Raw genomic sequence first — 72,089 nt, forward strand, 5'->3', positions numbered from 1 at the left:
TACTATTAATATGGACAATCATGTTGTGGATGCTCTACTTCTTGTTTCTGTTCTCTGAACGGAAGGCAGAAATGAACCATTTCAGGTTTTCTACTACTAAGAAATATTACAAAGAACAGTGATTTCTTATAATTCTAAATGTAATCATGTTTGGTTAATATGTGTGTTATTACTCTAATAATTGAAAGTATCAGTGAGGTAAGCGGTAATGCAGTTCATTATTTTAACGTTGCTGAATTAGAAGACCTCAGCTCCCAAGATGAATCTATCATACATAGTCCATTACTAGAGAAAGTCAGATCCTTCCACTCTCTGTGAGGCCAGGGTGTGATAACCATAACGTAAAATTTCCTTCCTTCTCTACAGATGGAGGGGGCTGGTGTAAAGACAACATACTGATATAAAGGTACCTTCTGATTTATAGAGAGCTTTGTAGAAGGATTTGCAGTTACTTAATAACAGTACCAACCTGCTCTTTGAGGTGCCTTTTTATGCCTCCCTGTCCTTCTCTGAGGCAAAGCATTCACATGCTCAGCAGCTTTCTGGCTTCCCCCCTTCAAATTCAGCTCTCATGGCACAGAGTCTGTGGCAGAAGAGCCAGTTTGCCAGCTGTGCTTGTATTCTTCCATCTCCCTAAAGAGGCACAAGTGCTGTGGTGAGCAGCTGAGCTGCTCGCCCGCTTGCCATGCATGGGAGGGTTATATTCACATGTATGAGGGTAGGTATGTCTCTGATTTTAATGCTCATAGTAAGTTCAGCGCTCCCGGAGTTGCTAGCCTTTTTGTGAAACTGCTGATAGATACTTTTTGGCTCAGCATAACACATCTCCGTAACTGCCTGACAGGGAATATGCACCGAGTGCTCCTTTATGACCATTTATCCCCTGGTATATGCCTAGTTTGTCCTAGGTAGGAATACAGGAACAATTGAAGCTGTGTCCAAAACCACAGGGGTACCTTTATAAAATAAGCAAATTCAGTTAGATCTGTTAGTGTTATGCTTAGTGTTTCCAAGAGCATTTGTTATGAATATAGTGAAGAAGTAATGTTCTATCTTCTAAAATATTGCGTATGATTATGTCTCATGCCCTTCTCTTTGCTGCTGTTCCTTTCTTCACATACTGCTCCTGTTGCTTTTTAGGGAGGAGACAAGTAATGTCTGAAAAACACCTTCGTCTGCTAGATTACTTCCCAGGGTTGCTTGCTTAGCATGGAGCATGATGAATCAAGGTCATAAAATGCTGTAATCCCTCCTGTTGACTGATGTTTGTACACCAAATTGATTAAGTCAGAAAAGGTAAAGTTTAAAAGAGAGGGGAAATTTCAGCATCACTTGAAGAAAACAAGGAGAAACCACTTAGCTGTTAGTTAGGATGCAGTGTACTCAACTGGAAAAGGCAGCAGTGATCCTGGGAACCTGGGAACAGGAAAAGGGTTTGTTTCCTGTTGTAACCCTAAAAGCAAAGACTGAGAATAAAGTCTCTCGTGGCAAAAGTGAATCCAGGAGTTTTGTTGAGGTCAAATTCAGTGTTACAGCCAGTCTGCTCCTGAGTCAGAAAATCCGTGTCGATCCGGGGAAAAACATCAATAAGATGTGTCTTTACCTGAATGATCAGAAGACAAATGAAGGTTGTTCTAGTGTGGATGGTGACCTACTGTACACTGAACTACTTTTGCAAGTTTCTGCTTTTGCAAACTCAAGGAACCTTTTTTTCTGACTGCTCTGTGGGTGAGACAGGAGTGTCTCATTCAGAGCAGTTCATGGCTTTGGACAATACCTAGTAAAAGTACCGTTGCTAAGTTTTATATTGGAATTTAATTAGTTTTGTTTTTCAAGTGATGATAGTATTTCTTGCTTGTGCATATTTTATAGGTATTTCTGCTACTGAAAATGAACTCATATATTTTCCTTATTGAATTTCCCTGACGTTATGCAATCTTTTACTCTAATATTCTTTTAGCAGTCCAGTTTTAAGGGGAAATGTAAACTTAATCACTCTTCTCCATGTTTTCCACAGAAAATAGTTGATGTTATGCACGCTTTAGAACATCTTACTAAGTTGCCTGTTTCAACAACAGCAGGTGATCAGGCACTGACCCGAAACTACTTATCAAAGTAAAATTTCCAAGCTGACATTTAATCAGAGTTGTTTTACATATGGAAAGAAAATAGCATGTAAGAAACATAACACTGTAGAAGAAGTCATAATAGAGGAGATGTTAGAGAAACCATTTTTCTGCTTATCCATCATGAGTGACTTGTAGAGTGAATGCATGCTACAAAAAACAAATACAGAAAAGAAGTGTGCATTTATTAAGTGTCCTTATTAAGTGAATGAATCTTACTCATAGGCAGTGGCACAAGCCTTTTCTATACAGAGTTGTGCGTCACCACAGAAAGCTTGAATTTTATAGGAAGATTTTGCTGCTGACACTGGGAGAAAGCTTGGTAAATACTCGCTTCAAGAGAGCTATGCTCACTTACTCCCTTTGAGGACCTGCCGCTCTTATTTTAATTAAAAAGCAGCAGACAAAATCTTATCATGCAGAGCCTGCTCCACACTGAACCCAGAGTCAAAATGAATCCTTCATGCTCAGTGTTAAACTGAATTGAGCAACCATGTCATGTAACCAGATCTTCCACAGCACGCTCTGAAAGGCAATGTCATGGGAAGAGCATCTTAGAAGACTGTGAAAAGGCAGCAAAAGAAGCAATTACAGCATTCATTTTTCCATTTTATTGTCTGAGTCATGCCAGAAATGTTGTTAGCAAGCAACATTTAATTAAACCATTATCAACTTAACTTTGGAGTATTTCATAATCTCACCCTTGGCATTGTCTTTTTATTAGGAAAAGGCTTAAGTGACTATGAAGTATAACGAAAAGCCATGGGGAGGGCTCGCATGCAGTGAAGCTGCTAATTCATTGGAAACCTGTGTGGGAAACTTTCCTTTTTCTGTGATAGAGTAGAGCTTTGAAGGTCATCAGGACCTTTTATCTTGTAGTCTGTTTTTTCTGAACTTGAAGCCCTGTCTATGCAAAGTACATCCCAGTAAGTATCCGCTGAGCTTGTGATGGAGGGACTAATTTATTGCTGCTTTTCCTCAAATGTTTTAGATGTTTGTAATTGTTTATTTGTTTTATGGAGTGTGTAGGAGCCAAAGTGAGAGTCCATGACATTAAGCAAAATACAACTGTGTTCAATGCTCCAGGGAGTTCATTGTACAAATTGTTAGGTGCTATTCAGATAATGTGTTTTTGACACTGCAAACGTGCAGATGTATATTTTTCTCAACATCAAACTAAAATAAAAGATCAGGACTGATCCAGTAATAGCAGGGATGCAATTTTTTTCTTCTCCGTTTATTTGTTTTTTTACACAGGAATCTGTTCATCTGATCAGCCAGGAACCAGAAACGCACCTGCAGTTCACTTTCATATTTTATTTCCTATCATTTATTCTTTTTACTCAGCATGGAAGAGTCTGAGCTGTAACTGGGAACAATGTGTCTGAAAATACTGGGTAGCTTTGAGACATGTACTCAGGCTACTTTTATTTAGTCTTGCAAACAGTAAGGAGAACAGTTTGCCTTGTGAAGGAAGGAGTGAACCCAAATAGCATCTGAGAAAATTTAATCATTTGAAAGGAAATTGATATGTCATTTTAAAAAAGACTGTTGGCAGAACTTGGAGTTTCTGCAGCTCAATAGAGCTCCTTTGGTTCATGACCACACATTGCCAATGAACATTCTGGAAGCTACCATCTCGGTGGCTGCTAAAAATGGCCATGCCAGGCACTTTAATATAGCTGTAAGTGAAAACAGTATTTGTCTGTCCCCAGACTCATTTACTGGTGAATAATCGCATCATGCTAAATCTGTTACTGCCATTCTGCATCCACGCTGCTGTGCCTGCCCATCAGCAGCAGTTAACAAAGAAGCACAACATAAATTAGCCACTTAATTTAAAGCAAAATGCAGCTGAAGCATTCATTAGGCCGTTGAGAAATTCTTATCTTAACTATTTAGGCTAAATACTTTCATCAGTCTTTTATATTTTTTTAATGGTTAAAAGTACTAATTCTGAAGCTTTGACTGAAATTTGAGATCTTACATTTTTGGGGGAGGAGAGATAGGCTGTTTGGTTTACAATTTTTTGCCGAAAACATAGTGTCCCAGCTAGGGACAGTAACTTACATATATAAATTAGTTCTGGCTTTTTAACTCTTATTGCTGTTCCTGCCACAGAGATTCAACTATTGTTGCGATCTTTACCAAACACATTATTGTAAGAATTAATATAGATCCTGGAGTAATGACAAGTACCATAAACTGCAGAGTGTATTTTTCACTTGTCATTGAGTCATTTCCCCATATCAGAGGTACTACCATCTGCCATTTACTTGAAGAGTTAATCTGGCTGTGACTGTTGTTTACTATATCCAAATTGCTCCTAACATTATCAGTACTTAAGCAAACATTTCATAGAACATAGTTGCCTTTTTTTGTATGTTTTCTATTTTTAATCTCAAATCTTTGCTTTCTCTGTTATATTACAACTCTCACAAATAGTTAACCCTTTGAAAAAATTCAGTGCTTTGTGTTTAAAATATCTGAACTGGGTTGATCGGATGCCACTGATCATGCTGCCAGAATAGTATCTTAGCTGAACTTAACTGAATAGTGTCTGAAATACTACTTGACTGAAATCCTCAGGATAAAGCAGTGCTCCCTAAATTATGAACTGAAATCTCTCTGCTTGTCAACTGAGTTCCTCCTAACTGTATTCAGATGGAGTAGCAGCATGATGATAGGTAGGACACATGCCCTGGGGCCAAAGGGACCTATTGGCATTTACCCCTGGGATGCTGTACAGGGGGATTCCTCATGTGCCATTAAAGTATTGTAAAGTACTCTACCTGCACGGGAAGTAAACCAAGACTTGCGTTGGCAGATCATAGAATCATAGAATGGTTTGGCTTGGAAGGGACCTTAAAGATCATCAGGTCTAACCTACCTGCCATGGGCAGAGATACCTTCCACTAGACCAGGTTGCTCAACGTCCCATCCAATAGTACAGCCTATTACAGGAGGAGAATTTGAGACAGTCTGTGAATTTTGCTTCTGTGTCGAAGACAGTAGAAGGGAGAGAAGTGCATATGTAGCAGGGTGTATTCTTTCTAACTCGTTTCTTTGTTAGCTGCAGGTGTTCATATGGGCACTGCTTCCAAAACTCTATGTCTGGGAATGCGGATTCCTCTTCAAAGCATGGGTTTATTCTGGTTCACTCAATTGCTTCTCAGCTTCCTAGAAGGGATCTTGCTGGATCTCTGTGCTTTGTGTTCTTGGAAACTGTTTTTACTATGTTCTGTCACATACCATACAAAACATACATCCCATAGGAACTTAAATGAAAACAAATTAAAATTTACTTCAAATACTTGCAGTTCTAGAGAACTGCTTGTGCAGGTAAGCAGTAGTTGTTCACAGGGAAAACAAAATGGGATTAATACAACTGGAGCTAATTCACTTCTTACTTTAGTAAAATATTTAGAGACAGTTTTAGTTAATCAACCTGCTCTTAAAAAATTATTTAAAAGGTCATACAAATTAATATCCAATTTTGAAAGAGCATTTGCATTAGAAAAACAGGAAGGAGATGCACATCTTACCAGAATGGAGTGCAATAACTGTTAAAAATAATTAGGATATGAAATAAGAAGTATCTCTAAATAGATGTAAAGTACAATTTTCAGTAAAATACATGAACTCAATTTTTACTTAGTCTCGTCAGTTAGTATATAGGTTGAAAATAGTTTGGTATTTTGGGTTTTGGTTTTTTTTTCCAATTAACAGAAGGAAAAGCTATTCAGTACAACCCAAGTAGTTTACCATGCATTGCACTGCATTGCATAGTAAACCAAGTAAATTGATTATCAGCATCTCCCAAATAGCTTCACTTACTCATTAGTGGTAATTACTGCTCATTAGTGAAAAAGTTGTAATCGATGTGTTAACGTCACAGAAATAGCAACAAAATCTAATGTCCCTAGTGTGGCATTTGTCTAAAGTTCTCCCTTGGCAGTTCACTCAAATAGCTCTCTATTTTATTACCTGATAAGACTTCCTACAATTTTTACTAAAAAAAATACTTTTCTTCATAACATCTCTTATGTCACATGGCCATAAATTTCTGAAATACTTCCTTTGTTGCTGTGCTTTTCTCTGGAGGGGATTTTTTTTTTTAAACATCTAAGAGTATTCGGTGGTCCGATGAGCAGTGCTTTGGCATATATATATATAAACATATAAAATATATATAAAAAATTATTTAATGGTGCTATTTGTAGTTTTCCATAGTCTTCAAATGTTTCAGTAGCGAAAGTTGAACAGGATACAATTTGTCTGAAGAGGTAAAATTTATGAGGATTGGATTTATTGAGACATATTTTTACCGTTTCCTTCATTGCCACTTCTATGAGCTGCTAAACAGCAGAGCTATTGCTGACATTAGGCTATTTGATTAACATAAAAATGCTTTTGCCTTATTTAATATCTGAATATATGAATATGTAAAAACCTTGTATTTCGTGCTGTTTTACAAAAAATAATTAAAATTAATAAAAAGAAGTTGTTGGACTTGGTTGCATTGCAGAATGTCTCTGTAATCTCTAGTTTTATGGTACGAAAAGAGTAGTAGCCCGAGAGGCTTTCCAGGTAGTGCTGTAATGACAGGAAGCATGGCAGATGGGAAGAAGTAAAAATCCATACAATCAGTAAAAGATTCTTTTTTCTTTATTATTCCTTAGTATAGGGTGGTAAAGTGAGAACCGTCTGATTTTACTTTAAGATGTTAAAGAGATTTTGGTTTGGCAGATTTGTCCTTCAACGTGTTCATGTAAGAAAATACATAGATTTACTTTTGATCTCACTACTGTTTGAGTTTCTCATACTATAACTATAAGCAATAGCGTAGTCTGATTATAGCATATTAAATATGAAACTACAAGAAATAACTTTTACTTCTTTTTGGTTTGTCACAACTTATAAGGTGGCGTTACAGGTTTTCACCTTAGATACAGAGTCTATTCATATATTCCCCAGACTTTAAAAGCTAGGTATCAAACAATAGAACTACGCCAAAAGTATGTGAAACACTGTGCTAGGTATAGCTGGGAATCTTTGTTTGTTATGGAAATATGATATATTTTAATTGTTTCACAGAAACATATATGATTTTCATGTTAGGAAGAAGAGGAAAGAAAAGCCAAAGCGCACTTCAACTAACATTATCATTTTTAAATTGTGATAGTTCTTCAGTCTGTCTTCGCTCAACTAAAAATGATGAACTACCTCTAGAGGAAAACATTTTATGAGAGGAGTTCACTGAACATGCAAAAGACTTGGAGTGAAATACTTTGTTCCACTGAAAAAAATCAATGGCTTTTTGGACTGTTGACTTTTCCTAGGAGTTGTACTTCTAGTTTTAATGGTACTGGGGTGAGCTTTCATCATTTGTGCTTGCTGCTTTGAGGAAAATCCTAACATGTGTATGTAATTGCAACACAGATCACAAGAACTAAAAATCATTGAAGTAGGAACTTCAAGACTTTCAAAACATCCTTATTTTCAGCTGATTTGGGAGGATGATTTTGCTGTTCTGTTTCCTTTCCTGGATGCTCTGGAACAGTTTCCCAATAGTCAATGCTAAGCTAGAAAAAGTAGAAGGATGGGCTTTGATCCAGGGTAGATTTTGACCTTACATCTGAAGAGTGTTTCACATATCTTTGTGATATTGGATGTTAGTTATAAAGTTTTGGAAACAATTTTACTGAGAAATTCCTTCAAAAGTATCTGCAATGTTCCTTTTCTGCTTCTGGGTTGTAGTTCTTCTATGACTAATAGTGAAACGATGGCAGCCTTTATTGCCATTTGTTTAGGTTTTATATAAAGAATAAACCTTGACGACTCGTCTGCAAAGAAACCCTGATGTCTTTCTCCACCTTTTAAAACATTTTTTTCTGTGAGAAGGACTTCAGTGAGAAAAATCATCTAATAGTTTCTCCCTGTCCTTTTTGTGGACTTTTTTGAAGGAAAGAGGACAGTTTCATATAATTATACTACTAGAAATAATTGCTGGGGTTTTTTTCACTGATTTGGCTTTAGCTACCATAAGTAAGTCTTGGTTATCATAAGTAGTTTAACAAGTTAAAGCAATTATGTTACTAATAATATACAATGAGTAATTAAAATAGCTATTTCAGGTGGGAAGGTTCCTACTGATTTGGTGTACCATTCCATCAGTGCTTCCAGTGAGTATTTGACAGAATTTTAAAATTATTTTTACAAATGTAAAATAATATGTAAACAGCTCTTATGTAATAGGTTTACTTATAAAAATAGGGTTGGAAAAGGGCTCACTTCCAAAATGTATTTTTGCAGAAAAGCAACTTTTTCATTAAATTTTATAGTAGAAGATCTTGCTTCACTGAAACCCCTTTCTCTACCACCTCCTCTCCAAAAAAAAATTACATGGAGAGTCTTGGCTAATGAATAAGGTCATCTGAATTTATGTATTTTAATTTGAAGGCCTGCCAGAAGGAAAGTTTGGCTTCCAGGGTAGTTTGTACTTTAACTGGATATAACTGAGAATGATTGTGCAGACTGAATTTTGTCAATATTGTGATTAAAATTGTAAAGCTTGAAAGACTGGATTATTTCTATATTGTTTATAGACTAAAAGTTACTATTCTTTATTTAAAAAATCTGATAAACCTGATAGTAAGCTACAAGTGCAAGTGCAAGAGTTACCCCTAGATGATTTCCCATTGACTGGCTTATGCTTGTGAACTCACTGAAGCAAAAATGTACACTTTGACACAGTCACTTACTGAAGTTGAGCATCTCATAAATTACTTCAGTGACTCAGTGAATCTGAAGGAATCCACAACATTTGGTGGAGATATCAGTTATGCTTCTCTCCACAAATTTGAGTAACATAGGTCAGAAATCATCACAGTGTTACAGTACTCTGTAGGACATATTTTGGGTCATGAAGTTACGGAAATTTAGGCTGATTTTAGAATACCTAGAGTATAATATTGTTTTTGTCAACAGGTTAAAAAAAACAACAAACAAAACCTTTAGTGAAGAATTTACTTGGGATGTCATTTCACTATGAGATTTCATTTTGAGATCTTTATGATTCATAACAGTAAAACAAGGAGCAGGAAACAGGTCAGCATAAATACGCAATATATTCAGGGAACATCCTGATCAGCATATATAAGTACTTTCAGAATGTCTTGCCAGAGACACTCACAAGCCTTTGCCTGGGAAAATATCTGCTTTCTTAAAATATTGCAGTTGCTTCTGTGAAAATATTCTTAATGAGCTGAAACCTGGCATTACCTAGTAGAGAAATGATCAGTGAAGGCTTCGCTTAATTGGGACACATAGCTGGTAGTTGTTTCTCTTATCTGTATTGTCTAAGGACTGATTCTGCATTATTGGAACTTTTGATGTTCCATGTGCCAGTTAGGAATACCTGGAAATGGATTTTTGGCTCAATAAAAACCATTTGAAACAAAATATAAGAGGAAAGCTCACGTCTGGATGACAGATCTTGCTCCAGCCAACATATGAAGTAATGGCAGGTCATGCACATTCTGGGTGTACACAGTATGACACTAAGTTTTCAGTGACATTTTCTTGCATGTTGCAAAGCAGACCAGAACCAGTCCCACTGTGCCTAGCCATTCTTGCTCTATTCTCCACAAGAATTCCAGCAGGTGGATTTCCCAGGTTAATTCATCCACTGAGTAAATATTTCCAACTCAAAAGTGAGTCTAAACAAGCTGCAAGTGAGAAGAGTTAGGGATTGAGGAATGTCAGTCTGACAGGTTCTTGAATCTAGTTCCCAGCTATTAACATAGTGTAAGCATATATATTTTTATATGTTATTTTAATATATTTGTTATATATATAAGATATATAAACAAAACTGTTTTAGAGGAAAAGTGATCTAAGCTGAGATTTGATGTCTCCTTTATTGTTAGTAACTGAGGAAGCTGTACGTCCTTACCTTTTTAATGACAATTTAATTCATCTCTCTTAATTCTTAACTACCATTTTTTCATATCACCTCTGTATTCTCTGACAATATTGTGAAAATTGAAATTGATGATGGCAATATGTTGGCAACTTGATGAATCTTATGTTTTCTGATTGTTTGTTAGAGTAGATGTAAGATACATACTGCTAAGATGATGAGGAAAGAATGGTCATCTGAAGGAATGTCCTCCCTAGTCCTGCTCAGAGAAGCAAAACAGATAGGAGTTGTCAAATAGGATGCATGAAGAGCAACATGGACAGGCAATGCATTTTCCTTGGCTTTAGCAACACCTGACAGCAAAGAAAAAATTGAAGGACAGTTAAGGTGTGCAGAGATTTTACCTAGCTGCCTTATTGATAATATTGCAAACTGCTTTTTACATAAATTAATGATAGAAGAATTAATTATAAGTATTTAAAGCTGCTAGGAAATATGAAGGCATTTAATTGTAAAACATGAGTGACTTCAGATGTAGGGGAGTGAACAATGTCTTAGCGGCACAGGCAGCAGCTCAGCCAGCAAGGAAGCCATTTTGTGTGGAATTTCAGTTCCAATCATAAAGGTGTCTCCACGAACTCTCAGATCTCTTCCACAGCACTGGCATCATAAACAGCACTGTCTTCTGCAGTCTGTTCTTTTGTGTTCTTTGGCTTTCATGCCGTGGCAATGCAGCAGCTGTTGTCTCCTTCCTCCCTGTCAGCCCACCCTCAGTCACTCAGCGCTATCTGAGCCCTTCAAATCTCACTGAGACAAAGAAGAAAACTGGGCCACAGGCAGGCCCAAACAGTTCAAGTTATTGCATGCTCTTCAGCTGCCTTTGTTTGGGTCATTCTGTTCAGCCTCTTTGAGTTTGCTTTTTTTTTCATTAAGCCATATGCAGAGCTGTGTTGTTTCAGCAATGTTTGTTCAAGGCTCAGTGCCCATTTGACCCTATAGTCAGAAGCTGTCCACCATGGCTGCCACGGTAAATAATATGAATACTTTAAAAACATAAGAAGCTAATGGGTACAGAAAATGCTGCCATACCAAGTGTGAAACACTTTGCTGTGACTGCTTGGTAAAGTGAGCTTTATGCTAAAATGTTGCAATGAACCAGAGGTAGTGCTTACCTGGCATAGTATTTCCATCTGCAATTTTCGGATAAAAATCACGGCAAGAGATGTTACAAAGCACATCAAAAGCTGCCCTGTGTTGCCAGCGTCGCTATCGTGTATGACAGCTCCTGTCTTGTAACACTCACCCAAGCACTCTATGTAGAAATGTTTATTACTGAAACCACCACCAGTCAGGCTTCACTTGGAAACATTTGACATTGGTGTCCTTCAGTTTGACACACAATGACTGTGTAAAGCTGCTTCCCTTCATGCACTCATAAAATAATTCAGGTTTGGAGGGACCTCAGGAGCTTCCTAGGCAACCATCTGAGTGCCAAAAACCTCCAAAGATGGACACTGCACAGACTCGCTGGGCAGACTGGTCCACCACCCAGCTGTCCTCATGGGAAGAAGTTTTTCCTCATACCCAGTGGGAAACTCTTTGTTTCAAATGCTGTCTGTCTTGTCTTGTCCTCCTGCCATGCACCGCTGGCTCGCTCTTCTCAATCTATCTCTCAGAGTCAGAGATAATTTGATGTTTATTTTATTTATTTAAGTCACTTTAAACTCATCGCATGTGTCATTCTGAAAAAAACTTCTTCTATTGCTGAGTTTAATTTCTTATTATTCTGTAGATTATAAGAAGTTACATTGCATTGTATGGTTCTGGATAACCATTCATCTCTTTGAAGTGCGAAGCTTGCGGATTTTTTCTGACACTTTATATGCTTCTCTCAAAAAAAAATCAGCATAAGTAAGCGATTTTTAAATTTTAAAATCTATTACTAAGCAATGTATTTGTGCATATATATATATGCTTACCTTTAAGCATGTGTTTGCATCCCTTTGAGCTATGATTTGCACATGTGTGCAAATACCCACCTTAATATCTTGATATATAGAGATTGTACTATATACTGCTTTTTGTATGTATCTCACAAGAGGCCTGGAAAAGGAGTTACAAGAATAAGTAAAACTACATTCTCAACTACTTTAAGAAATTTTTTTTAACTAGGAACCCAATTAGGATGCATTATTTATGTCATGCAATATGTCACTTACTAAAGTTTTTAATCATCTTCTTCAGTCTTTCTGAAGCAAAGGAACATGGTAAGGCTTGCACTGCCGCCATCCCAGCAGTCACATGCATGTACAGGTTGGCTCTTGAGCAACGTGGTTTTGGCAGCTCACTGCCTACCTGCAGCCACTGCCAAAGACATGAAGCAGATCCCTCAATGTGAGTGAGCACAGGGAGTGCTCTGCTAGATGTTTTGTAGGCTGAGGGCTTAATTGTGTCTTAACACTGCCACTCGCATTAGTAGACTTTAAGCATGTTCCATTGCTCGGTATGAACGACTGGATGCATTATCCCTCATGTTGGCAAAAAGACTCTGGAGGATTAAAGGATGAGTATAGCTGCTTACAGTCACCATATTTACTTTTCTCTCTCTAACAACAGAATCCAGTTTTCTCTCTGTTCATTCATCCAGCCTAGACATGACTTTGGTAGTTGTTATGCTGAGTGAACATGCGCTAGCTGTGACGGGGACCTGACTAATGGGAATATTTTTTGACAAGGTGAGGGGGATACCGGTGTAGCTGTAGAGGTGAGGAACAGCTCACACCAAACCAGATCTCTGTCTCCAATTTCCAGTGGCTCATGGAGTAGGTAAGGAAAATCAGCAGAACAAGTAATGAGTGGAAATGTATGCAGTCCTTTAAACCTCCACATATCTGGGAGCTTTGAGTGGGGGTAGCTTCAGGGTGAACACTGATTGACACAATGCTCTGTGAAGAAGGACACTTCTCTGACTCCCTCTGGCAGTCTCTGTCCTTCTTGTCACATCCATCCCTGGTCACTGACTTGTGAGGAGAAGTCAGATCAAGGAGTTGAGGCTTGGAACAAAAGGCAATGCATAAATACGTAGTCCTGTCCCTGCAGAGTCTTCTTCAGAAACTGTCAAACTCCAGTAGCAACACAGTGTCCCTTGTTACACCTTTCTGCAGCTGACTAGGCCCTTGTCCTTATCCTCCATGCCTTTACCTTCCAGAACTTCCCAGGTAGAACATCACATTTCTGTTTCAGTGTATGAAGAAGAAAAGCAAAGAATATTTCAAGTTATTTACAATTATTTTCTATGGTTTTCCTGTCACTGCCCACACTATATTTTTGTAAAACAATCTATAAAAGCACGCTAGTTACAAGAGCAGCTGTCAAAACAGAGATAACACTTAATTATAATATTGCTTGACTTACTGTGAGCATAGCCAGGAACGATAGCTGTCAAATATACTTTTGCAGCATTGATGTTAGCTCAAGATCCAAGTGGAATGTTCAATACTAGCAAGTGAGCAAGATATAGAGTGTGTAAGCCTCACCTGTGGGAGAAATTCCAGTGACAGGGCTTTGTTGATAATAGCAATGAAAGCTCTGAGATAAAATAAAATACCAGCTGGGAAATTAAGACATTATTTTATGAGATGTTAGCCATACTTAAAATCTTAGGAATAACAGCCGTCATCAGCTAAGGAATTACTAAGGCAGAATTAAAGAGTGCTGTTGCTGTATAAAGCCATAATATTTTTATGTAGTAAACCTATCACAAACTGTCTTTATGGAGTTACATGTAAAACAATTTAAAATGCAATAATTATGTGTCTGATCCAGTACTTATTGCTCTTAATGGTCTTTGAATTAGTCCCTATATGTATGTATAGAACTTTAGAAACCACTCTGCAATAGCTCACTCAGGAAGCATGTGTCTAAATGTCCTACCCTCTGCTTCCTCCACTTACCAGCACAAAGTATGGCTGAACCAGGGCCTCTGGAGAGCTGGAATGCTCAGTTGAGCATAGACTTTGCAGAAATAGAAGGTCATGTTAAAAGAAGAATGAATTCTGAATGGAAGTTTTGCTTTGGAAGATTTTTCTTGCTGGTGATGGAGATAAAAAAGAGCACAGCAAAGACATTTTTGAAGTGCAGAACTGTGTTTGTTTATAAGATTTACAATAAAAATAAGAAAAAGAAAGGAAGATAACAAAATCAGAGAGGGAAGATGAAGAGATGTGCCACAAAGCAGCCAAAATTAAGATAGTCAAAAGGGGTGAGTCATCATGCTGGAGCAGGATAGTGTACCATTTCCCTTACCCCCAGTTAAGACTGTCATACAGAATTGTGGAGCTTATACACTCTGTCAGAGAGAGATCAAGGGAATAATACTTTGTGTGGGCAATCTATGGTATGAAAGGTCTTGAGGCCCTGGCAAATAATTGATAGCCTGCAAGAGTATACCTGAAAACATAACAACTGAAAAAGACCAAACAACAACAAGCAGATAAAAAACACCAAACAACCAGAAACCAAATACTTTTGGAGAGAATGTTATTTAATGCCCCCCCGACACACACACACACACCCCCCCCCGAAAAATCCCTGTATATTTGCAGTGTATTCCAATCTTTAACCTTTTGTGATTCATGCTTTGAAGCTTTTTTCTGTACAATGCAGAAAACGTGACAAGTATCTTTGTTCAGTGGAAGACCAGTAGGTAACATCCAGACTTTGTAATGTATTACAGTTAGGTGGGTTTTCATACCTACATTTCAAATGGTTTCAAAACCTTTATATGAGAATGGTGAACAGGACTGTCAGCGCAGAGGTAGCCGAAAGTGTGCAGACTATCTGCTGGGTTGGTGTTTGGCTGTGAAACTAAATCAGCATCTGACATGGCCTCCGTGCCTGCTGACTTAGTATGATCCTGTCACCAAGAGTGGTCTGATGGTGAAAGACCTTATTTAAGAGATTGAAGTTGCATCTCTTGGGGCTGCAGTAGAAGCTGGAGGTACTTGGAGCTGTGACTTAGTAAGCTGAATAGACATACGTAAAGAGTGAGACTCAATGTTAGATTGTGACATGTTAGCTATTACCTAAGAGGTTTTAGTAACTAAAACACAAGTGTTTTTAGGTATTAGTTCAGTAGCTACTAGGTTTACCTATTAGTTTAGTACTGAGGTACTAGCAAGCATAACAATGGTACTCTGAAGAGGTTTTGGACACTTTGCAGACTTGCAGAGTACTGCAAAGGATTAAAAACCTCCAGCTGTCCCACTGGGATTTTCTTTCAGAGTATGTTTGTAGCTGACTTCTTCGGTACTCCATTGCTATTCATTTTTGTGCTGGCTGCATGAGTCCCTGCTGCTGTGCTGCCTGTGCTGTCCCATCCTGCAGGCAGTCAGATTGCTGTCAGAGAATCACCATTTTAGACAGCTTTACCCTTTTTATCACATTCTTTTTTCAGTATGCTCATTGTGTAAAATACTGTCATAGAATTTTAACTGTCAGCCTCTATGAACCAGGTAACATATTTTCCCCTATATCCAGACTGGAAGTTAAGTTAGGAGAGGGAGGAAGTACAGCCTTTGTTTTTCTCCTATACTTAGCAAAATCAAGTTAAAATATTTATATTCATGTTGTATCAAAAATGAATAAGTTAAAAACAAGGTTCATATGTAGTTTTTGTTCTTATTAGCTTATAAGAATGTGATATGTGTTAGCTTACTGGGTGTATTTTTGCAGTAATAGAATGTCTTAGAGAAACAGAATTGCTATAACAAATTCTAAAACTGAATCTTTCAAAAAAAGAAAATTAAAGCACGCACACAGAGGCTGATGAGACTTAGGAAATGAATTTTGTTGATAAATTACTGACTTTATCTATCTTAGAAATGGAATGAAAATAGATAAAGCTCATAATAGAATTGGATTGTCTTACTCGTAAATCGTTAATATACGAAAACTCCTAAAAGGACTTATTGAAATGGAAAAAGTTACCTCTCATCCCTTAGCTGCCTGTGGAGCTATTTCAAGCCTTAGATTTAGTAAATATATTACACTGACTGTACTTAACTAAGGCTTTGAAAGTTTGTTAGATTTGGGTTCTGGTTATAGCTGACACAAATTCCCAGGTTCCCTGCAGATAAAAGGAAGTGATTGTTTCTTAGGAAACCAAAGTTAAAATTAATTTGCCTTCAGAATTATGTTCTTGCTGTTTAAAAGCACAAAGCAAATTGTCACTTTATAACAAGTGCGCTTGTTATGTATTGGAAGCTTCACTCCTGTTGTAACCATAGACATCACTAGACGTTCTTGTGTAAGGGTAGCCTCTCTTTTTTCTTTTTTTTTTTTTTCAGATAACTCTCCACTGTTTGGCTCATTTTATTTTGTTGTGGGGTTTGTTTTGGTTTGTTGGTTTCTTTTTGTTAAGGATGGGCTTGATGAAAATAATTTTTCAGGCAATTTTAGTGCCTTAATTTTTGCATGAGATTTGACCTTTCACGCACCAACCTAACACTAACTCAATCTTTGGTTGAGAGCTCTGCATTAGAGCACATATCTTTGCATCCCTTTTTATGATGAGTCTATAACATTATACTTAATTCATTGCTTCATTTTTAATATTTCATGCAAAACTAGTGCTAATGCAGGATTAATATCGTAGAATCAAGTACTCATAATAGGTCAGTCAAACAGGTTGAACACTTATCCCTTCCTTTTCTGCCTTCTGTGTAGGCATAAAATGATATGAGTGTTCAATACCAGTAGTCAGATAACATATAATATCATGCAATTATAATATATAATGGACTACATTTCTTTCACTTTGCTTTCATTAAGACCCTTCTGCTGTGGATGTTGCACAAGTAGAAGAAAATGTATTTTGTTAATCTTTGTTACAATTGGAATCATCGAACGGTTCTTCCCAGGAGAGAATCACTACTGAGGCTATGAAATGCTTTATGAACGTTTGCCAGCAGAAGTCAGCTTGCTCTGATTCCAGTTTGAAATGTGAATCTGTGCAATTAACCTTGACTCTGCCCTTTCTGTAAAAGACATCAGATCCAAACTTCCGCTCCTAATTTGTGAACCTAAGTGTTTTGAAGCCCTTTTAAAAGCGAAATTCTACCCAGACAGACAGAAGTTGAAGAGAGAAAACTCAGAGTCTAATAAAGGTAGCTGAAAATTAGAATAAAACATGGTATTTTATGTGAAGTAATGCATATGCTCTTAAAGATGTTAGAACAGAATTATCTGGGGCAGGTTTATCTATTTCATGTATTTGCATAGACTTCATTCCTTTAGAAGTTAATAGATTTATATTAAATTTTATCATGTTAATCACTGAAATGGAAGAGGCAATATTATCCTCATGGTTACAGAAAGAACAAGGGTCTTAACTTACCCAAGGTCAAAGAAGAAATTTGTGAACTGTGGCTCGTAGCATTTAATCTGTTAAATTGTTCTGCCGTAGCACAAGCTACAGCATATGGCAGTGAATCTGTATGGTAGGTTTTTGCAAGTGAAAGAACTGAGAAAACTCTTGGGAGAGGTGGAAGTCCGATGCTGAGGCAATCACAGATTTTGTGGAACATGCAGGCTTTTTTTATTCTCTTCATGAATTAAATTTAGAATGCTGTATATAGTTCAGCACTTGTCACACATAAATCTAAGTATATTGAGAAATAATGCTTAACTGCTTTCCTGCCTTTTACCTTATGGGAATGCATATTTTATTGGAAATCTTGACGTTGTGTTTGGGGTTTCCATGTAGTTCTCCTCTGTTGTTGTACATGGGACTTTGAGGATGCAGAACAGCAATAAGAGTGTAATGGGCAAATGATACTATTGAGATTCACCTCAGTAGCTCACCTCAGAACCTCACTACTGAGGTTCACCTCACGTCTGCAGGACATTCCAGTACAATATGGCACGCTAAAAGGTATGTCAGAAAATGCATGAGCAGGGAATGAAGGGAAATGAAAAGAGTGTGTGACAGTGAGGTTATAGCAGAGGTGACTGTGCTCACTTCACTGCACCTGCATGGCTTAGTTTTTGCATGGCTTCAGAAAGAAAGCCTGCCTTCTTGCTGTCTTGGAATTCAGTGAAGAAAAGCTGATTTTATGTCCTATCCATTCGGCAGTGCTTTCTCAGTTAACTCATAAATGGCAGGGATTAAGAAAAAGGTGGAGAAGAACATCTCTAAATTTTCTGGTGAAAAATAAGTCATAGATTTATATTCATAAAGTTTTCGTTGGCATTTGTCAATAAGAGAAAGCACATAGAAAGCAATTGTTTTTCATACATACCAATGACAAGATACTTGGCTTTCCATATTTATTCTATAGCACGTTGTTACTTGCAGCAATGCAGAGTGGGTCCATTTAGGGGAGGTGAGTGAGGAAGGGAGGGAAATGCTAAATCCTGTTAGAGTTTGCAGTGCTTTTTGGGCTGGGAATAAAAACTTCAGCAGAAAAATTAATCTGCACATTTATTCCTATATTTTTTTCCTTTATAAAGCTATACTTAAGTAGTGCATTCATATGGTAAATGTAATTTTTCAGTTGGCTCAGTTTGGATATTCAATAAATATTCTCCATGGTGCTTGTGACCGTATTGAGATTTTATTCAAGAGCCATTGAAATAAGCACCACAAGAGGAAAATCTGGTATTTTTGTTTTGTTATACTTTGTTTAGGCCACATGGACAATGCTGTTCTTCATATTTGTAATACCTTTCAAACGTATTTCAATGAATTCAGAAAATACACAATAGAACTAGAAGATCCAGTGTTAATGGCTTGTTACGATATTGTGGATTTAGGTGCTAACAAAGCCTAACATAATTGTTTTAATTAACTAAATTGCTTTTTCTCAGTAATATGGTTAGAAACGTGTGTGGTTGTTTCTGAAGGACCTTGTACCAGTGTTCTTCCTTTATAACAAAGTCATAAAGAAGAGGCAAGTTTCAGCTTATTTACACAACAAAACTACCATATCCTTTAGAAGTAAGTGAGAAAATGTGTCTACCCTACAACGTTTAATCTTCTAAAGACTTATATGCATGATTGTCCTTGTTTAGGCAGATGTTCTATCGCCCAGTGACCTACCCGGGGAAGCAGGCCTTGGGAGCAGCACAATGGGCAAGATGCTCTGGGGATGATGACTGTAGAGGAAAAAGGGCTGTCCCCAGCAAACTCCCCAGTTTGTAGTGAGCGTCACATTTATGGTGTGGAATACTCCTGTTGACCAGCTTGGGTCAGCTGCCCTGGCTTTCACTCCTCCTAGTTTCTGCATCTGGCTAACTCAAAACTGCTAAAAACCTTGATCACCACAGCAACATGCATACCAGTGCTGGCCAAAAACTAAAACAAAGAGACTTGATTCCCATGAAATTCAGTACTATAGTTTTCTGAACGATGCACCTTTCCTGACTAGAAAACTGATTCTATGATTCTATCTCAGTGAAACCAGGACAATGCTTTGTCTTTCCACATGCATACAGCAGACAGGTGACAGCCTTTAAGAGCATATTTTAAAGAGCAAGAAAATAATAAAACCCAAGCCTGGAATTTGGCATGTACTTTTTTTTTTTAGTAACAGGCAGATGAAATTTGTCTGTGATGTGAGTGGTGGAAGAAACTTTGCTTCCATGGGTCACCAGTAGTAATTTGTGTTTTTTAATGGTAACAAATATGTGAGATAACTTAGAAAAAGGAGCACTTAAGGCAGAAGTATTCATTCACTGGGATAGTATGACATGTGAAGGAAGAGAGACAATTTTGTAGCCGGAATGAAAATAAGAAAGGATCAATAGTATAAATAAAAATAGGCTAGACATGGAATAGCACACACAGTGAATGGGGACTTCTCTATGGAAATCCAGCCTTTCCACAGGCTTCATGTCCTGTGTGAATTTGTCTTTATGTTCTGGGAAGATCTTTTTTCCCATAATTTTTATTAAAAAAATTGTCTGCTTCTGAACAGTTTACTGTGTTATTTTTCAGCACTGTGGTCTGTGGTTGTATTTTTGTTGGTATAGGTTATGTATTTTGTATAATTTGCTTGCTGGAAAATGTGTTCTGTAGTCTTAAATCCTCAGATGGATTATCCAGGAATATCTGTCACAGTTTATATTTTGGTTTGGCCGAAATATTTTCTTGACTGCTCATTAAATGAGGAATCCTCTCTCTAGAGTATTTATTCCAATAATAATTAAGGTGATCTAGTTCACAAGGGACATATGAATATATGTGAATAGAGACTTATCATCATTTCAGTCACATTTCAGATTAACTTGGGACATTTGTTTCAGTATGTAAACATGTTTATGCACAAGTTGATGCACATCATCTAAGGAGAAGGAATTTTCAGTTCTTTTTTCTACACATTGAATTTCTACAGCTTTCTGTTCTGTGAGAGTAAAAGTGCTTTGCAGTACTTAGCTACAGCCTTCTGCCTTATTTAAAGGCCCTATTTAGTACATCTTTGCTAGAAAGGATCTCAGCTGGGCTATGCGTGTTTAGAGCAATAGTGAGGTTAAATCAATGCAACAATGAGGAGACCTTCAAAGTTTGCAGAGTGACAGATTACATTTCTGTCAGTAAGAAGGTGTTATTTTTTTTTAAAGCCAATGTGGAAGATCAGAGAATGGAAAAGTGCTTAACTGATTATATTTTAAGATGTTGGAGACAAAAATGGTGGAATCCAGTATATAAATAAAGACATCAAGGATATAAAAAAGATGAACAAAGGTGTCCATGAAATAGAGTGAAGTTAATCAATAAGTAGTTCTTTAAATATGCACTGTACTAAATAAACAAAAGGGAAAGAAAGCATTGATCAGCATCTGTTGAAAGCTAGTGACAGGGATTAAGCTAACTACACAAAAGACTTGAATCTTCACATAGTTGTTTGAGCAAGATAGTATTGTCCAGTCTCTGAAGTGCTTTTATCTTGGTAAGACGTATTCAAAAGCATCTTTAACTAGACAGTGATAACTATTCAGGACTGACAAAAGACCTGCATAGCTGCATTAAACTCACTGTTTCTCAAAAAGCAAACAAACAAACAAACAAACAAAAAAGGATGAGTGTATTTGAATGAAAAGCAAAATTAAGTCTGTTTTCACACATAAGTCAGATATCTTAATAAATATTTTTTTTCTTACAGTGTTTTACAACTTCTAACAATGTTTGAGTGAAATTACAGTTCAAAAGTATGTGTTTTAGTTGTGGTTTTAAGCAGTAGGTACTGAAACTGGTATTCAGATGGAATACATTAACAGTTGCTGAACTTCTTTTGATATTTGATTTGATTTGATACTTGATTTGATACTTGTAGCTTTGTTTGAAATAGTTTATGAAAAGGGACTAAGAGTTTTACAAGACAAATTACTGTATTTAAGATTCCAAATGTTTAATAACAGCACTGTGATACTCATTTGTTAGAAATTAAAAATTAGTATTGATTACGATACTGTACATAGTCTTCAGTCACTATAACACCAGAGAGTATTTGACTGATGTTCCAGTTAAGTGTAGATTTTTTCAGTATTTGCCTAGATTCACCTTGATGTTTTCATCAAATATTTTGTTTTTATGAACCTGACACTTTTGAACCTGGAACTTGGAGTTATTGTCACCTACTTTACGTATGTGCCTGGCACATAGATGGGAGGGAGTCTGCACTAAGGGTCTCCAACCTAGAAAGTAAATGTAGGTTTGTCAGTGTACAGTGCTTGCACTGTGCTTTGATAATCCTACATGTTGGTTTTCTACCTAAGATATATGAATGAAACTACTGGTTTATATGTTACAAGGTTGGAGAAACTGATCTTAAAAAAATACCAATCTGTTTAGCATGTTAGCACTTTTGATTAGAGAAGTAGTTGAAATAATAAAAATAAAATATAGCACTTAAGGAGCTGTTGATTAATTCAGTGTGTGAACCTCCAGTTGTCCATTACCTTCTGTCTGCTGTCATGAGTTAGTGTTTTCTCTTGTTTTCATAGTTTTTTTTTTCCTTAACTTTCATTCTGTTCCTGTTTTAAAATTAATTAGAAGATTATGAGATTTATTAAGGAAATTTCAAAAAAATAGACTTCTATGAAAGCAGCATCAGGTGCATTGTAGCAGAGCAGTCATTGGGTTCCATCCAAGTTGATCGAATTAAGTTTTTACTGTGGTATGTTGTACGTAAGCTTCAAATGCAGGGGATGACATGGGAGTAAAGCATTGTAATCACTGTTCAGTCGTTAAAAAAACTGTATTTTTTGGGTAGCTAACAAAGAACTCTGAATCTTGTGGGACCTTGTGAGGGCTCTGATGAGTCTTGCTTTAAGCCAGGAAAACTCCATGGTTGTAGGCCTCTCTCTACTTTTGGCAGTAGAAGCTTTCTAAAAAAAAAGCTGAAAAATAGTATATAGGGCAGAAAAAATATTAAACTATCTTCATTTTTATTATTATGTATCTCTCAATGTGTATTGGACCCATTTTCTAAATCTTTCCTTGGACGTCAAGTCTCTATGAACCTTACGTAGTTGAGAGGTTCAGAGAAGCATCCATTCTGCTGAAAAATTGGCCAGCCCAGACCTCCAAATCTCTTGTATCTGTCCATCATTAGTGAAACCATGATGTGCTGAAATCCACTTTTTGCAAGTATTGTTTTCTGATGCTTTCATAATTCTCAATTTTGCTGTTCACAGAGAGCGAAGAAGTGTACCAGCGCCAGGTGCTGTCTATCTCCTGTATCGTCTTTGGCATAGTCGTAGTGGGCATGCTTTGTGCAGCGTTCTACTTCAAAACAAAGTAAGAGCCTTCGTCTAGCGTGTTTATTATTTAGCTTCTGTCCTTATAGTTACTTCTTCCGTTTCTCTGCTCCTTTTGAAGCTGTCATTATTTCTGGACAGGCTAGAACAGTTCCTCATGGCTACACTAAGTCCAAAAAAAAAGTAAATAGGAATAATACGTGTTCTTATTTCTATTTTCTGATATCAGGAAAGAACAGATTGTATCCTTTCTAGTACTTTTTGTGACAATAATAAGTTTCTGTCTTTTACTATCAGTGCAATAATCAATTTCCTCTTCTGAAAGTTTAAACATACCATCTCTTTTTTGCATTTCATTTCATATCCCTGAATGTCCCTTTTGTTTCTGTTTGTTGAGAACAAAGGTAAAGTCAGAAATGCAGAAAGAGACCAGTTCTCTGCAGATATCTGTAACTTGTAGCTAGTAGCTGCTGATGTAGTTTCATGAGTATCAGTAATGCACAAGCACGTTGAACTATCCAAGTATGGTGGAATCATCTTTACTAAACTATTTTCAAGTGAAATACTCACTTTCTACTCTGTGCTTTATCTTTCTAACTGAACATTATTTTACAGTATTTATTGTTATGTGTGTAATTTGAGTTGCAAAAATCTCATAGCAATTACATGGCATGCTTGTCAGTGCTACTGTATCTATAAATATGTTCTGTATGGCTGTCATCCCTTATTCCTGTTCCAGCTGGAGCTAATGAGAGAACACATACCAATATAAATAGTACCTGCATGAGGTTAGTCATGGTGGCTGAGCATCAAAAATGTGGAGGTTTGCACTATTTAAAAGTTTGAATGCTTACCTGAATCCCCCTTCTTAGAATTCATTCTAATGGGTGGGAAATCTGATGAAGACTACTTTTTACTATCAAAAAATATAAAATGTTTTGGCATTTCTGTCAGGAGGAGAAAAAAAAAAACCACCAACCCTTGGAAAAGTCACCAGATCCTTTTTTATTCTTTTTTGTTGCCCTTGGTTGTAGTATTAATTGTGAGGAGAGACAGCGATTTTGCCACTGCATTAGAAATGTCATTATGCATTTTTAGATCTGCAGAAGTTAGAAAGAACAAGGTGTTCCTGTTCTTCCTGGAAAGGCTTGGGGTTTTTTGCTGATGAAGAGGGATTCAGAAAAGGCAGAATGGGATTGTAAGTTGGAAGAATATGCAGTCAACAACTGTGCATAGTGTGAATAAAATGTCCCTCTGTTATTCAGCTGTGCACCTCTTGGTTTTGCACTGTTGTTGGGAGTGGTGGAGAGCTGGGATGGAACAGCCTTCAAAATACCATGCCTTTGATGAGGTGGTTGGGAGAGTTATGTCTAAAAAGAATGAGTAGAAATAGTGCTTCAAAGATGAACTCACAGGGCAATAGTGCTTCATATCTCAGCAGGAGGTGGGGGTGTTTGGTTTGTTTTCTCGTCTGCATTATAAATATGATAGTTAAGAGTTACTGGGAAGAGTTGAAGTGTGCTTATGTCAGATTTTAGGAACTGAAATTTGAAGAGTAATGAGAAAATGAGCACCTCTAGTCCAGACAAGAGGTCTTACCAAATATCTGAAAGACAGCAGTGGTAAGAAAATAATCAATCCCTAACTCCCTGTCTGTGGCTCCATCTGGCAGCTGTCCAAAAAGTAAGAGTCTCTAGACTGGGTTGGCATGGGGGCTACACAAAACAGTATCATAACTAGCCAGTGTCTTAAGGATATAAAACCCAACAAGTGTAAAGCACCTCAACCATTATTATATGCTTTTAGTCAACAGATTTTCAGGACCTTCTTCATCAGGCAGATGTATCTAGATCATGCACAAGAGTTATCAAAGTGTGCCTCCTGCATGGGGGATAATCCTTGGGTTTAATTTGGTATATCAAAAATTTAAAATATTGCTAACAGCTACAGAAACTCTGAATTGTGCACCCTTTAAGTTTCCATAAAGACACTGACCCTGACTTTCTTAGTCTGACAATTGTATACCTGCTGCTAGAAATGTGCACTTCCCTATGCACCATTAAATTAAAAGTCCTTCTTTAAAATAAATTCAATCTGAGGAAGTTTAGAACTATAATCAAACACTATGCCTTTCTAATTGTTCCTTTTAGAGTAATAAAGAAAGTGCTGTAAGTATTAGCTACAGGGAGAGTACAGTAATGGGCTGCTCTTTATGACTTAGACTTTTATAGATGACTAGTGACTGTATTTCTTGCTGAAGTAACAATACTTTATTGCCAAATATCTCTAAAGTAGAAGTCATAAGGCCCATTTGTTTTGAGAACAAAAATGATAAAATAAATATATTAGTCGGTAACTGAATTAATAATAGTTTCTAGTTTTATAACTGTGCATCCTATAGTTTGGCAAAATGAATATGCATAAACCTAATATTAATGTTAGATTGCATGAACATAAAAGGGAATTAATTATTAGATTGTTTCTTTCAGTAAATTGCCATCAGGAATCTCAGTGTTAATGTTAAAGATTGCTGCAGTGAAGCTGAATATTTCAGTTTACTTACTTGTGTTGATAGATGTAGAAACAACTCTAAACCCAGGTTTTCTAAATTAATCCAAATTAGGATTCCAAAAATTTGTAGTTTCTTTTCTTATTTTCCTGATTAAATTCTAAGAGCTTTGTACATATAGGATATATTCCCAAAGTCTTATGCTGTGATCATGTTTCGCTGTCATTATTTAGATTTTATATGAAGTGTCCACTCAAAAACAGTTATCAAAAAAGACTAAGTGTTCCATAACATTTATGGAGACCAACATGCAAGTGGCTGGCTTTCCAGTAGGACATATGGATATATATGCTTATTTCCTCGGTGTATGTAATTTAGCTGGTCAGAAAATAAACATTCATACAAACTCTAGTGTTGCTTCTATGAATCCCCCCCTGGAATTATGAGAAGCTAAAGAGTTCTTTTTGACATTTTACAAATTAAATTATTCCATTTCATTGATTTAAAAAATGACTAGGTATCAAGAAATGTTTTTAAAAGAGATGTTTCAGAATCAACTAATTAATTTAATTTGATGCTATAATACTTCAGATTATATATCGGTTCAAATTATTCTGATATTTACTTGGCCACCTGTGCACACTGCTGGCTCATACTAAGTCAGCTGTAGACCAGTACCCCTGGATCCCTCTCTGCCAAGCACCTTTCCAGCCACTCATCCCTAGGCCTGCAGCATTGCGTGAGGTTATTGTGACCTGTGCAGGACCTGGCACTTGGCCTTGTTGAATCTCATACTGGCCACAGCCCATGGATCCAGGCTATCCAGGTCCCTCTGTAGGGCCTTCCTACCCTCAAGCAGATCGACATTTCTGCACAGATTGGTGTCATCTGCAAATGTACTGAGGGTGCACTCAATCCCCTCTCCCAGATCATTGATGCTAAACAGAACTGGCCCTAACACTGGGCCCTGTGGAACACCACTTGTGATGGTCTCCAACTGGATTTAACTCCATTTACCACCACTCTTTGGGCCTGGCCAACCAGTCAGTTTTTTTAGTCAGGAAAGAGTATGTCTGTCCAGGCCACGGGCAGCTAGTTTCTCCAGCAGAATGCTGCGGGAAACAGCATCAAAGGTGTTGCGAAAGTCCAGGTGCACCACATCCACAGCCTTCCCCTCACCACTAAGCGGATAACCTTGTCATAGAAGAAGATTGGGTTAGTCAAGCAGGATTTGCTCACAGTTTCCCTCCTTGACCACTTAAGTAAGTCATCTTCCTCTGGATTCTTACACTTTCCTACACTAGACACAGTCTCGACTGAAAGGAGTTAAAATTACTTTTATATTTCATTCAGTGTCAAATTCATTGCCCTGAGTCAAGTAAGGTGCTATCAAACTTGATGATGTTACAAGGCTTTCAGCAGCAAAATCAACAGAAATTTTTTAAAATGTTGCTGAAGCTTCTTTGCTAAAATTTTAATATTTCCTTTATTTCTTATCAACACTTCCCTGAAATCACTTCCTTCTGAAATTTGGCTCCACACCAATTGCTGTCCAAAAGCTGCTTGTGGCATAACAAAGTGCTGATGATCGTGAGTCCTTGACCTTGCTGGGTGATTTCCAGGGTCTTTCTAGGTTTGCTGCTGGAGATGCATCTGCTGGGGAGAAAAGGGAAGGAAAGAAGGAATTAAAATAGTATTGTGGAGTTATTTCTCATGATCATTTAAAACTGATAGTCTCAGACAATGTAGTTTATCAAAAGAATGGAGACTGATAAAAGACCTTGCATATATTTTGCTAGCAGTTTTTGTCCAACCGAGATATCTGTTTGGAGAAGATAAAAGAAATATTTAAAATAAAGTTTGCTGCCTCATATCCTCAATCATGTACAGAAATTTAAAACTCAGATTGCCAATGTATTGTGACAGAAACAGAAAACCTCTTTTAATAGCGTACTTTTCTCCTGAATATTCCAAGTGATTCATCTAGGGGTATTCTCAGCTCTGACATAGTGGATCATAGTATAATATGTCAAAAACACAGCCTCAGATACTATACTGATTTTTTTCTAGGTTTAGACGTTTAAGCAAAAGCTGCTCTATACAAGATACTGGGTTATAGGTCAAGTCTAGTCAGCTAGTAGAAGAAAACTTTGATTCTTCAACACTTTTTATAGCAAACTGGGGCTAATATCTGCTATATTTGCCAAAATATTTGTTCCAAATCTGAACAAAAAGCTTTTTTAATATTCAGCCTTACTTACAAGCTATTGTTAAATATGTATTAAATGATTTTACAAAATTCTGCACTAAAGCAACTAGCATGCTATTATAGTAATCTGAATAGAAGCTATTTTAAACAGAAGAGTTTTGGGTTTTTTTCCTTTATTAGGCCTCCCCAGAAGCTGACCGCTGCACTGAAATATTAGACACTACTGAATTAGTTCATCTGGTTAATCTAATACGGCAAAGTTTTGAACAAAGGAAACTATGGCTATAAAAATATCATGGCTATAGTAGAAGATCAAGCTAGCTCTTCCTTACATGAATTTTATTTCTCTCTGCAGGAAACAAACAAAGCAAATTCATGAGCAGCTGAAAGAAACACAGAATAGGAAAACCTACAGCCTGAATGCTTCCAGCATGATGGCAAAGTCAGAGTGTATGGCACAAAGCCGAGTCCAGCTGCAAAATGTAAGTAATCCTGCCAGCTACAACGCTTAATAGCCCGGCTGAGTTCCTGTTGCTGATGGCAGCACATCGCCATGTTAGCATCTGAGCAATGGGAACAAGAATTTTCACCTCTTTCATAAAACGTTTTTTTATCTGACCTGTTAATGAAAAACACCAAGCTGGGATATTTTTCTAAAGTTATTTCAGTGGATACTGGTACATTTTGTCCATGTAATAAGCCTTGCTGAACTCCCTAGCTCTGCATCCAGCAGTGGAAATTAGTATTATGTTTTCTGGCAATACCTTAGCTCATATGTATGGTTTATATGTGAAGTGGGGGTCCTTGATCTTAAGTAATTTCAAGTCTTCTGATAATTAATGTACCTGCATGAAAAAATGTACATATTTGTCACAGTTAATTCAGAGTAAATTCAAAATCTAGAACTAAATTTACCCATGTAAACTAGTGCACAAGGGTAGACAGTGCAGATGATGTTGTTTTCCTGGGTCTTGAGTTAAAGGGATTTTTGATACCAGTAAGAGATTCGTTTGTTCAAACTAAATTTGAAATGTATTTAGTAATTTTCTGTATATAGTTATATGTAAATTAATACAATCCCACAACCATTAAATACATAAAGGATATTTGAAATAAGGAACTTGAAGATGACCAATTTATTTAGTCTTCATTGTAAGGTATTTTCCAATATAAGTCATTATTTTCTCCCTGGTCATACACATACAGTGCTGTTTTATTATAAACAAAGTCTTTGGAACAACTGAGAGGGATCCTGGTAGCAATGTAATAGGAAATCATAGAAGATGTATTAAAGCCTTTCTAAATGCTTAACTCTTTTCTTTTTCTTTTTTCTTTTATCTTTTTCTTTTTGGTTTTACTTTTTTTTTAAGTCTTAACTTTCCTTAAAGGGCTGACTATTTTGTTTGCCAGATTCCATCAAAATAGTGGGAGTTTAGCAAAAGTGAGCACTCATGCCCACTTAGCCACAGATGTTTCAACTCCTGGTTTACACCAAATTAATGTAGAATTACAATTCAGTGTAAGCAGAGCCTCCATGCTATCACAGAAGAATTGTCAGAGCATTGCTTATGTTCACTAAAAGTCTTGTTTTATAAGAGCATCATTGTGGTCATGATATGCTTTGTGGTTCAGGAAAAATATGCTATTTCAAGAAAGAAGAGACCTCACTGAATCGACATAACCACAGTTTAGGGAACCTTGTGCGATTCTTCGTTTCACTTTCAGTTCATTCAGTCATATATTACTTCTAGCCACTAAAAAAACCTGTTGACTGTCTTGATGGGTTGTAATGATGGCACCAAAAGGTAAAGTTGTAAAGAGCTTTTGTGATCCTTTCGTTCTAACAGATGAAGTAGGTCTTGGTTAACACTAAGAATATGTTTCTCGCCTTTTTCTCACTGTAATCCAGTGCAGTATTTTGTCAACCCATCATCGCAATGAAGTATTTTGTGCCTTCTGAACAGCTGACAAACACACCAACAGGCTTTATTTAAGGCTCTTTCCTTTACCATAACAATAGCCATAATGGATGAAGTAGCTCACCGGCAGCGGTGAGAGCTGGTTCTTTTAGTTCCTGAGTTAGATTGAGATGGAAGCGGGCTTTCCAGAGACCAAGAAGCTGAGGCAGAGCTGGGAGACCTGGAACTTGGCGGAAGTCTCAAGAGAGAGCTGGGAGGCTGACGTGGCGGGCGGCGTGCCCAAGACCCATGGCAAATTTAAAAGTGGGTAGCCATCGCAGAGTTTGGCGCAAGCCAGGCCCTTGCGAGTGTGCTCAAGGCAGCAGCAGCAGTAACGACTGAGGTAAACCCGAGGTGAGGACAGGGCTCTGAAACCACTGAGAACTGCCAGCCCGGTCCAGGAGTCATGGTGTCTACCTGGCAGAGGAAGATTGTACTCCCAGCATGCACCAAAACGGATGTGGGATCTTAGAGGGTGCCCCCACAGAGGGAGGCCTCTATTCAGGGCACAGACTGTTGAGAATGCCAGAGCCTTTCGGTGGCAGCAGGGGAGAGCACTGACCATGGCTGCACACAGTGCGAGCAGGTTGATGACCTGCTGTGCTGGGTGGCACAGCTGCAGGATGAGGTAATGGAGCTCAGGGAGGAGATAAGCAGATTGAGGTGTATCAGGGAGAGCAAGAGGGAATTAGATGAGTGTTTTCAAAGCCTGCTCTCCACTAAAACTGCCCAGGAGGCAAATATCATTAGTAGAACACAGGAGTCCCTATTGTCTCAGGATTAGTTCTTGTCCCAGCAAGCTTCCCAGCCTTCCCAAGATAACCTGCAGAAGTAGGGACAGTGGGAACAGGTGCCAGCCCAACACCACAAACAGGGCAGGTGTGTTCCCTCAAGAACTTGACCACCTTCAGTGGCATTGCAGAAGAGGTTTGGGTCCCTGCAGAAGGAAATGGCAGATAGCATTGGGGATACCTCACGTAGGCCAGAAGTACCAGTGAGGCCAACTCGCCCTAAACCAACAATCATAATGCAATCCAGAAAGAAAAATAGACAGGTCATTGTTGTGGGTGACTCACTCCTGAGGGGTGCAGAGGGCCCAATATGCAGACTGGATCCACTTCATAGGGAAGTCTGCTGCCTCCATGGGGCCAGGATAAAGGATGTCAAGAGCAAACTTTCCACCCTGGTGAGGCCTTCAGATTACTACCCACTTTTGGTCTTCCAGGTGGGCAGCGATGAAGTGGCATCAAGAACACCAAGAGCAATCAAGAGAGATTTCAGGGCTCTGGGGCAGCTACTTAAGGGATCAGGTGCGCAAGTTGTGTTCTCCTCCATACCTCTTATGACAGCGATGGATGAAGGAACTAACAGGAAGACCAGACAGGTTAATTCATGACTCAGAGACTGGTGTCATTGCCAGGGCTTTGGGTTCCATGACCATGGATCACTGAGCCTGCTGGCAAGAGATGGAGTACACCTTTTTCAGTGTGGGAAAAGGGTCTTCTCACAGGAGTTAGCAACCCTTATTGAGAGGGCTTTAAACTAGAATTGAAGGGGAAGGGGGATGAACTCAGGACTGTTATGGATAAGTTTCAGGGCAATGTTCCAGTGTTGGAAGCAAAATCTGTACCACGACTCAAGTGCATATATGCCAATGCCCATAGCATGGGCAATAAACAGGAGGAGTTAGAGGGTGCTGTGCACTGGGGGACCATGATACAACTGGCATCACAGAAACGTGCTGTGATGATTCGCCTTGGAGTGCTGCAATGGATGGCTACAGACTCTTTAGAAGGAATAGGCAAGGAAAGAGAGGTGGTGGGGTAGCGTTATATGTTAAGAAGTGCTTTCACTGCCTAGAATACAATGTTAGGAACACCAAGGTGGAATGTTTATGGGTAAAAATAAAAGGGAAGGCCAGTGAGGCTGATACCCTAGTGGGAGTCTGCTACAGACCACCTGACCAGGATAAAGACACTGACAAGACATTATTTCAACAACTCAAAGATGTCTCGCATTCACTAGCCCTTGTTCTTATGGGGGACTTTAACTTACCAGATGTCTGCTGGAAGTACAGCACAGCAGAAAGGGGGCAGTCTAGGAGGTTTCTGGAATGTATGGGTGACAACTTCCTGTCACAGCTGGTAAGTGAATCTAGCAGGGGTAGTGCCCTGCTAGACCTACTGTTTATGAACAGGGAAGGACTGGTGGAAGATGTGGTGGTTGGAGGTCGTCTTGGGCACAGCAACCCCGACATGATAGAATTTTCAATACCTGGTGAAGTAAGGAGGGTTGTCAGCAAAACCTCCACCTTGGACTTCTGGAGGGCTGACTTTGATCTATTCAGGACACTAGTTCGGAAGTCCCTTGGGAAGCAGCCCTCAAAAGCTAAGGGGTCCAGGACGGCTGGGCTTACATTAGGAATGAAATTATGAAGGCACAGGAGCGGACTGTCCCTATGTACCGAAAAAGGAGCCGTCAGGGAAGAAGACCAGTCTAACTGAGCAAAGAGCTTTTGCATGAACTCAGAAATAAAGAAAGAGTTTCAACTTTGGAAAAAGGGGCAGATGTAACAGGAAGTGTTTATGGATATTATAAGACTATGTAGAAGGAGAATTAGAGATGCAAAAGCTCAGCTAGAACTTAATCTAGCTATCTCTGGTAAGGATAATAAAAAATGCTTTTATAAATATATTAATAACAAAAGGAAGGTCAGGGAAAATCTCCATTCCCTATTGGATGAGGAGGGAAACATAGTAACTGAAGACAAGGAAAAGGCTGAGGTACTTAACACATTCTTTGCCTCAGTCTTTAACAAAAAGACTGCCTATCCTCAGGGCAGCTGGGCTCCTGAACTGTTAGACAGAAATGAGGAGCAGAACTACCCTCCTGTAATCCAGGAGGAGGTAGTTAGTGAGCTGCTGTGCCACCTAGATCCCAACAAGTCTATAGGTCCGGATGGGATTCACCCTAGGGTGCTGAGGGAGCTGGTGGAAGAACTGGCTAAGCCGTTCTCCACCATTTATCCTGGCTAATCAGGGAGGTCCCAGATGACTGGAGGTTGGCCAGTGTGATGCCCATCCACAAGAAGGGTTGGAAGAAGGATCTGGGGAACTATAGGCCTGTCAGCCTGACCTCAGTGCCTGACAAGATTATGGAGCAGATCATCCTGAGTGTCATCAAGTAGCATGTACAAGACAACCAGGGGATCAGGCCTAGCCAAAATGGGTTTAGGAAGGGGAAGGTCCTGCCTGACAAATCTCATCTCTTTCTGTGACTGGATGACCTGCCTAGTGGATGAGGGGAAGGCAGTGGATGTGGTCTACCTTGACTTCAGCAAACCTTTGACACAGTCTCCCACAGCATCCTCCTGGAAAAGCTAGTAGTCCATGACTTGTACAGGCGCAGCCCTAGATGGGTTAAAAACTGGTTGGATGGCCAGGCTCACAGAGTGGTGCTGAATGGTGCTGCATCCAGTTGGCATTCAGTGACCAGTGGTGTCCCCCAGGGATCAGTTCTGTTCAACATCTTTACTGATGACCTGGCTGAGGGGATTGAGTCTACCTTTAGTAAATTCACAGATGACACCAAACTCGGGGGAAGTGTTGATCTGCCAGAGGGTAGGAAGAGGCTGCAGAGGACAGGCTGGGTCAATGGGCAGAGGCCAAAGGTATGAAGTTTAACAAGACCAAGTGCAGGGTCCTATGCTTCAGCCACAATAACCCCATGCAGCGCTACAGACTAGAGGAAGAGTGGCTGGAGAGCCCAGCAGAGAGGGACCTGGGAGTACTGGTTGACGATCGACTGAACATGAGCCAACAGCCCAGGTGGCCTGGAAGGCCAATGGCATCCTGGCCTGTATCAGGAATAGTGTGGCCAGCAGGAGAAGAGGTGTAATTCTCCCCTTGTACTCACACTGGTGAGGCCTCACCTCGAGTACTGTGTACAGTTCTGGGCCCCTCGCTTCAGGAAGGATATTGAGGTGCTGGAGCAGGTCCAGAGGAGAGCAACGAGGCTGGCAAAGGGACTAGAGGGGAAACCTTATAATGAGAGGCTAAGGGAGCTGGGGTTGTTTAGCCTGGAGAAGAGGAGACTCAGGGGCGACCTTATCGCTCTCTACAACTGCCTGAAGGGAGGCTGTGGTCAGGTGGGGGTCGGGCTCTTCTCTCAGGTGGCTAGTGACAGGACGAGAGGGCACAGCCTGAAGCTGCACCAGAGAACATTTAGGCTGGATATTAGAAAGGACTTTTTCATGGAGAGGGGGGCCAGCCATTGGAATGGACTGCCCAGGGAGGTGGTGGAGTCACCATCCCTGGAGGTGTTTAAGGCAAGGCTGGATGTGGCACTTAGTGCCATGGTCTGGCCGATGTGGTAAAGTTAGGTCATAGGCTGGACTTGATGATCTCAGAGGTCTTTTCTAGCCTCAATAATTCTGTGATTCCAAATATTAGAGGTTGAAAACCATTATTATTCTGTATTATTTTTATCCAAATCTGCTTTTTAGTTTTAAATGCTGTTCAGACTGGCATTATCAGTGCTGGTAACTAACACACAATTTTCTTGTTCTTGTGGCTGCTTGCAGGCAGCTGTTTTCTCCTTGCCATTAATGCATTTTCCCTTTGGGAGCAAAGACACTAAGGAAGAAAAACAGAATGACCTTGTGCTGGATGTAGCATAACAGTGCAGGGTAATAATGGTTTCTATTGTTAGCAAGATTTTAGTGCAGGAAATGTAGGCAGTTCATGAAATATTTACAAAACTTGGCAGATTGGAGGAGAAAAAAAAGGGCAGGGCGTATGGCGAGGCAGCAGAAAAGAACTTTGAAATGGTATTTCATAGGAATGGCTGAGTGTCTCCCCTTCAGAGACCAGAGCACAGCCCCGGGCGTATCCTCTGGGTGGGAAAGGGACTGGGCAGTGGGGCAGGAAGAAGAGCGCTCCTGCTGCTCGCTGCTGTGGTTGTGCTGCTGCCTTTCTGCCCATCACTGCCTGAATGTGATCTCTCTATGATTCCTATCTGCAGCTCCCACCACATGGGTTTGAGGAGAAATCTTAGTTCTCTTCATTTCCAGGAGCCAATAAAGAAATTAAGGTGGTTACTTTCTGGAGACTAGTCCTCCAGCCTGGTGTCTTGGTTTATGCAATTCTGGAAGCCATTTCTTTTCCCATTCGAGGTGCTCCTCTTACATGGGAAAACTGTCCTGCTTGTCTGTTATCTTTCTCTCTTTTCCTAAAAGATTCCCTCATATTTTTCTCCTGCCTATTTTGAATGGATCTGGGGATACTTTCAGGTTTTTCACGCTGCTTTTTCTTCTTCTGTAGAGAAGAATACATTAGTGTAGACCTGGGAATAGTTGCATAACATTCCTTATTCTTCATGACCATTCTAATAATGTCTGTTCTGAAAGAACCATAACATTTTGACTCAGAGGTTGCTACATACAGTGAAGTATGCATGGATCTTTCCAAATGCTGTGTTGCTCTAGAAAGAACTTATTTGCCAAGACCCAGGGCATAGCAGATAGTGTTTCAAGTGGTTTGTGGCTGTAAAGATCTTGACCAATCTCAGTGAAGTACTTTTTTTTCCTCATCGTTCTCTTTTTCCCTTTTTACCCTTGACTGGACTTTAGGAAAAGAAGTATTTTTCATTACTTATTTTCAAAGACCATTTTGAATCTTTTTTTAAATGAGAGAAACCATGTGAATGTATCAAAATTGCTGTTAACAGAAAAACCACACATTTCTTTTTTGAACTGATTGTTAAAATGAATTACAAATTTGCATTTTACTCAAGCCTAACTCATTACACTTGCAGTTGTTTGCATTACTGTTGAAGGGAAAGAAAAGGACTTCAGACCTCAGTCCCCATGATATCCCACCTCTATGCCAATTACAACTTCTTTACAGTAGCGTGATTATAAGAACTATATACGAGGTTAAAAGCTCTGAATGTTAGCTTTGAAAACATGCTCCATTTGTATCAGAATTCTCCTGCTGCATCCTAGACTATCCGTTGCCTTGCAGCAATCCTTATTTCAAAAGGCAGTGTTTCAGAAATGGATTTGAGGTGTTGAACATTCCCCCAAGTTTATTAAAAGTCCATATGGCAGTATTGCTATTTCGTATCTGGATAGTCAAGTTAAGCAACAGGATATTCAGGAATAAAATGAGCTGGCCAGCTGAAAAATGTAGGCTTTTTAGAACTGCCTTCATTTAAGAAGTTCCTCTCTTCAGGGTTTTTCCCTCTCCAATCAGCAGGGTAAAGTGAGGAAGAATGGCCATGTCCCAGTGCCTCCCTTGGCGAACCTCTATGTTGAGGAAGAATGCAAGGAGCATTATGCATTTAAGTTAAAACTTAATGGGGATGCCTCCCTGACATTTACTATATTGCAAGGAATAAAGCTTTTTGTTTGTATTGACAATATTTTGAAGCATCATATGCTTTTCCTTCCCACACTCAAATGCATTACATTTCCTCTGCTTCCTTGCTCTGCTCACTTGCGATTCTGTAAAGTGGGAAAAAAAATAAAAGGTTAGATTTTGTCAAGACTGTTGTATTCTCTCCAGACTCCTGCTGCTGGGAGTTGTGTTCACCTGTGTCAAGCCTATTTCTCTTGGTTTCAATTCCATTATTTTGTTAGGGATATAAATTAGATGAAAAATGCTGTATACAGTAAGCAGGATTCATAAATAAGTGTTTAATACAGCTCCTAGTATTCTGAATCTCCTTCAAGTCCACTGCTTTTCCCAAATATTCTGCCAGAAACACAACTTCTTTCTAGGTTTTCTAGCATCTTGGGATAGATACTAACGCATTAGTAGTCTTGCTATAATTATTCAGCCAGGAAAAGATAGATGTGCCAGTTTTTAATGCAGGATCTTTGAGGCACACAGGAGATTCAGATTTATTTCACCTAATGCATGGAATTTAGGACTTTCGTTAGTATTACCTACCCCTTCCCAAAGAGATTATATTATCTTCAAGAGATATTTAATGAATGCACTCCACAAATGGTTCAATGTCCTCATAGGCAAAAGGAAGTAAATTGTCATTCTCAGCTGCCTCTCTTGGAAAGACAAGTGGTCTGTATCCCTCTTCATACACCACGCAAGGAGCAAGAGGAGGTGTTGTTGCCCTCCTATTTTTCTGTAGTTCACCAGTCTTTATGAGTCTTAATCATGCTCCTCATTACTAGCTGCTTTTTCCACCTTGACTATAGGGTTTCTTTAAATTCTCATAACTTGACAAATACGTCACGCAACAAGAGAAAAAAAATGCAGCTGAAGCCTTGTCATTCCTTTAGGGATTCTGAGAGTTGCCATGGTTGTTTAAAGTGGCCTTTTTCACCTTTGTGGATTTTAATACTTTCTCCCACAGTACTAAGTGGATCTGTTAATTCCTCATCGTTTTCCTTCTGAGGTGGTTAATGTGTTTTTCACGCTGTAGTGTTTTTCATTACACTTGTTTCTAATAGCTCACAATCACTAGCTCCAGGTTTCTGATGTTCTTGTAATGAGAGGAAAAAAATGCTCTTTTTGTGTTTTGTTGCCTTTTGTTGATAGTAGTAGGAAATAAGTTCATTTTAGTCACTGTGATAGAAATGCAGTGAGTATAAGTTGAGTAACAGATACACTTAAATCTCTTAAAAGATTACTGTGTGGTTTTGCCTGAGTTATGATGTGATTTATCAGATAAGATCAAGAGCAAATATCCCACTTATATATCACATGACTAAGGAAGAACTGCCAGAACAGACAAACTTGAATTCACTAGCCTCTGTCTAGATATAGTGTTGGCAACAAAACAGGGGGTATGAGAACAGCTGTAAGGATGTTAAATATACCACCTGGTGGGCTTCTGTGCAAGGTCAGCCCATCCAGAAAAATCACTGCCTCTTTATCTCCCTGAGACACCCTCTCTGAATGTAATTTAAAGCCAACCCCTCTGCCTTCTCAGTCCTTATAGAAAGAGATACCCACATCACCTCTCTTCTAGTGCCACATGCATTTCTGGACTTTTTATTATTACTATTTTGGGGAAATCATTGAGGAGGAAGAGCTAAGAAAAGCTGGGGGGAGAAGTAGGTGTCTTGTTTTACATAACACTGGGACAACAGTGTCAAATCTGTAGCACTTGAGTAGAATCTGTGGATTCTGCATTTTAGAATAAAGAATATAAGGCATGGAGCAGGGGAATTATGTGCCCACAGTCATACAGTAGGTCAGTGGCAAAGGCTCATTTCTTGTCTCCTGGCCCAGAGTGCCTTTGCAGATTTGCTTACCATTAACTAGCAGAGGGTGGAATTTTATTGTCAGAGTTGAGTAATTGTACATAACAGACAGTTTATCCATGAAACTGAAAAGTTGAAAATCTGCAAAATTGTTTGGTTTTAAATGCTATCATTATTCTTTAATTTATTTAGCCATATGCATCGGCGTTTCTTAGTAATTGCTATGAAACTGTGAAAAGTTGAAAATCTGCAAAATTGGTTTTAAATGCTATCATTATTCTTTAATTTATTTAGCCATATGCATCGGCGTTTCTTAGTAATTGCTCAAACAATTACAAAAACTAAGCAAGACAACAATAAAACTATAAAAATTCAAATAATACAGATAAGCTTTCGGTGATGCTTTCAACATACTGTAACAGTGCTTTGAAACTGTTTCACAGCTTATTCTCCATCATGGGTGAGTATTCAGCAGCTCACAACAGTCAGAGGTCTTTGCAGAGCTCAGCTCAGGTGGGAACTGGGCTGTGGAAGCAACGGGATGGGCTCTGCTGGGGTACGGATTGGGAGTAATCCTATACTGTACGTCTGGGGGCACCAACTAATCCTGCTGTAAACTCACAGAAATCTGAAGATATTTTTCTCCAGAGATGGTATCAGAGAAGGGATGTGGCACTTACAGTTAAGCTAAAAGAGAATGAACACAACTGTGTTTAAACCTTTTAAAATGTGTGAATAATATGATATACCCAAATAAATTCAATTACATCGGTCAAGTTCTCTGTATATTCACACCCTCAATTTAAATTGTAATTCATGTTTTCGTTTTAATTAATGTTATGGCTGTTATGGTAATTTTTAAGTGGTGAAAATGGCATAAAATAAATGTTTGGTTAGGGGGAGAAAAATACCCTGCCTGTAAGGGGCAGTGTCTGGGTGGTGCTGGGTGTTGGACCTTCAGTATATTTGCTGGTTGGCATCAGAGCAGCTTCTGAGGGTCCTAGTTTTCCTCAGTTGTGATGAGGAGAGATTCTGTATACCATAACTCCAGCCCACATCCACTTTAACCATGGATGTAGCAGAAGACACGGCTTATCTCTAATTACCTTTCACAATTTACTTTCTACTCATGGTCTTATAAGCCATTCAGACCTTCAATTCAGTATCATGAACAAACACAAAAAAGGACAGAAAGAGCTTCCTGGCACTAACAACTTTTCTTTACATAGCTCACATTGATTTATTCAGGTCAGAAATCAAAGACAATTTCATTTCTGCAGCTGGCAGGATAACTATTAAAGTTTAAAACCTTCACAGACAGAAGTACCTTAAAAATCCTACTTCTATCTGAATATTTTATCTACAACATTTACAAGTAACAACTAAGGTCATGGTAACTGAAAGAAGCAAGAGTGGAATATGTTTCTTATTATTATTTCAGTTGTGTTTGCTTCATGCATGCAGTAACATTTTGCACATTTTCATTCTTGTAGCTTTGCCTTCAGAAGCCCATAAGCAGATTTTGGCCCTGTTTATGTGGGTATTTCACACAACAGAAAGAGGGAGAAGAGCATTGGAGAAAAATATGATCTGTTATTTTATCTATAGAAGTTTGTCATCAGAAGTCTGGATAGACAGACTAAAATTGCATGTCACCCATTTTTAAAAGAGAGCCATCTTGTATGACTTTTTATTTTCCTGAAGTCTGGAGAAATGTAGATAAGAATAAGTGAGAATCAGAAGATAATTCTGTGTTTTTAAGGAGTAATGGGTCTTTTTTTAGACAACAAAATAATTATGAATAACTGTACTTTGAAATAAATCTTACTCTTCTCCTTAAATGTTTATGCTATTGTACCGTAGCATGTTGGGTTTGGTTTTTTTACCACTGTGGGGTTTTTTATATTATGTTTATTTAAATTTGTATTTTCTTTCTAAAATGTTTAATCATGTAATAGCTTCCACAATACCAGTTTATTGTGAAGAAAACATGGATATCTAGGTATCTAGTACTAGCAATACAAACTCAATACAGAAAGAAATGGATTAAACAAAGATAGACCAATTAGTTTTAGTGCAGGTAAATGTAATGCAAAGTGCAAAGTACACTATTTTTCCTACCTGAATGGAAATGGGGATTAACCTCATATCTCTGAGATATTGGCCAGTAACAACTAACAACATTGATTCTTATTCCAAGCCAAAATTCAGCTTTTTCTATACTTGGACTTCCTGGCTCCATTCAGGATGAAAGACACAATTTTTGCTGAATTTCCAGTTGAATCACAAATCAAGAAGAAGAAAATCTGTTCTTGTTCATGTCCAGTGTCTGGTTTACAGACCTCTGTGTCTCACTATGTGCCCAGAGACTGCCCTACGCCTACTGCTGTCACAAGAAGATTTATGTTTACATCATTCTTACTAGCACAGATACATTCAGGTCAAAAGTTTCAGACTTGTTCAGAAGAGATATCTCACTCTAGGATAGGTTTCAAATGTATTTCTTGTCTGGTGATAAAAATACTGTTTCAGTTTGTTTTTCACAGTTATGCATGCTCTTAAAAGCAGTGAAATCACTGAAGGACCCAAGAAAGTGATGACTGTCCTCTGAGATGTGTTTCATTATCTCAGTCTCTGCATGAACAGCCACAAAAACAGGCTTGTAGTCAAAAGGATCAGTGTTCCCTATCATGATGGACAGATCAGTCAGTAATTTTACTACTAATGCAGATATCAACATTTTGATGTGAAGAAGGTAATAGGGATAATGAGTACCGGTGCTTTCCGCTATGTAAATAATAGTGAATGATTGTATTACTTGCAATGCCTAATTTTAATTTAAAAATGCATTAGAGCACTTCTTACCCCACTCTGATATGAATTCTGATTGAATCGTATCAATAATGTACTTTGCCTTCTGTGTATTAATTAATTTTCTTCTCTGTACCACAGTACTCAAAACCAGATAGGCATCCTGGGCCTATTTTGGACAAAGTTATGGAGTCTAGTTTTTCAGGCCCTCAGTCTTTCCCAGAGGCCTTGTCTCCTGACAGAGGAAACCAGCCCACCAAGCAACATAGGTAAGCAAATGGCTGTCTGATGGGAGAAGTGGCAGGCTGCCGAGCAATGGCATTGAACCGGTGATACATGTGCTGGATTCTTTTGCGCTGTGACTAGGAGAGATGCTGAATGGTATGGCACCAACAGAGCCTCAGCCGACTCATTAAGCAGATGTCCAAGCGTTTTCTTAGCTGCAGACATAAAAGGCAATAACAATGCTCACTGACTTTATGTGCATTTTATAAAAGTCCTAGAGGAAGCATTTAAGGACACCATCCAAGCTGTAGACACAGGCCAGTGGATGAAAGTACTGTAGTTTGAGAAACTATTAAAACCAAGACTTTCTATATCGATGTTCATGAAGTTAATGACTCATCTGCTGTAGAAAGACATGACTGCAAACTTCCAGCCTTTCTTACTGTTTCTTTAAACAAATAATACTTGAAATTAATAATGACTTATTTATGAACACATGGTGGCCTTTGAAAACTAGCCTTTAAAAAGTTTGGATGGTTGTTTCCAAGAGGAAAAAAAGAGGAAAGTCACACATCACTGGATAGCATTTGGATTAGAATTCTGCTTATAGCCTTTTTGGATGAAAAAGAGTGCAGGTGCTTCATTACAGGACTAGAAACCAAATTTGCGTCTGATATAAGCAGTAGCCGTTGGTGGAATGGCAGTGGTAATGTCTGGTCCAGATCATAGACAGACAGAAGAAAAGCTGAGAAAAATGTGTTCCAAGTTTCTTTAGCTAGATAATCTGGAGGAGAAGACTTATTTGGTAAAAGGATAATTTGTTTAAAATTACCCAAAAAAAAGTCTGGTATTGCATGAGGTTAGGATCTAGCTTCTGTAGTATTTGGTGTACTTTCATTGCAGTCCCGTAGTCAGCTATATGTTCTTTCTCTTTTGAATGAATGATTTGCTTAACCTACCAAAGTACAGCATATGAGCCAGGAAGGGATATTTCGGTCCTATCTGCTTTTAACTTGCTTAAGCCTTTAATTTGGCATGAAAAAAAAGAATGCCAACTGTCATGTCAGATCCATTCCTTAGGGCTTATTCTTTATTACACAGTGGTTTTCAAAGTGTGCATAATGATTCTACTGACCATAGATGAACTGTGGAACTGTTACCTAGGATGCTTTCCAAGAAAGTTCTGGTGGGAATTTTATCTCCACTTAGTAAAAAGTGAAGTTCAGAAAAAACAGAGTGACATTCTCTTACCTTTAATAACATGATTACAATATTCAGTTTGAAATGTTTTAGGTGCTGTACCATGATATTACCTAAGCTTAAAAATATTGAAATAAATTAAAGACTAAAAATATTTCTTCTGTTTATCAATGTCACTTAAAATAAAAGCTGAACGACTCTCTAGACTGCCCATTTTCCACAAGGAAATTACAGAATAAGCCACTCTGAATTTACGGTGAACTAATGCAGAATCTCAGATTGCTCATTTTAACACTTTCGCACACAAAATCTCTCTTTCCCAGAAAAAAAACCCAACCAAACAAACCAAAATACCCAACAGTTACCTTACTTGCAGATGTCAAGCACCAGAGAGTCTTTGTTTCAGAACTGTTTTCAGTTGTAGAATTGCTAACTTAATTTATAAAGAATTCTTTTAGTAGTTTTATAACTTAAGATATATTATACAAGGCACTTGCTTTATAAAACATGCAACAGACTTGAACATTTAAGACTTATAAGGCTGTCTAATTTATGCACCATCATTTACTCGGTTTCTTTAGTTTCTTAATAGTGCTCAGTGGAACTTCTTTTTTTACTGAGATAGATTTTGTCCAAAACATCCCTTACTTTCAATCCAAACCTGACGTGAGCCTGGAAAAGTTACAGCAGCTCTGCAGGTTCTCTGTTTTATGCTGTTGTTAAACTATATTATTGTTTTATTTCTGCTTGCTATGGAAATATTTTGTTCCGCATCCAGACCTGCTGGTTCTTTCAAGGGTACTAACAACGGGTAATAATTTCTTAAAATCAGGGGCTGTTTCCAATTCCTAAAACCGGTACAACTTTGGCCTGGCAGTAAGACTATCCAGATGGGGAACCATTTGAGGTTGCTGAAATTTGACTGACAGAGATTACCTAGTTATTTCACTCAGATTAATAGATAATTAATTTTCTGTCTCTGTCAACCTCAACTGTATGCAAAAAATTACTGCAGAGGTTGAATTCAAAATGTGAATCTCCACTGAATCTTACTCCTAAATTATTTCACCAGTATTATGCACTGTTATTATGGTAGAAGAATTTAGCATCATCTGCTTGCTTATGTAAAACAGGTCTTAGTACTGTCAAAACTGGAAAGTAAAAAATGTGTTTAATCAGTAAACTTCCTGTAAACTATACAGTGTGCTCAAAAATTCATCTCAGACTCTGTTGGTTTTAGTAAGAAGAAAACCAGTGCAGTCTTAATTTCTAACTGATAGAAACAAAGTTTTCTTAATTATGGGATTGTGTCGTGATCTCTTTGAATAGCAATTTTCTTGGTATTTAGTCATCTTGACTTTCTTTCATTGATTCAGTCATCATTGATTTTAGAGGGATTCATTTCAGAGATCACCATGACGAAAACCAAACACAGATGCTTTCAGCGTAGAGCAGTTGTATTGTCTTACAAAATGCCAAAATAGAATAAACTCACTTTAAAACTTAAAATAATTTGTTTGCATTTTTAGTGAATATGAAAACCGCAGTAAAAATGGGGGTTTTTTTATTTAGTAAGCATTTTACTCTTTATGCTCCTAATATAATTGATTCAGTTTAAATTAAGAGTAAATTAAAGTTATTCTGTAAATAAAGCTTTTGAATTTCAAAGGACAAGTGTTGGTAAACTAAAGCATCTAAGAATGTAAAGGCAAAGAAAGCCTACAAGAGAGAAAGTATAAGGAATCTGGTATTTTCCCAAGGAAAGAACATAGCTTTCTGGAGAAATTTGTTAAAAAGAATGCCTAAAAGGAACGGAGTGTAAAGAAACAAACTATATCACAGAGAGCAAGAAGTCATGCTCGAAGTGAACATTTCCAGGAATCATTGAGAGTTAAGAATTACTGGTAATACTGAATGTAATCAATTGTTCTTGCTGTATAAAAAGATGAGTACTATACAGGAAGAAGCTAGTTGAAGATGTCCCTGCTCATTGCAGGCGGGTTGTACTAGATAACCTTTAAAGGTCCCTTCCAGCCAAAATGATTCTATTCTAAGCAAAGGTGATGGTGGGATAGAGATAATATATGAAGCAGTTAGGGCAATCCTGAATGAATAATCCATTTTTTAGTTAGGATGGTTATTTGAGAATGAAGGTAGAATAGGAGTAGAATCAAATGTATGAAAATAGACACTACTACAATCAAAGTGGAGGTAAAATGTAGAAATCAAAGCTCTCAAGTTAAGATGGTCTGGTTAATCTTGATCAAAGAAGTTGGGAAGGAGAACTGCCTCATGAAATTTCAAGTCTGGTAGCAAAATCTATCAAAATGCAGCTGTGTCACGTGATGATGGAAGGACAAATGTCAAATATTTAGGAAGAGGAAAAATTTATTGAAAGAACGAAAGACCTATTATGTTGAATTACACTGGCCAAGGCTTTCAGATAAAATCGAGGTATTCTTTGGGTACATACAAAAAAGGCTAAAAATTCTCATATAGTTTTCCAGCAGCAGTTCCTGCAACACTACACTGATGACTTTCTTTATATTTGGTGTAGGTGAGCCAGATCTTGTCACATCTGTCTGCTGCCTTTAATGGGCAAAAGCAGGGAGAGGCAGGAAAACTATAATGCAGATACACAGAGGCCTCTGTTTTTGCAGGTACAGAGCCACAGTATTTACAATCAATTTTAGAACTTTCCTTCCTCCCTCAACTTTTCATCTTTTTTTTTTTGTGAATTTCAATCATGAAAAAGGGGAAAGAATTAGTAAAATAGATATAAGCACTATTTCTATAGCTCCAGTGTGCTTGTTAAAGTTTTAACACTTTATTGGTCATCCTCTTGTTAATGCTTTTCATGTTCCTGTTGACAGAGTTACTTCTAAATGTGTTCATAATGGGATGTATAATCAATTTTGTTTAGTAATTAACTAAAAAGTAGTACAGGAGGATTCCCAGAGTTACTGTAAATTCACTGCAAGTGCTATCCTCTTCATGAACATGGTTAACTGCACTTGAGAGTTGTGTATTTGCCTAGAGAAGAGAATACTCCACCTGCTGAGACAGACTGTTTTTACTTGGTTGCTCAACCTAAAGAAAATTTTCACACAAAACAATTTGCAACAATGAATCCCAAGTTCTTAATTACCTTTAGAAATGGCTGAACTACTTTCAAACCATTAATTCATCAGAACTGTATTTCTCCCTAGTTTATGCATTACTTGTGAACCAGTTCAAGCACGTTCTGATTTTGATTATTCTGGAGTAATTGATTAATAGATTTTAAAGACATATCTGCTACAGCTTTCCTTGTGGTTTGTTTTCTTGAACAGCTCAATTACTTACACTGGCTAGTTTTTTTTACCCAATTAGACTGGAGTACAGTGAGGATGAAACCATAATGTTGGCTACAGGAAGACAAATTCCCTGAAGTAATCTAAAAGGCATTTTTTTGCCTCAGAGGGAGGAACACTACACATGAGCAATAGAGCAGAAGCCTGAGAAGGGACGGTATTGACATTTTTTTGAGGAAGAGTATGCTGATGTTCATACCAGTTTTGGGAAAAAGGAAAAGCTTTTATTATGCTGGAGCTACCTATTCATAGAACTTTTAACAAAAATTGTGACTATCTTGTCTTTGGTGCCTCAAGAAATGAGTGTTATCCTGAAGCTTGCTTGTAGCGGCATTGTCTAGTAAACATTTCCTGGTCCTTGTTAGTGAATTTGTCTTGTCCGTGGCCACAAATTATTGTTGTTCAATCTCTCCTCCATTGTTTCTGTTAGAAATATTGAAAGCTTAAGAACCTCACATCAACAACAAATCAGTTGCTTAAGCTCTTTCAGTGCTGGAGCTACTGGGATTGCAGGAAGATGTTGCCATGTGCCAGATCTCTTCCTTCTAACCAGCCCATGTGCCTTTAGCAGTCTGTAGCCTCTGGTGTTTGATGCAGCAATGAGAGTTTCAGTGCAAGTTGAAGGGAGTACAGATAGGTCATTTATGTGCACTTTTGCTGTAGTTTATACCAGTTATCTCGGGCATACTGTATGTGTTGCAATAAAGTCTATTACAAACGCAGAGCTTTTGTGAATTTGCATGTGCACGTTATTAAATGGGAGACCATGTGCTCTCATCCAACAAGGAATATGTGCAAGGGCATCAAACCAAACACAATTAAACAATGCCTTTCTAGTTTCAAATATTTGCAATCACTCTAAAATCTGTTAAGTTAATCAGTTTGTTGACTTTTCTAGTACATTGATGAATATACTGCAATCAGTGAAAAACCCTGCAATTCATTATCCATCACAAATTACTCATTCAGCTGCATATTTTAAGATCCCCTGCTGTAATAATCTCAGTCTGTCCTGAGCAGAAATTTTCTTCTTTTTTTGTGATGTGATAGTGTTATTTTACAGAATATGAACTGTAACTCAGAACTTGATCTCAGCCTTCAGAGTTGAAAGGCCAATACTTTAGTTTTTTAAAAAAAGGTTTTTTGCGGCCTCCTGAATAACTAAGGAAAAATCTATTTAAGGAGGCATCAGAAATCCTTGAGGGAATGTTGTTGCTATGGGTTATTGATCTCTTCAATTACAAAGCACCAGGAAAGTAAACGTGTAGAAGAGAACAGAGTGGAGACCCTGATGGAACACTGCCAGCCTGAACAGTAGGATAGAGACTGTTGAATTTCTTTCTTATGTTTTGACTTCGGGGAGAAAAGGTTGGTTTTAATGGAAATGTATGCTCCAAGAGAATTTGTCCAACACACTGGATGCAAACAAGAATTGCTTTGGGAGTAGATGTGGCTGTAAATATAAATAAAGTTCCCACTAGGTATAAAATGCAGATTGCTTTTAAGTCACATTATAATAGGAAAAGAAAAGCACACTTATCAAAAGTCTTTTGCATAGCTGCATTGTATCAGAAGCTAAAATTATTCCTGTAACTAAAAATAATTATTCTTAAAATTCATCTACAAAACCTACATTAAAACATTGTTTAGGATGTGACAGAATATTAGGTAATACATATGCATTTCTGAAACCCAGGAGATGCCAAGAGAAATAGGAGTAGGTGGAAAATGAAGAGCCAGTCCCATTGTGCAGTACTGTGACCTGTTAACAGTAGAAATAGGTTATGTCTTGTGTTAATGTTGTGTTACCTTATTTTTGCATCAGCAACAGCTGAATTTATGGTTAATATAGCAAAACTATTTGGATTCTAGATACCTTTTAATTCCTGCATGAAATGGAAAAAATCAATTCTCCTTCCAAAACAGTACAAAAATGTTGTTTACAAAAGCAATTTTCTACAATAAGTAGAAAACTATTACTTGTTTTTGTCATATTCAAGTTTGTATTATATCGCATAAAGAAACAAGACAGTATTTGTCTATGTGTAAAGGAGAAAATCAATGCATATAAAAGAATAAAACAATATAGAAAAGAAATCTTGTTCAGTGTGGAGAAAATTTGTGTCATAGATGATTTCTTCAAGCTGCTGGCATAAGCTTTACTTATATTCTTCACTTGTATTTTTTCCCAATTTAATGTTGTATCGGGAAGCAGGACCCTGTAGGCTGATAGATGATACAGTGGGCTCCAAATCTAAGATCTGATTTTGAGCTTAGCTGTAGGTATGATGGAGCTGTGTTCTTTATTTATGGTCTGAGGAGTCAACTCTATATAGCAAGATTATAGTACGCAGCATGGAAAAAAAGAAGCATCCTTCATCACATCCAAGAAAACATATACCAGGCAATTATTTTCATTCCTAGAAGAGAGGTAGTGTATTAAATACAGCATAAACAGCAGCTAACTGTGGATTATAGTACTATGTTTCCATAGAGAATTTCCGCTGACCTCATAGACCACCACAGCAAAGTTTAGAAAAACAGCAATCCATGCATTACTAATCCTGGATCTTTTCTTTGCCGAAGTTTACACTTTTGCTGTGATAATTTTTACTGTACTCTTGGTGTTGTTCCTAGAAGTCTCTCTTCATGCTGCAGCCCAGGACAAAAAAGTGGGATGCTACACAGAAATACTTTTCGGCGGACTCCTCCCTTACCTCGGGGTAGGTTCAATGGGATTACAGGACCAGCATATCAACAGCTAGAAGAGTCAAGGATCACAGATCAGGACGCAATACCTTGTCATGGGTAAGTAAGAACATAACAGAAGTGAGCCAATTTGTAAGTGGCTGCTGTCATGTGCTTAATATGCTTTGCCATTACAGTCCTTCCAACTTTGTTGTAGCGTACTGTGGATCCAAGGTTTATAGTACTGAAAGCTGAAGAATATTTTCAGCGTATTGGCTCTTTGAAGGTAATGCATTTTTATTTGGCTGGCTGCTCTTTTTAAGCCTTTCAAAGGCTGCAGGAGGAGTGAACAGAAGAAAGTGTAAGTGATTGGCAACTGATGCTTTTTCTAATGGTACCGTGATGTGCAGTTCTAGTAACATTTGCATAGCATTTTTTTGTTCTGTCAGCACTGAGCAAACACAAGAAAATGATTCAAAAGTCAAACTTTCATGTTTTTTTAAAATAAATCTATGTACATTGCAAAGTGTGTTTGCTATAGACAGAAGATCGATCACTTCACACAGGTTTGTCTTTGAAAATGCACAAAGGATCCAATATTTTTCCTTTTTCACTTCAGTTCATTAGAATATTGAATGTGAGCTCCAGCTGTACATAAGGTCTGAATTTCAGAAGTGTTCCTGTGCACCTACAGCTGCCTTTGAAGTCTTTTGCAATTGCTGAGGTATTTTGCATAACATTTACATATCCCTGTAGATTTCCAAAGGCTTTCCAGAATCACTACAAACATAGTATGTGTAAAACTAGCAGTGATATCTGGAATGAAATAAACCAACTCTAGTTTCATTTGGACGCACGTAAGTCACAGCTGAGTGCAGCAAAGGGAACAGTTGCACTGCGAGAAGGCAGCCGTGTAGTTTGGTATTGGAACTTGCTTTATGAAGTGCAGAACTGAGGTCACCATTTAATTTTCCTCAGGGAAGAAAGGAGCTGTTATCACTCTCCACTCTGTGAAATGACAACCACAAGTGCTGACTGAGAATAAGCATCATTACACGCATGTGTTATTGCAAGTGTGGGCACACGAGCAGACACACATTCCCCCTGTGCCACCCTTGACACACTTTCTAACCTGCAGCAGGATTGCCAGTCTGGGGTACTCTGTGAGAGGGAGACTTGGCTCACTAAATGATTTGTAGCTGACCCTACCTAATGAAGTCAGCCACAGTAATTAGGAAAGACAGACCAAGAACTGGGCTAATCTAGGAAGGGAGTAAGCAAAGCAGCAAGAAGTTTGGATGTCTAGTGACTTCTTTTAAAAACTACACGTTTGTCTAATACTTCTTTCATTGTTACTATTTGCTGCTCCTAAGGAAAAACTTGTTTATTACTTCTTCCATTAAATATATTGTTGTTCATTTGTATGATAATGTGTATATAATTCCTTCTGAAAATTGTGACTCTGAATGTAACACTTAATGAAAGGGGCAGACCAGCAGCCTTCCCTCTTCAATGGCAATGTCCTGTAACGCAGGCTCTGGGAAGTGCTGCAGCCTCCTCCTAGGTTGAGAAGTGAGGTGAGAAACAACAAAGATGTGTTGTGGGTAGGTGTATTTACTCTTCTGTAGGAAATGAGTGTGTGATATTACAAGTATCATCTTGCACTGGCCTATAATTTAGATTTCCAGTTCTGCAAAAGGTTGATATTTGGACCAGACTGTGACCCCTTCTGGCCTCAATTCACTAAAGCACTTCATCTGTATTTTGTGCACTACGGATGTCTGTAGAGTTAGACCTTCCTAATATCGACTCTGATGCTGGGACCTTCTCTGAAGGAGTTCGCCAAGTGTATCAGCAGGTTGTGTGACAGGGAGTCACAGAATTATGTGTATATCAAACACGCGATACCAAAAGTCTTCAACTACTGTCCATATAAATTAATATTTAAAATGACAATCTTAGTCATGGAAACAAAAGGAATTCTTTAAGCTTATTTTATTACAGTTTACTGATAATAGTTTTTATGAAAATGAAGTCTTTTAACAGTGTAACAAAACTTTATGCAAGTTTTTTTGTGTTGCAGCAAGAAAGTAATCTCCTCAACCAAAATATAAGTACCCATCTTCTCTCTGAACAAAAATAAAAAATAATTCCCTGATTCTACTTTATGTGAATTCTTCTAACTTAGGAAGAGTTTTCCCCAAAGTCAGATGGCTTTTTACCATACAAATATCTACTGGTTTCATAGTGTTGGTATTCTCACTAGATTTCCAACACAAATGGAAAGTTCCCTTGTCCCCTGCAGAAGTTACACTCCCTTTCTTCTTCCTTTTCACCTTTGTCATTCCCTATAGAGATGCACAAATCCAAATGGTTTATCTCCCGAATTCTGTGAGACTTCTGAAGTTCAGCCATCAGCAGCCCTGGCTGAAATATGGTCAGATTTTGTGTGTTTATATTTTATAGAAAAGCGGCGAATATACTTGGTTAGTATTTGTCTAGTCCTGTAGAAGTTCTCCTTTTCCCATCCCACGCTGAGAAGAAAGCTTTTGCTGCTTTCAAGATGCACCAGATCTCATTAATTGCAGCAGGATCTAATATTTGCAGAGTTTGAGTCAAATACAGCTAATATCAATTATTTAATCAGTATGGTACTTGAAGGAGTAGAAAAACCTGCTTGAAATAAGGGGTTTAAAGAAAACAAACCATGTCGATGGCAGTCACATCTCAGAGACCAATTCAAGTCCCTGAGGGTATCACACGTTTACATGCAGTTAGGAGGACACCGGTTTGATGGCTTGCTTTCAGTGACAGCTGTTTGCCTCACACAGTATGAAGTGTCAGAAATAGCGTGTTATAGCCTGTGAATGTGTACATATACAGACAGAAATGTGTTTATGTATACCAGACCTGGTATGTCATATCTACAGGTAGAAAATGGGGTGTGTATATAGGTATGTGTGCTTACAAGGCTGAACCAGAGCCTGGTAATGCCACAGGAATGACTCCCATTCGTCTTAATGGGCCTTGTCATCAGGCTCATCTACTGAACACCAGTAGGGCTTATAGCAAAGCTATTGGTACTGTGCTAGAGAAAAACCTTTTTTGTATTTTAAGTTCCAGTCTCTCTCCATTCTCTCTTTAGTATCTATTTTAAAGGGGCAGTAAAATTATTATGCTTCTTTCAGTTTTATTCTTTAACATAATTACTGTTGCATATGTGTAAATGTTTTGAGTTTCTTTTTTTGCTTGGTTTTAGGAAGAGAGTGGAGAGAGAGCTGCACTTTGAAATACATGCACATGAATTAATTTATTCAGACAAAATAATTTTTCATATAAAAAGCCATATCTTTCTTAGGAGGGACTATAGTTCTGGGAAAGTTAATTATAGGAAAATGTAATTAAGATTCTGCAATTATAGGTCTAAGTATCAGTCTATTGAAAACAGTAGCAGTCTGGTGTCATAAGTAGAAGCATGGATCAGTTTGTAATTAACCAAAAGCTGAGTCTCACATGGTTTAAATGCAATATTCCTACTAGTTCAATACCTTGCCCGTTGCACACAATGTATGTGCTTTAATTCAACCTCAGTCCCCCTTCTGCCTGTGAGCACAGGGCAGAAACATGTAATTCTGGCATAAAATTGGTGTGTCTATCTGTGCTTCAAAGATATTATGGAAATATGCCAGGCACTATGTTACATGTTACTGTTGCTGCCAGTTAGTTTTCAAAATACCAAGAATAATTAAATCTCTATTGTGGAATTGACAAGTGTTACTGTTTTCTCACCAAACCCATTTTAATTCAATCTTTTCTTGTTTTTGCTTATGTATCATCCATATAATACATCCATTGCATGTGAAATTCATTAAAAACATTCACTCCCTTTGTTTTCAGGGTGCAGCCCAGAATATATTTAGGGCCTGAATTACCAAAAAAGGGAATAATGCAACTGATGCGATCTCTCCAGCTATAGTCGTTTGAACAATTATATAATAAGCAAAGGAAACAAGAATGGGCGCAACCCAAAGGTCTGCACTGTTTTGTTTTCATTTATTTTTTTTTAATTCTCCTCCCTCGGGAATAATATCCCTCGTCAGTATTTCCTTCACACTGATTCTCCAACGCTGTTCTAAAAAGGCCCTCCATAAATGGCTACAAGTGCGTCTAAGTGGAGTTCAAATGTAATTATCCAAAAGCTGAGTCTCAGCTGGCTCAGATGTAAAACATAAATGCAGCTGTATAGCATGTACAAGAAGTTCTAGCACGTATCCAAAAAAGCCACTTGCTATATTATTCCCTTGGGTCCCACTTCCCAAAGCAGTATTGCTTTCCATCAGATAGTAGCAAAGATCACAACACCTCCTCCTTGTCGCAGAGCTCCCAGCTGCATTTTCTGGTCTTTTGGGGATGCCTGGAGAGTTTCTGTACAGGGGCTGTGCAGAACTGCCTGCGTGCACGTGTACAGGTTAGCGTGTCAAGCAGTTGTACAAACATGCCACCATAGACGACTTAATTACAAGTCAGCGACGCTCTGCTGGAAATGAGCCTAAAGAGATCTCCTTCTCCCTCTCCTGTCTGACAGCTCACCAGGAGGATGGGGCCAAAGAAAGCCTTTCCACTTAATTAGCATTGTGCACTGCTGTTGGACTATGGCCGTTGTATGCAATTCACTTTATTTTCCTTAATTTTCTTTCTGCTAATGCCAAAAAAAGCAAGGCACATGTGAGGGGAAGGATATCCCTAATGAAGTCCAGCAGGCTTAAGCAGCTTTCAGCAAAATACCCTTCAAGTCAGAGCTCAAAGCACCTGCTTCTACAATAGATCTAAATGTAAATGTTGCTTTCATCATCCATGGATAAAACATATTAGACCTCACCATTAAATTGCTTTATTAAATAATATGATCACAAAGCTGATTATAAATAAAATATGTTCTGGTACTGAGTTGATGTCTCTGGTCCTTGGCAATCGTTAATAGATATAGTAACTCTCAGAGCACCAGATTTCTAGTAATACTGCTTCTCAGATGGAAACTTTTTTTCATTGTTTCCTTTATGTTATATTTAGTATACTTTCCATTTCTGTTTTTTAAGTATTTCCTGTAAATGAAAACTTTTTCTTATCAGAATAATGAATTTGGCTTAGAAACAAAATGGAAATGTTGATAAAAATTCACCAAAGTTGCCTCGCAATAGTTAAAATCATGCTATGATACATATTAATGGAGGATAAAGGGTTACGTGATTACAGTACCAGGAAAACACAGACATTTGCTCTAGCCAAATATATTAGCTTGATTTCCAGATGAGATCCAAGAAAACAAATAGGAGTACAAGTATGGGCTACTGAATAAAAGACAAGTTTTTCAGAGGTACATTGCACTTAGATGCTCTGCTTGTTTGAATGGGAGCACAGACAATCATTTCTATGTGTATAAAAACTACACAACAATGTTTTAAGTTATTTATTCCTACACCTTTTTAAAGTGTTTTCCTAAAATAGCCATTTGACATTGAGAGTTGTGATGTTGAAGAAAGCATCAATCCATTTCCCCAGTTAGGGATGTGGGAATGGAATATCAAATGTAAATTCTAGGAAAATTAATAATACAGTATGACTCCTGAAACCTTTTAAAAATAAATTGTAGTTATATACTGGTGGGCAAAATGAAACTGAGAGACAAGCAGTGGTTTGCCACCAGCAGATCTGAGAATCAAAACCAGGTCTCCAGAGTCTGTTGTTTTCCCCAAGGCCACACTATTCCCAAGTGCTTCTAGAGTGAGGGAAAAATGACACGTATCACTCTGCACAGTTCACTGAATCTCATACAGCGCTCCTGCTGCCGGTTGCATCTGACCGCTTGATGTACAACAAAAACTTCTTTTTACTCTTTCCAGGTATTCATCCAGTGGTTTAAAAACTCCTCAGAATACTTCAATAAATATGCAACTGCCTTCAAGAGAGACACCACCTTATTTTAATAACGTGGATCAGAAGGACTTAGTCGGCTACTCATCTTCAAGGGCCAACTCCGTCCCCATCATCCCATCTGTGGGCTTGGACGAAGCCTGCATGCAAATGCAAAATGTTTCTGAAGTAACAGGCATCAAATGGTGCAAAAACTCCTATTCAGCTGAACTTGTCAATGTGAGTTCCCCAGTCAGTAATTGTCTTATAGCAGAACAACACGAAGTGAAAATATTGCTAGAAACTGTGCAGGAGCAGATTCGAATTCTGACGGACGCGAGGCGGTTGGAGGACTATGAACTGGCAAGCGTAGAAGCAGAGAGCAGCGCAAGTGAAAACACAGCCTTTCTGCCTATGAGCCCCATGGCCAAGTCAGAGCGAGAGGCACAATTTGTCTTAAAAAGCGAAACGCAAAGAGACTCGGTATTGACCAAGTGACTTTGTGTGGGGGTTGTGGGACGAGAAACAAGAGATCTGTGCATTCGATGCTTTGCTAAACAGGAAGGGAGGAAATTAAATACAAATTATTTATATGCATTAATTTAAGAGCATCTACTTAGAAGAAACCAAATAGTCAAATCGCCCTCATATCATAGTGTTTTTTAACAAAATATTTTTTTAAGGGAAAAGTTCCAGGAGGGATGAAGCATACATCAGGTGCTTTCTAGGCAGGATTACAGATACAGTTTCAGTTACGAGCATTGTACCATAGTCCTCTTCAGCTGTCTGAAGGCTTAGGCTATGCATTTTTTTTCAGTAAAGGCCAAGACCATTCTTAGATTCATTTCTGGTTTCAGGGCAGCGCTGCAGTGAGCTACCTGCCAGGGATTAAGACCCTAGGGAGCAAGTCCCATGACCCTGGCACAGACCTGGTCCCCTCTCCCTCTCTCCTCTTGGTTCCAGGTTCATACCATGAAAACAGGCATCTACTTCTGAGGCCTGGTACCTACTGTGGAATGACAATAAATCCCTAAACTGACCCAGATGTTTAACTCTCAACCTTACTTTAATGCATCAGTCAGCCCAAGAAAGTCAGTGGAAACATTTAGGAGCCTTGGGTTTGGCCAAGCATGGAGGGGGATTGGGATCTGTAGTGATGCAGGTCAGGAGTCCACAGCTGCTCCATCTACTGAGCTTTGCCTGTCAGAGTTGCCTTGGTGGATAGTAAGGAAGAACAAGAGAAAGTGCAGAAGTGTGTATTACAACAGGTTTGGTTTTGCTTTTTGGTTTGGGTTTTTTTGAGTGGGAACATAAACTCCATTTTCATTAACAATCTCTCAACATTTCTAAACTTTGAAAGCATTTGTAAGCTCTCAAGGAGTGCTTCTGAGTGTATGTCTGTTTTTTTAACTTATTTTTTATTATGGGTTGTTCAGAGAAGAGTCAGGGAGATCCAATATGATCAAAATTCAGCCAATAAGTGTCCAGGCTGCCCTAATTTTTCCTGCTTTCAGTTCTCCAGTCACTTTAAATAATCATGGCTTAGCCTTGTGAACTTTAAAGCTTCAACCCTGCAGATGGTTCAGTATGGGCAGACCCACAAGAATGCACAGATCTGACTCTATTGGGGGTATATAAGAGCAGATGGTTTCCACCAAATCAATCCCTGCAGGGGATAGAGGCCTTAGAAAAGAAATGTCATTTCCTGGTTGCTGTATCCCAATCCCATTATAAGCATTTTTTGCATTTGCTTTCTTTCTAGTCCCTGTTCCCCCCATAAATTTTGCCACAATATGCCAATAATGCAATGAATTGGGTTCAGTGACACACACATCACTGTTTTTATTAGTATTAAAATATCTGCTTATTCATGAAGAAAAGAAAATTAACTATAATAAATAATTGCTAAATAACCTTCCCTGGTTAATGTCAGAAAATGGATTTAAAAAAATTTACAGTATATACAAAATGTATTAAAATATTCCTTTGCAGCAAATTAATTGTTAAATTTATTAATGTGCCCCAGACTTTCCAGTTCACAAATCTCAAGACTTTCCAAAATAGCACAATCAATTACACAGTGCTGTTGTATGTTGAAGTCAGAATAAAGCAATATTTTAACCTCTGTCAAGTAAATTTGGAAAAGAAATGCTGAAGGTGTATGTCATTTTTTTTTGTCCAGGCAGTAAAAAAAAAATTACTATTCACAGTCTTCATTCAGCAAATCTTATTTTGGGTTTCTTTTGTGATTTTGATTTTTTAAGATAAAGTTGAAGAAATTGTCTTGTTCACAGAACTTTCTATGGCTGTAATCTTTGCTGTGTGTTTTCAATAAAAATATAGTTGAGGGTAAGTTATGCTTTATGCCCCAGGATGGAGCATGCCTTGTTCAGACTCCCTTCTTCCCAGACACAGAGCTTTTGTTGTAGCAGTAAGGTGGGATCACCCTGAGAAGCGGTCTCACCCTGACGTGTTTCTGCAATATGTTGTGGCTGGGCACAGTCTCACTGTGCTCGAGCTGAGCTGACTGTGGCATTTATGGCCAAAAAAACCCTCTGAAAGATGAGGTGTATTAGGTGGGGCTCAGCTTTGCATCACTATGGTCGTGTGACTTTTCTGTCAATGCCATTTACATCCTGCCAGCTCAGGACATGAGCAAAGTGAGCTTACCTCTGCCCATCAGCCCTGTGAACATACCTGTAACATAAAAACTGCCTACTAGATAAAGCTCTGATTCAATAATTTGTGAAGTGCCATCACAATTAATTAATTGCTCACCATTAATTTCATCACGAGATGGTCTGTCTGCAATAAAGTGCAGAATCCTGCCCAAATAGATGTTTCAAAATTAAATCTTTTCAGTCCAGATGTAAGATCTTCTCACCCCCAAATCCTACCAAACTCTGCTAATTCACCTTTGGCGACATATTGGAAACACACGGCAAGATTTCTGTTGAAGAAAGAACCATATCATAAGCAATGCCTTTGTAGAGAGAATGTGTTCACTCAGCACCCCTGAAAGACCCAGAAAGAGGGGAAGAGCGATGTATTTAAGAGGTTGAAATGTTTGACTGAATGACAGATGAAGATCTGAAATGGTTAGGATATCTTCAGTTCATGTTAGAGATGCAATCTTGTACTCAGCAAAGGATGTGTGACTGTTATATGTTAACTGTTCTACTCAGTTTTCAGCATGTTTGAATAGAGAGACGTTACTATTAACCATATGACAGACTAGTGTATTATTTGTTAAGAGTATTGCTTCAGATCCTATTGAAACTGTCATTGCTTGCAGAGGAAAAGAAAAAGGTTTGAAAACATCGAACTAGGTAGCATTAATGTCGTTTGTGTGTTTCTCTAATGCAACTATTTTCCTTCGTGGACCCTCCTATTTTACAGTGAATGGGACAACATTTTCTCTGAGGTCTGGCAGTTGATTGTATAAAGAACACAAAAGAAAGCTGTACTGAAACAGCTGAAATGGTCGGCCAAATTTTGCTTTGCTTCTGACCCATACGGTCCTGTAGAACTTAGTGTATTGGAAGGGATGCGAGTTGGTGTGAAATGCAGTTCATTACTATAATTACATCTGTTCCCAGCCTTGGAAACAGACTGTAATCCCTTAAAAGAGGCTCTGAACTGATTCATTTATCTGTAATGTAATTAAAAATTATATCTGACCTATGAAGTTCTAAGTGTAGTCTGGTGTGAAAATTCACACACGCAGCATTGCACTTGAGTAAACTGGGAGAACAGCTAATTAAATAAATTGAACTTTCTCTGAACTGAACAGAGAAAGCTTGTGTCTCTTCAGCATAATACTGTGGAGCAGAATTATGAAAGGTGTATATCCCAATCCTTTTCTTTTGTATAGAATTTCTTCAAAATAACCCTAAAAAACCCAGTAGAATAATCCCAGCATTTGCCATAGGAAATGTATGGGTGCATTTCATAGCATTAACCACTGAAAAACTCTTCAGTACACCCATGACCCAAAACTGAAATGTTCTAATTCTTGCAGGATCACATTTAGAACAATGAATGTTTCCATGGAAAAAGAGCTTTTCAGAATGTTTTTGGTATCTAGCCACCTAGCCATGGTCTCAGCTGATGTAGTCAATGCAGTAATGACAGTTCATTTTAATAGAGGATCACATCCCAGTTATCTTCTACTTGATGTCCAGTGTAGTGTCACAAAGCTCAGTAGCCTACCACATGATGTAAGGACTTCTACACTGATTTGTGGAGCTACCTTCATTTTCCTCATACTCATATCAGTGTATGAACACCTTCACTAAAATACAGTGCAAGGTTTGTTGGCCAAGTGATTGGTTTGTCAGGTCTATCATTTACAAGGGCCAAGTATCACAGACCTTGCTCTAACAGCAATGAACTTACCACCGTGTAGCTAATTCCAGTGTAACTCAAAATCCTACAGATTCAGGTTTAAATTTTGAAAAAACAATGCGACGATGGCATGTGCTTATGACCAGGCATGTGCTAGATATGCTCCTAAATCAAAATATTCAATAATTTCTGTCTGCTTCTCATGCAAGTAGGGAGAAAATCTTGATTGCTCTTCCCAATTCATCCCCAGCTTCCTTTAGTCTAATTACAGACATTACTTGAACATTTCTTACTTTTATAAGAAATTATGAAAATGAACACCAAATAAGAACTCTTTTAGAGTTCTAGCTGCAGTGAATAAAATTAAAGCTTGAAGGAGCAAACCTGGAATAAAAAGTAGTTTTGAAAATGGCATTTATATCAATTGCCTCCCAATAAAATGGAATTTCCCTATAAACTGTTTTTCACTTGGGAAAACAATGAGCTTATGAAGTCATTTATTATCTTGGCATGAATTTAAAATGCTCGTCTTCAAGCAGATGGGGAAAAAGCAATTATTTATTATAGATTTTTCAGCTTTTGTGATATATTTTTTTAAAAATTTATTTCAGTAGCCCAGCAGGTCAATGATCCCAATATCTGTATTGTCTAACACATAGACTTAAAGGCCATTTCTGTCCCTTTTTGTGGTCCAGATGCTGGACTGTTTGATATCCTCAAAGAGAACAAGATTATATCTGAATTATATTAAAAAATTATTCCTAGAATAATATAGTTATCTTGCTGAAAATATAAGGTGGCACAAACTTCTTTCTTTTTGTGCTGTTATCCATAGCAAGATGACACTCTTTTTTGTTCTGATGTGTACTCATATGAAAACAACTGTGACATCCAGTTTTCAGGTTGTAGACTTCCAAATCATATTATCAAGCAGGATCTTTGTATTTTAAGTAGCACAGTTCAAACATGACATATAAATGAAATAGCTACAACAGCAGTAAACATTAATAAAGTGGGAGGATTTTTTAATATTTATTACATAGTAATTAGAGGACTGAGCCATAGGACTCAGTAGTCTCTTGCAAGAAAGACAGTCACGGAATATATTAATGGCAGTGGAAAGCCATTGCTTTAGCCCAGGACTGAGGAAAGCCTCAGTGGAAGAGTAAGAAGCCATCCGCAGTGTATGCTGCAAGGGGTGAAAGTGCTTTCATCTTAATAGCAAAAACCAGTATGGTTGTTTATGTATTGAAACTGCCAAAAGGGTGAACTACCTGAATTTGTTAATGACCATGTTAGTAGTATTTGAGAAAAGGAAAAGGGGCAGAAATTCCCAAATTCGTAATGCTTGTACTGTCCCTTGCAACAAAGGTAATTATGTTTTGATTCTTTATTATTACAGCATGGTTTTCAGTGTCTGCTGCAGAGACAGAGCGATCACACAACACTGATAGGCTGCACTGACCCTTACTTTCTTGAAAAGATTTAGCAGTCTGCTCTTTGGTCAAAGGTCCTGTAAACGAGGAGTGATTTCCTAGTAGCCCACAAGGCTGTTCTTGTGAAACTTTTCCCAGATAAATAGGAAAATAAAAATACAGCAAAACAACCTATTTTTTTTTCTATGAGGAACTGTATTTTATAGCTATGATGGCGAGAGGTTTATTGATGACTGAAGAATGTAAATAAAATAGAGGATATAACATATATAAGTGGCCTGGAGGCCTGTATTTGTGCTGTAGCTTTTAGTAATATATTCTCTATCATAAAGAGGAGGAGACCTACATGCCATTTATGTTTTGGTTTTCCATAACAGTGACCATGGCCTGTACCACACCACTGTAGTGACTGGGCATTGATGTACTCTTGTTCTTATTCCTTGCTCTTGCGTTGCAAGGCCCGCTTCTGTGCTGTCCTATGCCTGCTCTGATTTTACTGAAATTAGGAAACTTTCAGTGGTTCAGCATCTTTATGCAGGTTCAATTTTACCTTGCCCTCAGAGTTGAGAGTGTAATTTACAACCTAATGTCTGGGACATGCGGGATGTCCGCAGAGTAAATTTAAGGCCTAAAACATTAAAAATTTTACACATCTACATTTGTCTGCTTTGGGTAGGTACTGCAGGAATTCTTTCCCTGGAAGAAGGATTTATGCAGTCCACGCTGCAAGGCATTTTCCTGCTGTTCCTTCATATCTGCCAGTATCAACATTTCCAGTCTCCAAGTCAGCCACAATCTTGGGATACTCCTGCCCAGCACTAGAGCCCAGCACTGCGAGATGTCACACCAGAAGCCTCTGACTTCTTTCAGAGTACCAAAGACCAGGAGCCATCTGAAGTGTTCTGAGCTATAGCTTCAGATGCGACTTTCTTCCACTTAATACTAAAATGTCTCCAAAGGTTAAGAACTCTTCAATGCATTGCATTAAATTATGTAAGCTAATAATGCCGAAGTTCATAAAATTAAGAATTATATGGCAAATATTATTCTTTTCATGTACGTCTTACTTTGAAGGAATATGGAATGAGAACTCTCAGTTCTGTAAATATTTGGAAACTAAAAATACAAATAATAATACAAGAATAGAAAAGAACACAAAGAATAATTAATATTCTAAAATTAAAAGATAGTTCCTTGCTTCCTCTGAAATGATCAGTGCATCAGGGAAATGAAAGAAGATGCAGTGAGGTCATTTTATAAGTCATACCAGTAATCTGTCTAGAGCCTTTTTTTAAGGAATTCAGGCTTAGTTTTTGCCTTACTTGACAGTACATTAAGATGATATTTCTTTCATGATGTAAAGCTTAATTCAATACAGAGCCGAGGCAGGAATTGCACACCTCAGCATAAGCAGGACAGAAATGTGGTGTGTGTTTCACTTTGGCTTTCTGACTCTGGCTTTCTGTTTGCTTTAGAATATCTCTGATCTCTTCAGGAAAGAGTAAGTTAATATCCCCAATAAAAGAAAAGAGTTATGAATACTTGATTGATTGATTCATAGGTTTTTCAAAAATCTACCAATTGGTACTAAGGTTGGAGCCATCTGCTGAACTTGAATGTCCTAGAAATAGCTGAGAATTTGACTGTTCTTGATGAGGGAAACAGCAGCCAGTAGAAGTATTGCCACTCTTCCCCCCAAGCAAGATGCACACTGTGAACTTCTCCTGGAGAAGATGGTACGGAGCTTCACATTCTCACAGAGGGTAGGGAGCTACCCCTGGCTATGGCACAGCTTTTTCCATGGGTGAGGAGGGATGGATTTTGAGCTGGACCAAGTCACATCACTTCAGAAACTTGCCTTACTTTTATCTCTTCCTCAGATTACACTCATTTCAGTGAAACTGTGGTCATCAGTACCAGTTTGGTTTTTAAGTTAGTGACTTCCACATTCTGGGATCTTCTCAAAAAAAAAAAAGGTAAAATTTTTTCAGTGATGTTTTTAAACCATCTTTACTTGAAATTCTTGTCTTGTTAGCTATTTTTTTAAATAGATGTTACAAATATAAATCACAAATGTTTAGATTTACATCATAGTAATAGGGTATGGGTAAGATCTGTGTTTCATATTTCTCTCCTGATCTAGTTGAAGATGCTCATTGCAGGGAGTTTGGATTAGATGACTTTTAAAGGTCCCTTCCACCCCAAACCATTCTAACCATTCTCTTGAGAAGCGTGTTCAAGTTACTTCTTTTATGCATTTAATTGCCCTTAAAATGCTGGAGATTTCTGTCCACATCAGTGGCAACTTTGGGTTTTACATGGAAAGGTAACTAAAACTAATATATTTGCAAAGAAAAGATGGACTCTGTAAAACTTCCAGGTCAGACTCTGGTGTTGTACAAGTGGCAGCTGTTTCACTGAAAGCACAGTTAATGTGCAGAGAATGAGGCTCCCAGAGGAAGATATTTATGATGGCTTGACAGTTGAGCTGACTGAAATAAAACCCAGGTTTCCACCTCCACAGTGCTAACCTATGCTTCTTTCTGAAGCTGGCCCACCCCAAGCCCTGGGATGTCTGCAGCTCTGCCACTAATGACTGTACCAAAAGGTAGATGTCAGCACTGACTTCTGTGAAGGCTCATCTTAAACCAAAATGAACTAATATGAACTAAAAATTGATGGGACAGATTCTAGTTGCTGTCAGGTTATGTGGAGTGCCACCTACAGTGCTGATTTATAGTTTCTGAGACTCTGGTTCATGGTTTAATCTGACCCTTTGGTTCACATCTCCTGAGCTGGCGCAATCTGAGCAGAATTATCTCTGCCCATCAGGGTAAATTCAAAATAGCATTAAAGCAGTTTGATTCCAACCAACCTCATTTTTTGTACTTCATTGCATATTCTCCTTGATTATTGCAGGCTGCTTCCAAAGTCTTAAAGTTGTTGTTGCCACTCTGTCTTCGCCAGAGTAAATGGTTGTGGTCACTCAGCTCCAGTTCTGACAATGGTGAGAGGTCCTCCAACTCCACAGGTCAGAGCTGAGGTGTGCAGTCCAAAATCATGTGTACGTACAAGCAAAACTCTCCATACTTGTTCTGCAGCAATCATGAGGATTCAGATCTAAGCATGGGTCAGCTGCCAGGCTGATCTTTCACATTATCAGTTTTATTTAACAAAGCTATATTTGAAATTTAATTTTCTATGCTGCTTCTCTGTATGATGTATAGAGAAGCAGTGAAGGTAAATGCAGCCTGTCTGCATTTTCATCTCAGCTAATGATGGTAAGGTTTTTTCCAAAGCAGCTCAGAAGATGGAGTCTTTAAAATTCTGACCTTGGAGGAGGAACTGATGCCCTGGCAGAGAAGGGTTATTCTGAGCAGGTTTTATCTGTGTGTATCATTACCTAGTCTGTCTTTCTTCCTAAGAAATCTTCATTCTTCTAAGAGTTAATGTACCTAAAAACACTTAAAACATTAAGTAAAGCTAAGGCAAGAGATGTGCTCTGCCTTCTCTGCTGAGGGGAGGGGGCATAAGTAAGGGCTAATTACCAAGAAACCTTCCCATCTAGTTCCGCTAGTATTTGCACAGACTGGTAATGCTAAAATGACTCTGTATGGTTTGGTCACGTATATTTGCAGGCTGTGACGTTTATAAACTGGTAGCCTGTTTTGAATTGTCAGTGGTTTGCAGCATCTCAGGACGGACTTCCAGAGCGCTCAGGACAGCATTTACCACTCTCCTTCATCTCAATTTTGTTTGAATAGAGGACATTTCTAGTACCTAAGCAGCAGTGACACCCCATTGCCAGAGGTGTGGGTGTCACACCAACCCTCACATCACTTTCTGGCAAGCAGGGAAAACCAGTCCTTCTTCAGCCATGCAGGCAGCACTCTGGGCTGTGAGGGAGCATCCTGCAGGCTCAGCCGCTTTGTCAGGTGAGGAATCAACACTGAGTTTCACAGTCGGGGAGGCCTCCTAAGCTAAAAATTACAAACTCTCCCAGGATCTAGATAAAAGGGTGACTTGGAAAAAAGCCTAGAAATCACAGTCCTTTAAACAAGGCTCCTCTGTAACCCTAGATGGGTTGGCAACAAAGTTGTGATTTTCATTTCAATTTCTCCAGTAACTAGAGTAGTTTTGCATTTACATTAATTTAAAGCTGTCTCTAGATGTCTTCAGAGAATAAAAAGAACACATCACTGTGCAAATGCCCATGCTCTTGGAAGGTACAGTAGCTCCTGGGCAACTTTCCATCCTTGTGGGTAGGACCTGGGTGGCAGCATTTTGCACATCGTCCTGAAGTAGCTGAGAGAAGACCAGGCAGTGCCCTGCACTCCTCGTTCGCTGGCTGCTGATGTGATCTGGAGCAAATCCCCATACTAAAAGCACTTAAAAATGGAATTAAGGTGATGGAAATATGCTTTTTTTCACTGTGAATTTCCAGCTGGGATAGTTGGAATAACCGCAAGGGAAGAATTGCCTTTGAAAATCATGTGCCTGATTTATTGGTTAAATAGTTTTTATGTCCTCGCTGTTTAGTCAACAAGGATGTAAAGATATCCAGAAATATAAGTGGAATAATTGGTTCCCAGAACTAGTCTTAATGGTCAAAAATCCAATACTTCAAACTTTTTGCTGGGCACTTACAGAGTCAATCAGGCTTCATTTAAATAGATTAAATTTTATTGTAGAGTTATAATTTATTTCATGCTTTCTTTTATCAATCGCTAGACCTTTTCCATATCATATAAAATTATATTTACCTTAAAACTGACCTGTAGATGTGCATGAAATGGCACCTAATGTGTACATGAAGTCTGAGCATTCTCAATACACAGGGCAAGTCTTGTGAAACCTTCTTTAGCAGCTGAAAGTCTTGAACCATTCACTGAAATAAGACAACTATTTGATTTCAGCAACATTGATTCTGCTGTCAATAAAATCACTGATAAACATGTGAGTTGGATTTGGGGCTTCTGAATAATATATATACATATATATATGTAAAGCTACATAAACTTTTTTTAGAACACAGAAATTAATGCTGTAACTTAAAGTTTATGCATTTAAATAGCTAGAGAGAATATCCACTTAGCCACATAACCTAAACACATTGAAGGAGGGGGAGGGAAAGGTGTTTATTTTCATCTGTGTTTATTTTTTCACTGGTAAAAGCAGAAATAAAAACAGAAGAAAAATAATCATAGTGCCTACGACAAAGACTATGTTTCAAGGAGCGTGCGATGTGTACCACAATTATTTTAACTGCAAATGGAAGTTGCTTATAGACTGAGCATTGAAAGGAAATAACCTTAGAAAATATGTCATGCAGCATCCCAGGAAATGTTTTGGTTTGATATGTTTGGCCTCCATTTTTGTGGAGCTGTACATTCCTGTCCATGGTTTTAAAAGTATAAAAAATAACTGATTTCAGAATCAATCTATTTTGACTCATTTTTATATTCCCAACGCCCAGGTCAGTTTATCATATGTGTAAGCAAAGGTGAGCAGTATCATTTTTCTACTTAGTGTCATAAATGAGGTTTATCATGTTACTTAATTCAGTCCTTTTTCCCTCTGGTGTGCTCCTGCTGTCACCAGCCATCTCTCTCTTAAAGCAGAGGTTTCTTTCATTAGCAAAGGTCAAGATTAATCCCGCTGGAGACAAAAGCTTTCCTAATTCAGCCTCAATAGTGGGGAGATGGGCTGGGATAGCTGGAGTCTGAGACAACATGGTTCAGGGGTCTCTGGTGTCTCAGCACACACAGAGGCACTTGCCTTGGAAACCTCAAGTCTTCTGCTGCTGAAGTCTACTCATCCAGTCTCATCTGCAGGCTTCTTGGTTTTAGGCTAAATCAACCAGGTAGAAAAGCTGAAGTGTCCAAAATAACACATTCACAGGGAGGATCAACCAAGAGGAGAGGCACAGGCGGCAACATCTTTAATTCTGGAGTCCCAGCAAAAAGAATCATAGAATCATTAAGGCTGGAAAAGACCTCCAAAATCATGAAGCCCATCTGTCAACTACCACCACCATGCCCACTAAACCATGTCCTGAAGTGCCACATCTACATGTTTTTTGACCACCACCAGGGATGGTGAATCTACCATCTCCTGGGGCAGCCTATTCAAATGCTTGACCACTCTTTAAGTAAATAAATTTTTCCTTGAGTCCATTTCCTCTAGTCCTATTGCTTGTTACTTGAGAGAAGAGACCAACACCCACCTCACTACAACCTCCTTTCAGATAGTTGTAGAAAGTGATGAGGTCTCCTCTCAGCCTCCTCTTCTCCAGACTAAACTATCCCAGTTCCCTCAGCTGCTGCTCATAAGATTTGTTCTCCAAGGAGCACAAGTTCTTTGCAAAATTACTTCCCAGCTGAACACAGTGAAACAGATGTAGACATCCCAGCAGCAGCCGTGGGTACAGGGTGAAATCTTGGTGCTTCCCATCTGTGTCCAATCCAGGGCACTGCGCTGGGGTGGTGGCACCTACTGTGGCCCCCCAGCTGGGTCAGCCATGGGGAACATGGTGCCCACCACTCCTCGCAGCCCCTGGTACCTCCCCTCCCCAGTGTGCCCATGGTTGCATTTTCATGCGCATCGCCAGCAGTTTGTGCTGAACTGCTCCATGGTGAGCTTGTTCATCATCCAAATCCGAAAGAGACTTTCTGCTTGAATACCTCCAAAAACGTCTCTCCAGTTGACATCAGGTAGCTCCTGGGCAAAGCCTCGAATTGCTGTGGCTCCCTGCCACTGCCGGCTCTGCTTACAATGTGCTGAGCACCCTACATCTTAGCTGAGGCCCAGCCTGCTCCCCGGCAAGGGAACCAGGGTGCAGGTCCAGGGGCTGGGGCAGCAGCAAGTGCTCCCCAGCTCTGCTCTGCCTCGGTCCATCGCTCCCTGCTCCCCCCGCATCACTCCTGGCCGCTGCCATGCAGATCTCTGCTTGCCTGTCTAACACTTGGGCTTTTTCTTTTTTCTTTTTTGTAACATGTAGCTCAGAATAGCTGTCTGAATCTGTCACTTGGCTTCTGCTAATGCATGTTTTTTTACTTGAAATCTGCCTTGCTTCAGTAGTGTTAATCCAAGTGCTTTTGAACACATCGATGTTACAGAATAACAGAAAACTATTTTACTTTCAAACCTGCTCTTCCAGGCCCCTCATCCCCCAGGCACAGGTACTTGGATGAGTTTGATGCTGAAACCCATTGTTCTAATAAGAAGGTTTTTCCTTTTGCCCAGGGCTAAGGACAGGTTTGGGTGGGAGTACAGCACTGTCGCAGGTAAGGCTCTCACCCACAGGCAACTCAGACACCTGTGCCAGAGGAAGCTGTTCACCTGGTTGACAGTCACGGCTGCAATTGCTGAGGACATCTTTTATCTCCCCACCGGTGGCCACATGTTTAGGTCTCTTTCGTTTGTGTGTCTGTTCCAGAAGAGTCCTGATCTGCTCAAAGGAGGCAACTCTGGAGGTATGGCTCTGCTAGGAGGTTTGTCTCCTAAATGTACTCTTTCTGAGAAAATGTTTGTGTTGGGAATTACTTATTTTGTTGTGGGTTTTCCCCTCCCCCCCTTTGGTTTAACTGGATATTTTCCGTAGTGGGTATTTTATTTGTTCTATGGCATAGTAACTAAGTTCATTAGTCTAAGCAGGAATTAAGGTATTAGGATGCAATAGTCCTACAGCTTTATCTTAAATCTTTCACTCCATTTGGAGCTACAGTTGATTGTTTTGAAAATGTACCTGATTGGTAAAAGAGCATCTCCTTTGTTTTCCCCTTCACCCAAAGGGTAAATTGGAAATTTCTTGTCTGTTGCTTTCCAGAATGGAAAAATCTGAAGCTTATTTGAAGCATGGTTTAAGCCATGCTAGTCACTGCAAACCATTCAACCAGTCAATGGAATAGCCTACTTTTGGAGGGACTACGGTGACTTTCAAGGGTGGAGCTTAACATGTAATGAATAAAAATGTAATGAGAGTGGCTCATAAAGTTACCATTAGGAGTCATGTTTGATACTTGCCTAAAATTTCATGTGATATGGAATGCCATTTGCTAATGTTAAAGACACTTTAATTATGACTGCTTTCTGAAGCAAGGCTACAGCATGTGTTATACAGCTTCAGAAATTTCATGTGACAAACTGCATCCTCGTATTTCAAACTGCTTTGTTTAGGCAGCCATCTATTGAACAAAAAACTTTCCTAAAATCCCTTAAATACTTTTAATTTGTACTCTTCCCAAGTACAATTTAATTTCATGGTTTAATTTGTACTCTAGCAAATACTTCTTGAGCTATATTTAAATTTATGTCTCCTGCTAATAGCAAACACTGGAGTTACTTCCTAGCAAAATGCTTGCAGGAATGTCACTGGTCCTATGCAAAATAAGAATATATCTTAATGTAAGCATCTTTTTTGCTAGGGCTTGGTGAGCATATGCACATGTAGATCACAGCAAAGTGCTTAGTTACTTGTAAAATGTCTTCACTCCAGCACAGCTGAAGAAACAAATGTGGTCACAAAGCTGGTTTGTTTTTGTTTGGTTTTGTTTTTTTTTTTTAGGAGTAGCACTGCTCCATAATATGAAGTATTCATTATTAATTTAATATGACTTAAAATAGTGCATTTATGTCTATAGGTTCTGGATGCTTTCTAAGCTTGAGCAGAGGAGCTTGTTTCTCTTATTCTCCTTCAGTACAGTAAGATATGAAACTATAGGTGGGCAGGCAGCAGAAGAGCACCCACTCACAAAATTCTGATCTTACTCTTTTCTGGTGAGTTTGTGGCTGCTTTTTTCAACTTGTTATTCATAAGCATTGTTACAATAGGATCTACTGAGATGCAAAGATGCCAGGAGGAGGTTGACATTTTGGGAAGCTCTGGCTGTTAGAAGTGGAGGAATTGGAGGAAGCCAAGTCCTGGGGAAAGGGTGGGTCTTACTGAAGCTCAAGAAAGATTTTGAGAGATCTGTGTGCCAGGAATTGATAAGGACTTGGAGAACAAACTCTCTGTGAACATCCTCCATATTCAGATGGATACAAGCCAGATGGACAGATTTAGGTCAGGGTTGGTAAAGGGGAGCTGCTTGCAAAACTGGGTGGGGGAATCTACTCTGAAAATAAGACTCCTTGGTTTTTCTTATTATTAAATGCCTACCAGAAAAAAAGGGGTGGCTTCAAATACAAATTTTTGCTCAGCATAATCACATGAGAGCAAAAAAAGAGAGGGATTTGCACGTGAAGCCTGTGATGCTTGGTGCCTGGGTGTTCTTGACCCATAGCTGTACCTCCTGAGTCATCAGTCTGACAACTGGCTTGGGCTAGGAATGGTGGATGAAGTAGATTGACTAATCCATTATAAAGGTGATGCTTTCCAGCTGAGCTGATTTCTTTTTAAAGAATCAAAGTGGCTAGAGGGGGAGGAAAAAAACCAATCCAAAACAAAAAGCCACCAAACAACAAAGCAACCACTATACTGCTAGGAAAAAAAGTTCAGTTTGAGAGATTTGCTTAGTTATTCCTTCTGCTTTTCCTCTTGAAGTCAGGCCAGAGAAAGTTCGAGTGATTTAATTTAATGGGCTGATATAGGGAAAACAAGCTTCTAAAAACTATCTTCCTGTAGCCTGGAATGGTAGATAACAGTACTGATTCTACAGTCAGATTGCATGTGTCTGTCTTGGTCCACTTGTATCAGTCTCTCCCCACTATTTCTTTCTTCATTCAGAAAATGTTGGACTTGGGGTGATGGGAATGGAGGGCATATGGCTTGTTTCCCAACAGCTAATACAAATCCCCACAGCTGCAATATGTCCCTGCTTTCTTTTTGGTGTCTTATATAAAGTTTCCAGCTGTCCTTCTTGGGGTTTTCTCCTACAGTATCTCATGCTCTAGTTCTTTTTCTGTATCATGCTTGATAGTTTGCTGCTATTCTTCTAAATATAGTGCTGCTATTCTAGGCTGTGATTTATACTGGGGATAACAGACATGACAGCTCTTCAGGACTTTCTTTAACAGAAAAAAAGCAAAGTGGTTCTGGTTTTGGCCAAGTCTCTTGTAAATCTGGAGCACCTGAGGCTGATCCCAATATCCATAAAGCTACACTGGCTGGAGGTGTCTGCACAGGGGTGGCAGAGGCTTCCTGGGGACCTTCTTAGGGTTGCTGGGGTGTGGGGACTTATTGTGAAATCACTGCTGAGCCAATACTATTCCAAGAGATGATGCTGTAGCAGCAATTTGGTAGGGAAGAGTTTTATGGTGAGCTACAGTTTATGAGTATTGGTTGTCTTCTTTACAAAGAGCAGCATAAGGAACATGTGAAGCCAATGCAGTGCACAACACATGAATGAAGTGGGTGGGAACAGATGGATGCAGGTGTCTGACAAGCCCTCCAGATAGCAGGGAAATTGGGATCGGGGGAGATCTTGCCTTTCCCTCTGAGCTGTGCTTGATCTGTGAGCTTCCAAAGCACTGTAGAGATCAGATGCTATTTGGTTACTCCTTTCTGCCAAGGGTCTGTATTTTACCATTGGGTGTAACAGCTTCTTGGTCCAGCCTCCATAGGGTATGCCTTGCTCTGGGAGCTTTCTTAGTTTGAACTCAACAGTGTTTATAGATTTATTGGTGATAACTTACTGTAAATGTAGACTGGCAAGATATAGAGATGTAACCTTTGACTTCGAGTCAAATGAACCTTTTATTCCTATAGTGTTAATTGAGCCAATATAGATTAAATTCTTTTACATACAGCTTTTCCTCTCCATGAAGTAAATGGATTAATCTTTCTTAGAAAGCTACCACTAATTATATTACTGTACTGGGCTATTAATTCATTTCCTCAAGAAGTTACTATTTTTATATGGCTACATTGGGCCTGAAGTAATTACAACCCTGGTATTACTTGAAGCCCTTAGGTTTAGCACTCTTCTGCTGAAATTTACTGCTTCTCCTAGTGTCTTAAAATGCTGGGAAGGAATAACTGTGCATAGAGGGGATTTCAGTAAGGACTATCAGTGCAATAGCTGAAGGTACCCTAACATACTAGTAGTCCTTTTTTCCCCTACAATCACAGAGGGGAAATTGCATGCCTGTTTGAGAAGAGGAAGAAAGTGTTCACTTTTAGTATGTGTTAGACTTCTTTCAGATGCTAGAAATCATAAACCATTTATTTTATCTGGTTGATGATGGAGAAATAAGATGACTTTACTGCATGTTTGAAGTCTGCGAGGTTGTCCAGAGTCCAAAATTCACAGGGCCAAAAGTCGGATTTCTCTTGTTTGTAACAGAATCATAAAATGTTAGGTTGCTGTTGTGTGCAAGAAGTGGTGTTAGTGAAGTGCTTGCTGATTGTCTGATACCTTATTTCTTAGGTGGGCGAAGCCTGCCTCACTCAATGTATGATAAGGTAAATGGGGAGAACTGAAAATAACTTTGTCACCAGAGAGGAAAATTTCTTACCTGAGCTTCATGAAAGACATATCATGAAGCCAAATAGGAATGAATTTCATGATTTAGGGATTAAATATCACTTTAATCAAGAAGATGCCTTAAGTAGCCAGTTTAATCATTGTCATCAACTTCATCAGGGTGATTGAAACCATCATTACTTTAGCAACTGATTAGCAAGAGCTGGAGGTGGTCTTTCAACTAATGCTGGAGCTGCTCATTAGAAAGGTGTCAGGTCCCTGACAGTAACCCTGTGTAATCTGCCTTGGTGTTTTTGCTGTATTTTACTAGAGTGTGTGTGAGGATATTTCATTAAACTTTTTAGTGTAATTCAAATTAATTACTATTTTGTATTACAAATGCCCAAGTATTTATGCATGAAGCTTGTTGATAAAAGCAGAGTGCAAAAGTCTGATAGCTTCTTAGGCCGGAAAAATCATTAGCTATTTAAATACAGTTTAAAAAAAAGAATAGGATCTAAAGAAATTGGAGTTTCTGGAGGAAAATGAACAAAAAAAATTGCATCTAAACAAAGCAAAAATCCCAAAGCCATGCATGCTGGAGTAGACAGGTGATGGATCTGTGGTATGACAAAAAGTATTGGGCAAGACCAACAAAATGATAGTCAGCTTGGAAGTTAAGGTATGAGGCTCCCCATCTGGAATAAGAAGATAAATTGATTAGAAACATGATTCATGTGTAGCATGACCCTGGGGCATTTGGGGCAGATAAAGGAAAAATAAGGGCTTTTGTTATGTAATTTAGAACAGGCCACATAATACATAAGCAGCGGCAAAGCCTTAAGAAGGTTTCAGGAGAATAAAAAAAGTGTTTGAAAACCAACTAAAATAACCATAAACTCTATAGGAAGTTATTTGTAGCAGTGATGAATCCAGACAGCCGGAGACCTTGGGGAATGGGGCTTTTTCTTGAACTGAAAGCTGGTTAGAAAAGCAGCC

General features: G+C 38.6%; 1 protein-coding gene across 1 annotated transcript; it reads left to right on the forward strand.

Moving 5' to 3' along the window:
* Positions 1-22,746: 22,746 nt before the first annotated feature.
* Positions 22,747-54,400, forward strand: NRG3 (neuregulin 3; the record flags this gene model as incomplete). Its single annotated transcript, XM_010179956.1, has 5 exons — positions 22,747-22,849; positions 27,883-28,009; positions 40,668-40,795; positions 47,942-48,112; positions 53,893-54,400. Coding segments are annotated over 5 exons (1,037 nt in total), but the record flags the coding sequence as incomplete, so codon positions are not given.
* Between the last annotated feature and the right edge of the window lie 17,689 nt (positions 54,401-72,089).

The sequence above is a fragment of the Mesitornis unicolor genome, unplaced genomic scaffold (genome assembly GCF_000695765.1).
Source record: "Mesitornis unicolor isolate BGI_N332 unplaced genomic scaffold, ASM69576v1 scaffold8662, whole genome shotgun sequence".
In the NCBI taxonomy this organism is placed as follows: Eukaryota; Metazoa; Chordata; class Aves; order Mesitornithiformes; family Mesitornithidae; genus Mesitornis; species Mesitornis unicolor.